The sequence below is a fragment of the Natrix helvetica genome (genome assembly GCF_964273705.1).
Source record: "Natrix helvetica genome assembly, chromosome: 3".
NCBI classification, from domain to species: domain Eukaryota; kingdom Metazoa; phylum Chordata; class Lepidosauria; order Squamata; family Natricidae; genus Natrix; species Natrix helvetica.
The window spans coordinates 104,255,217-104,307,846 of record NC_138549.1 but is presented as its reverse complement, the minus strand read 5'-3'; the positions used below and the strand labels follow the sequence as shown (position 1 = coordinate 104,307,846).

The window sequence follows — 52,630 nt, the reverse complement described above, 5'->3', positions numbered from 1 at the left end:
TTATTGTAAGGTTAATAGAATCTTGCAAGCCTGATAGTACATCTCTCCCCTCACCATTACAAGGAAACTAGAGAAATCACTTCTGAGATGTTTGCCACACCTTCATTCTTTCTGTGGGTATTGCTTTTAAGTGGCAGGTTGCTGTGTAACAAAGCTGCCTTTGTTCACGATCTTACCTTGGAGGAGGGCATCAACCTGGCACATCTTACAGGGATCTGGTTTGGTCCCCCCCTCAGAAAATGTGCCCATTGGATTTCAGGTGTTGCTGCAGCTGAGAGCCCAGGGGAGAGAGGAGAGGTCTGTCTGAATCTGGGCTCAAAGAAACAATTGGGATTGTTGCTGCTGCTGCATCACCCTCCCTTCTGCCCAGTAGTTACCCTGCTAGTTCTTGGAGATTTCAATTTGCCATCAGTAATGTCGAGTCTGGGACAGCTCAGGAGTTGGTGGCTTCCATGACCTGTCCCAAGCCATCAAAAGCATATCAGAGGCTGTAAGTTAGATCTGGGTTTTGTCTCAGGGTGGTTGAGATGTGATTTGATCCTGGAGGATATTAACATTGATCCATTGCTGCAGAAAAATCAATCTTGGTTAGCTTTTGGCTCAGTGGTGTCACTTTCCCTGCAGTAAGACATGGCCTGTTTGATCACCCTGCACCAGGTACATGATGGATCCTGGGGATTTCCAGCAAAAGTTTGAGGTCTTCCCTGTGGATATGGTGGGCAGTTTGGTTAGGGATATAGCTATCTTTGGATATCTTGGCATCCTTGGACAATGTCAGAATAAGGCATGAAATTCTAATCCAATGGCAGTGCAGATAAGGGCCTTGACTTAATAATAGTTCATTTAGTGGCTGTTGGAAGTTACAACAGCACTGGAAAAAGTGACTTAGTTATCTCATTTTTCACACTTCCGACCAGCATACCCATGGTCATGTGATTTACATTCGGATGCTTGGCAACTGATTCACATTTATGACAGCTGCAGTGTCCCACGGTCATGTGATCACTTTTTGCGATCTTCTAACAAACAAAATCAATGGGGAAACCAGATTCACTTAACAAGCGTGTAACTAATTTAACACCTGTAGTGACTCCGTTACAAATGCAACTGAAAACTGAAGAAAAGTCCTAAAATGGAGCAAAACTCACTTAACAAATTTCTCACTTAATAAAATTTGGGCTCAGTTGTGGTCATTAAGTTGAGGCCTAACCTGTGCAGTATATCTCAGTCATGGGCTGAGAATGAAACAAAGGCATATCCTGGGACCACACTACAAGATTTCCAGGGCACATTCTGTACACAAGTGGAGAAAAACCAAAAAGTCAGTCTTAAATTGTCCTTAGCTGAACTCCTCTAGTTTCCCCTCTTATGTCTACACCATCCAGCAGTCTTAAGGTGTGTAGACATTTGCAGCCCATTGGGCTAGAGGAAGGCAATCGCTGGAGAGGCTGGCACTAAAGAGAGGAGAAGGATCTGCTTAGGCAGCCCCTGGATATTTTTCGGCAAATGCAGACTGGGGCTTGATGACCGTTTTAAACCGGTCGTGGGGAAAGGATCCTCTGCGACTTTAAATTTAAGTGGGAGGAGATATGGCTGCTTGGGGTAAAGCCAGCCCAGCGGCTGCTACGAAAGGTAGAGTCAGCCTTGCAGCCAAGCCAGCTCCTCTCCAAACCGCCCGCCAACCCCCGGCCACCATGGTGAAGATCGTGACCGTCAAAACCACCGCCTACCCCGACCAGAAGCCGGGCACAAGCGGCCTCCGCAAGCGGGTCAAGGTTTTCCAAGGCAATGCCCACTACGCCGAGAACTTCATCCAGAGCATTATCTCCACCATCCAGCCGGCAGAGAGGCAGGCGGCAACGCTGGTGGTGGGGGGCGACGGGCGGTTTTACATGAAGGAGGCCATCCAGCTGATCCTCCGCATCGCCGCCGCCAACGGGGTAAGTCGGGCAGCCGCCTCGGTCTGTCTGTCGCCTTCCCTCGCCGGGGTGCCCGCGAGTTTGCCCACCGGTTGTGGGAACGCCTGCACCCCTTCGGACAGGCGACGGGAGTGTGACTCTTTCCGCTTGCCTCCCCCACCTCCGCCCAATTCCGTACCGGTGAGCTTCCTTGGTACGGGGCTGGGAGGGAAATACCTTCCGGAGAAGTAGCCGGCGGCGCCTGAGGCGATCTTAAAGGAGGCCCCGTTTTTTTTGGCGGGCGCCCGCCGCTTGGAGTCCGCCTCATGCCTTTGAATGGCGTCTGCGAGCTTTGAGACTGACGGGGGTTGGATGGCAATGCAGAAATGCGCCGGTTTAGGGATAAATTTTACAGCCGAGAACCTGCTTCGGTCCCTTCCCTCAGGCCTCCTTAAACCACGCACCGACGCTCGGTCCCTTTTTTTTTTGTTATCTGTTCGTTAGCGAATAAAGATCACGTTGAGGGAAGTGCGCATAGTTTGCAACGGGCCTTCCTAGTTGGTGCTGGGTTTTTCCCGTCCCCTCAAATGTGTATTCGGAGCTGCAAATAACCGTGAGGGGAAATGTCCACCAGCAAAGCATGGGGGCAAGGTTGAAACGTCAGGGCGATTTGGGATTGTGGCACTGGCGAGATAATTATTTTTACACACACGGGTTCCTTGCCGGTTTTGAGGGTGGGTGTGAGGGCACAGCGATGGCACTCAGGGCTGGCTAAGCTGTAAAAGGCTCCGCAATCTTTGACATTTAAGTTAACCTTTCAGACATTGCAGATACGGTTTCGGCCCGGAGGTACCAGCAACTCTTTTAGCAGAGTCTGTCCAAAGGTTATCCTTGTTTTAAAATAAATAGGGTTTTCCTAACATGGGGAAATAGGCTTCATCCGATGGCAGGAACGCTTTGGGACAGGCTTGGTCTTCCTATCTTTGCATGCAGGTGCAAAATTCATTGTAATAGTTTTGCAAGCACTGGAGGGTTCAAAAGCCTGTCCTTTAGATTGGTCTATGGGGGTTAAAAGAGAAAATCTGATGTTTTAAACAAGTGTGGATTAAATGCCTCTGAATAAACATTTGTGTGAAAAGTTGGCCTATATAGTTTAAAACATTTTATCCATTTATAACCTGCCTTTATTATTTGTATAAATAATTATTTCCAATCAGGAACTGCATTAATTAAAAAAAACCTATTCTTATTGGTATTATTTTTTAAAGATGGGCTATTCAAAAACATGGCTACACCCTTAAATGGAACAGACTTTTTCTTCCCAACTTCTATATTATGTTTATTTTTTATGTTTTAACTTGCTTGTAAGCTGTCTAGAGTTCTCTCTTGGTGAGATGGGCAGCATACATATTTAAAAATATAATCTGGTGCTTATCGGATCTCTTGGTTTTCAAATCCTGTCTCACTTAGAAATACACACTTTGGGGGGGGGGGTTTATTATAATGAATTACAACATGTGTGGAAGGTACCAGCTTGAAAACAACAGAAAGATGGACATACCTTTACTGTGGTAGGGGATTAAATTGATAGGGTTCTGGTGTATATCAATCTTCTTGCAGTCCTTTTCCTAATAATCTGTTAGAGTATCCCAGTTCTTTTTTTCAGATCTAGAAAGGTAACTCTTGGGATCCTAATGCAATGATAGCTAACTTTTTACATCTTTTACATTACAAACAAGAGGAGGTACGTTGGATATGTTTACCGCCTTATTTGTAAAAATGAGAAAAATGAGATTTAAATAAATAAAATTTATATCCAACATACCTTCCTTCTCCTCTGTTTTCTCCACAACAGCCGCCCTATGAAGTAAATTGAGCTGAGAGAAAGTTACTTTGCATGTGCATATTTCTCAAGCAACGGCCCTGAAAAAAACTTGTGGGTGGATTCATCTAAAATACCCAAAACTTGGAATCAGCTCATAGCTTAACTACAATGTGTAGACACTATCTCTAGCTAGGCATGGGCAGACTGACTGGAATCTTACAGGTGCTTTTTTAGTATTGGAAACTGATGCTTAGTGGAAAAAAGCATTGAGCAGTCTGATATTAGCAGTAGTTAATTCTGTGTTATTTATTGGCAGAATTTGCTTATGATACATAGAATAAAATGATCCACAAAACAATGCAAACTTCAAAAGAAAATCAGTTGCTTTCCTAGCTAAAATGTTCCTGTGAAATATTTTAGAGAGCAGGATTGATTTTACTAGTTTCCAGAATGCCTCAAGGAGCATATTATTCCCAAGTGAGATTGCTGCCCACAAGGATATCATTCTCTGTGTTCCAATTGCCCAGCCTCTTATGGGTGAGGTCAATCAATCAAGATTAGGCAGAGCATAGAAGTTGCATACAATGTAGCCACCTCATTAAATCCTCATGTTCATGAAACCTCAAGCCTGTAGACATAACCAAGTTTATCAGACTTCCAGAGTGACATCAAAGAGGGAACCAGCCTTATTGAGGAGAAGTGGGGTTAATGTTCCTCAGGTTGGGCTCCATAGCATAAAAGGCCCATATCTTGGGTTTCGTCAAACATAGTTCCTTAGTAGATGGAACCTGGAGTATGCTTCTTCTGGTAGACCTGAAGTAATTGGGAAAAGGTAATATCTCAGATAACCTGGCCCTATCATTTCCTGTTTGGCTTGAAATAAGTTTGATTGGCTTGAGTTGGATTGATTGATTGACAGATTTATAAAAGTTATAGCCTGCCCATTTTATATCAAGGTAATTCTGGGTGTCTTACAATCATAAAATATCATCAGCATATTGAAGATGTCTAATCCCAATCTAATGGATGACTCCTCCATTGGTACTAGATATATGAAGGAGTGGGCCAAGTCTGGGCATTCCACATTAAGTGACCCAAGGACTCAGCCTCAGCTTCTCTTTTCCATTGATAGAGAAAAGAACCACCTTCTTAACAAGGAGGGAAGCAACTGCCAAATAGTGCCTCCAATCCCCAATTATGCCTGTCTGTCAGCAGGTCAGTCTGTTGAAAGCAAGATCCCATCTTCTTAGCATGAGCTGTACCCCTTTTGTTCATATATTGCTGGTGCACAGTATGATGGTGCTTTAATGGACAAGAATCAGAAGAGCTTGCAGATCCCCATGGTGCCTATTGAAAGTTCATTTTAAACTAATACAATTTACCTAGTATAAAAATAAAATACATCTCTACTGTTTTATAATTCATCTCTTCAAGGTTACAGAAGAAAATGTTCCCTTTCTTTTAAGATAAACTAAGCATTTTCCCCTACAAAAGAGACTTATGGAATAAGAGCTGTTGTATAAGACTATTTCACTGAAAGTTAGAGAGATTATTTAGAAGAGATGAATAGTACAATATTATCTTAGTTTTCAGAACGTAGTTAAGAGTACAGACACTTCTTGCTTGTAGAGAGCACGCACATGGGCAATCTTCGTAATTATTTTAAATAGAAAGGCTGGTTTGTCCTGAGACTGGAAACATACTCAGAGGATCGTAATAAAAGATAGACATTTCCAGCAGAGTGAGTAGCGGTCCAAGAGTAGCAATCACTCTGCATGCCAAGAAGGAATTACTGAATACGAATCTAGGTCATGTTCAAGCCCCCAGCTGCTTCTTTTGTTATAGCTTTTTTTTTGGGGGGGGGGTTGGCTAGGAACATAGAAGGACTGACTCCTCAGTATCTATAGCTAGGCTTTTCTGTACTTTTTGAAAATGTCATGGTAAAAAAAAAGTTTCCTCTTTCCTATATTCCAAATTTCTTTTTTATGGGATAGAGAGATCTGCTTTACATACCATGATGGTTGAAAGCTAAGTTCATATTTCTCTCTCACATTTAAAATAGCAAATTTATTTGCTCATGATTTTGTCTGCAATTGGTTCACCAAATTCTTAGTTTTGAAAATAGTGAATTGAGGCACAGCATTCTGCAGTGGTTAGAATGCAGTTCTGCAGGCTACTTCTACTGACTGCCGGCTGCCTGGCATTTTTGGTATGAAAAAAAGAGAAAAGGCCAAGAATCTTAGCAACCATATATTCGTATAAAGAAATAGTACCAAATAGCCCCTAAATTGACAAGCACCAGATTCAGAGAAATTTTCTGGAACAAAAATCAATCTTGAAAAACTAAGTACCATATTTTTCAGACTATAAGATGCACAGGAGTATAAGACTCACCATGATTTTGAAGAGGTAATTTTTAAAAAAAAACTTTCTTCACTCTGCATGCCTCCCAAATCCTCTGCATGCCTCAGTTTTTGCAACAACAAAAAAGGGCATGCAGAGCTTTGGGAGGCTTGTAGAGTGCTCCTGGGGGAAGCAAAAATGGCCTGTTTTTTGCTCATGTTGCCCTCCCCAGCCCCCAGGAGCACTTTGCAAGCCTCCCAAACCCTCTGCACGGCCATTTTTACAAAGGGGGAGGGGTTTCAGTAGGCCAAAATGCTGTATTCAGTGTATAAGACACACCCAGATTTTCACCCTCTTTTGGGGGGGGGAGGTGTGTCTTATACTCTGAAAAATACAGTCATAAAGTAGGTTGAATTAACTCTGATCTGCACATCCCTGTCTGGGAATAAACCCTATGGAAAACAGTGGGAAATTTGAGATGCAATAGGCTCAGTTAGTGCCTTCTTTCTCTGTCTCCACAAGCAAGTTTATGTACATACATTACTTTTGTTGAAAGTGCCAGCAAAGCTAAATAGCCAGAGGAAGATAATGTGAGTGCTTTTAAAAGAGGGATACTTCAATTATGTTGATGCACTGTAATGGGAAAAGGAATGGCCTTGAGGAACAGCAAGAAAAGGCACTACCAAGACAATAGTCTTGTAAAAAAAATCTGGGTCTGGGATGGAAGTGTAACCTGAAGAAACTTCTCAGGGAAGACCCTTCCTTGTTTGTACAGAGTTAAAGAGAGAGAAAAGGAAAGCGCATTCAGATTTGCAAAATTCATGCCATTTCTTCAAGGAAGATCAGACTGGGAAATCAGGCTAATATTACTTTTATTATAAAAACGCAGTAACGGAATTTTCTCTAAGATATTTTCTTAAGCATAGTTCTGCTCAGACTCGTGTTTCTTTTATCAGACTATTTGTCTTAGTAGTAGCTCTTGTTCTTGTCCCTCAAATCCATTCCCTCTTCTCACAGCATGCATTATATAAATTCTTCCTTTATAATGGTTTTCACTGTCCCAGGAGGCAGCTAATTTTTCATAAGGAATGCTGGATGGGAAAGAAAGATTACAGGCTAAATAACTAGATCAGCAGGATTTCTAAACTGTGAGAATCTGTAAAATCCAGTCAACTACCTCCTAACATACTAGGATGGAACTGGGACTTTGAGATAACATGCCCTGATTCTTTTGTAAGCACTTGAGGGCTTTCTACCTCTTAGGTTAGATTTTAACCTATTGAGGCTACCATCTGAAACATCTTATTCTATCATTAGTTGCTTTGATCTTTACAATCCATCAAGAATGTTCTTGCATTTGCTTAGCATCTTTCTTTGAGATGTTCTTGTAATTTATGTTCTAAATACTGATAATATCATTGCTGGAGTACAAAGGTTAAAACCAGCTATAGTAAGAGAGATCATTGCATAACCTCCAGGAGAACATACAGCCTGTTTAAAGCTAGTGACAACATATAATTTGTGAGGAGAAAATAGTTTTAATCTGTAAATTGAGTTGCTCTGCTTTTTGATAGGAGGAACTATTATGGTATATTGTCTGCAACACAAGCTAATTGAAAAATAATTACTAATTACCATATTTTTCAGTATAAGATGCACCAGAATATAAGATGCATTTTTAAAAACAAAAATAGGTAGGTAGATAGAGGGATAGACAGGGAGAGAAAGAGAGAGAAATACAGTAGGTATGTAGGGGGAGAGAGAGTAGGTAGGTAGGTAGATAAAGGGAGAGAGAGAGAGAAATATAGCGTCACGTTCTGGCGTTCACGTTGAATGCAAACAGAGAGTCAGTTTGTTCGGTGGAAAACTTTATCTAATATTACATGATAATCAGCACTAAATGATAATGATACAAAGGTAAGCAAATCCAAGTCAGTTCTAACCAAGTTAACACCATCACTTATATATATATACCATTACCCCACCCAGCTCTACCCACAACTCCACCCAGATGACACCAAACCACCATCACCAATTATCATGACCCACACCCTCAGCCACACCCCCACTCAGTGTCATCATAGCTGCCTTCCTGGTTAGCCGCATCCAAGCAGAAGAGTTATGGCAGAGTAGGCAGTTGCACTTGAGTAGAAGAGTTACTTCTGAGAAGGCAGTTGCACCCAAGTAGAAGAGTTACTCTGCAGAATAGTGAGGGAAGCCTTGCAGAGCCACATGCAGCTACAGGCTCCACCAACATCAGAGAGTCAACATCAACATGGCAGCGTTGGTGGCGTGTAAGCATGGCTGAGCAGGTGTGGCGATGGACTGGCTGACATACAGTAGTAGGTAGGGAAAGAGAGTATGTGCGTAGGTAGGTAGGCAGGTAGAAGGAGAGAGAGAGAGGTAAATAAAGTAGATAGGTAGGGAGAGAAAGAGAGTAGGTAGGTAGGTAGGTAGATAAAGGGATAGAGAGAGAAAAATATCTATAGAGAGAAATACAGTAGGTAGGTAGGGAGAGAGAGAGTGTGTAGGTAGGTAGAGGGATAGAGAGAAATAGAGAGAGAGAGAAATACAGTAAATAGGTAGGTGTTTCTGCTGGCACAGCACTTGATCAATGTAATTCTCATCAATCAGTTAAAGAGCTTTCCAAAAGGAAAAAAAAAAGTTTTTGTACTCTGTAAACCTCCCAAAAACGGCCCGTTTTTCATGAAAATGGGCCTGGTTTTTTTTCAAAAAAAAAAGGCATGAATAGCCTTAGGGGTGCTTGCAGAGTGCTCCTGGGGGCATGGGGGGCGAAAAACAAGCAAAAGGCCCGTTTTTTGCAAAAATGGGCCCATTTTTTGTCAAAAGATTTGCATGCATAGCCTTATGGAGGTTTATAGAGTGCTGCTGGAGGCTGGGGGGGGGGGCAAAAAACTGCCCGTTTTTTGCTCATTTCTGCCCCACCCAGCCCCCAGGAGCTCTCTGAAAGTCTCCATAAGGGTATGCACAGCCATTTTGGTGAAGGGGTGAGGCTTTGGGAGGCAAAACATGCTGTATTCGGTGTATAAGGCGCACCCAGATTTTCAGCCACTTTTTTGAGAAAAAAAGGTGCCTCTTATACTCTGAAAAATATGGTAACAATTACTTCTATTTTGATCATTCTGATAACATTACTTTACACATTTTGCTAAGTCTTGTTCATTTAGTCATACTTTGTGGAGTTAGTCCCCTTTGTTGCCCATCACCTTTATATTAAGGCATAAACCATGGTTTTCAAAATGCAATGTCTAGATAACTTACTAAACTGAATTAGTACAAATCCTATCATGATCAGTGAACCTAGCTAATGGCTTACCATCAGAGATAGATGGTTATTATATGAGGTACTATGAACTCTTGTTAGACACATGCAATTTAGTATGCAAGCTTGAATAGTCTTTATTTAGGGTGGGACTAGTACAAACCAGTAGTGGGTTTCAGTTCCCATTGCAACCAGTACGCTGCAATGGGAGCCGGGCATGTACCATGGGCACGCGCACTGTGCACCCAGGCACACTCACCACTTGCGGCGCTCCAGCTGCTCGGTGGAGCATTGCGCAGGCACCGTACGTTGCACGCGCTTGCACAGATGGCCCATTTCCTTCAAATACAGGTAAGGAATGAGGGTCGGTGGGCGGGCTCTCCAAAGCACCGTTCCGGTACGGTGGCTGCTGCTTCCAGCAGGCACCAGTACACGGGTACCGTGGCGTACCTCCTGCAACCCACCACTGGTACAAATGTATATTACTGATCAGAGTTATATATATATTTTGCTAAGCCAACTTTGTTATTTATGGCAGTATCTTAGGTCAGTAGATTAGAGAGGGCTAAATGCTTTGTACGTAAGTATTTGAAGAAAATATTATATAACTCTGTAAATCCATCATTCATTTCTGTAATCTGAGTTAGTAAAGACAAACAAGGATACAACTGAGGTTTCTGTTCCTGATATTTTTTTCTTACTGAATTTTAAACATATTAGAGTTCCTTGGAAACCATTTTTTTTAGCTGCCAAGCTTTATTTAGTTGAACAACATCAAGGAAGTATACCAATTACAGATTTATATACAATATCTTACTGAAGGTAAATATGAAGTATATGAATCCATAACAAGAATTTCCAATTCTCATTAACAATGAATTATTTAAGGTCATGGCTCAATGAAGGGAATAAGAAAAATATTTGTGACTGGACTCTTTATTTTATTTATTTTATTTACCCTGCCTTTGTTATTTTTATATATAATTTAAGGTAGCAAATATACTTAATACTTCTTCCTCCTCCTATTGCCTTTTAAGATGAAGCTGCTAATGGATTTGCCTTCTCTCTTTTTATTGTTCTCTAATATCTTGCTCAATCTCACATATTGCAGGTCATTTTTAAGATAAAAGTTTCTTTCTGACTGTTCTTATAAGGAACTCAGATTAGCATTTCTTTCATTTCAACGTCATTTCAACAAGAATGTAGTGAAATTGGACAAGAAGATGCTTTCCCAAGGTCATGCAGTGAATAACAAAATAGAATATGAATGCAAATTCTCCAAAGACCCATATTGCCTTCAAATTGTTACTGAAAAAAATCATCATTCTAGTGAAAAAATAGAGTTTAAATCCCATTCGATTATCTTAAATGTATAACTGTCTGCAGTGCAGTCTGCTGTCTGGCTAATGTAACATAAATTAATAGTTACTATAGATTGTAACTACAGTATATTAGTTAACTTTCAGTAATTAAGTTGCTGTAAATTATTCATCAATTTACAGTCCTTATTGATCAAAACTCTCTGAATTTTGTGATTGCAGTGTATACCACAAGAGGGCAGCTTCTACCTATGAATTTAGTCTACATGTATCCTCAAATTTTCAATAACATTTTAAAAAAAGAATATTGTTTCTCTTTTGCGTGCTCAATTATTTATTTTCCATGCTATATACTGTATACACCAGCTTTGAGAGAAAGGTTAAAAAGTGATAATATTCAATAATGTACTCTTAGTAATCAGATTAAATGTATCAAGAAGAGAAAAGATGATATAATCCACATATAAAAAGTACCTGTACCAGTAGCAAAAAAAAAAAAAGGAGCTAGGTTTTACTTTGCAACATAAGGATTTATTTGCAACATAAAGGCTATTTATCAGGTATATTGAGTTAGGAGTGTTTATATGTTTGTTCTCTTTCTCTTTAAAAGGATCAAATAATCCACTCTGTTACATGCTAGTTGCATGCTTGGACAGCCATGATGGCAGGAAATAACTTCATGGAAGGGTTTGCAAATTATCACATTTGCAACAGAATAGGGTGTGCAATGTTTGTCAAACTGAGGAGAGCAGTCAACATTTAGTAGACATGGGGCAGAGTAAAAAACACGCTCCAAAAAACTAACCAGAAGGTAATAATTTAATTTTTAGATCATTTTTAAAAAATGTCATTTTTTATTATGATGACAATCTATGCATTTAATAATTCCCCCCTTCGGTTACATTAAAATTAATGTATTAAAATTTTAAAATTAATACAGCATCATTATTTAAAGCACATTTGGGAGCCAAATTTGAATCTCTGGAGAGATACAAGCTGTCTAGGAAAGTAAATACCAAGAAGTTAGATTTATCTTTATTCTTCATGAAAAATGCTCACATAATTTTCAAGTATTTCCAAAGAATAAAAGAAATGTGTGCACTCAAGTTAAGAAATTTTACTTAACATGAACTTAAAACAAACTGGTTGAAATCTAAATATCAAGTTGTGCTTTATGTGTGAGAAGGAAGAAATTAAGAAAAAAATGCTGACGTTGCTAGATAATTATTTTGATTGCCTCATTAATATTACAGGAGAGCGTAATATTATGTATCCTTTTGGCCCTATAGAACCCTCTGGTTATTAGAATAACAGGTGGATAAAGAAACTGTAAGTAACTGAGAAGTCCTGACTTCCATTTTAAGAGTGACCTTTAAAGTCTCCACAAAATAACTTTAGCACTTGACTTGCACTCTCCACTCTAGACCTACCTTTATGATATTCATGTCTGGATGAAGACTATATGAAAATTGGAGCCACAACTGAAACCAGGCTGTCATTTATAAACCTTAGCTTTACCTTAGTTGGACTCAAAGTTGGAGACAATTCATCAGTACTTCTGACTGAAGAACAGCGCTCTAAGATTCTTGCATACTCTTCTCTGATCAAAAGAAGAATACCAGGCAGAATTTACAGCTGTCAAATCCTGTTTGTGATGCTGTAGGAGACCCAAAATTGTGACACCACAGCAAACAAAAAGCCTTTCAACATTATCCAAGACATCCGTTTTCCTGAGGGATCTCTGGGTGAAATTGTATGTATTTTCTCTGACAGTGATCTTTCAGAGCAAGTGCAAGAAAGCTCTTCAGTTACAGAAACCACATTTGGCTGAAGGTTCAAGGAGCTATTTTAGGATATAAAACTACTTCACTGAACCTCTATTTCATATTGGTATCCAAGCTGATCTTAAATCTTCGTCGTTAATATAATTCCTTATTTTTAATGCATTTATATCAAAAAGGATCATGGAAGACAACCCACTGCCAATATTGACTTTGCCAACAGCACCTTATAATGATCAGAAACCAGGAACTAGTGGCTTACGGAAGAAGACATTCATTTTTCAGACCAAGCTAAACTACCTGCACAATTTTATTCAGAGTATATTCTTTTCCATAGACCTAAGAGATCGACAAGGATCTACCGTGGTGGTTGGAGGAGATGGGAGATATTTTAATAAGATTGCAATAAAACTGATAGCTCAGATGGCTGCTGCCAACGGGGTTGGTATATCATAAATATTATATCACTAATGCTTAATATAGGATTGTCTCATTTAGGGGCATGTCTATTATTTTTTGTAAATGTGCCAATAATATTTTTATTAGGATGATTATGAGGAGCTGAAGGGCAGAAATGCCTAAGTTAGTACTGAAAACAGTGACCCTTATTTCATGGTTTGCTTTCAAAATTAGATAGAAATTATTGCAGATAAAAAATATTTTGGTTATTTGTTTCTTTGTTATCTACTGCGAATGACTGATTACTACATGCACTTAATTATAGGTTCGGTGTTTGTGCTTAAATTAGGAAGTATATGACTGTGTGTGCATTTTTCCCTGCTATAGTTAAAATTGCTGAAATTCTCACTGTGGATCAGAGCTGCATAGATGACATGACAAAGCATGTGTTAAGTTTCTCAATGTACATAAATACTTTTGTCAGAAAAATATTAGTGTGCTTGAAAACCATAATATTGAGCACATTATCCCGTAAGCTTCAGGTGTGACAAAATTCCATTAGAGTTCTGCCTAAATGTAATGTAAGAACGTTTATCTTTACTGTCCCTGAGAAGTTTTTAAAAATAATGTTAGAAATTGCGCTTGAGCCTTGTGAATGCCAATTTTCTGCCAAGTGAATATTATTAATTTGGAAGGGAAATCAGTCATATTTTGGAAATGAAATTATTTTATGTGAAGGTTTGCTTGGTTCTGCTTAAATTAGTTCAACAGCAAATTTGGGTGGAAGCCATATATAGTTTGAATGGTTCATAGAAGACAATGGCCAAGTCCAAACATATAAAACAATTTAACTTTAATTAAGTCATTGAAAGCCTTTAAAGTTCTTACAGTAGCAAGTTGAACCAGAAGTTTTCTGTGATTCATTTTCAACATGCATAACTACTGTAATATTATATCTAAAAGGTTTTTTTCAAGTGGGGAAAATTTAAAAATCCAAAGGTTGCACCATCCTTCATAATCTGGTGCCCTTTATGTAGATTGTCATACTCTCTATCATGTGGAATGATGTCCTCTTTGTGCTTCACCAAAGCTTAATTCTGATATATTTTGGGCATTTAAAAAAATGCATCCTTTTATCTTGGCTTTTCCTATGTAATATTTTTTTTTAATACAGATACTTTTTTATTCTATAGTATGATATAGCTCTGTCTCATTAGACAAATTGTCTATCTAATTCAGCATCCCATTTTTTAAAGTAGCTTATTGAAATTATAGGAAGCACATAAAGTATTTAGGACATGAAAACAGTAGCCATTTTGGATGATGCTCTTGATAGCAGATATTCATTGTTATGCTGCAGTAAGTGATTAGCTATTATTATGAGTATTCATCAATAGTCATATTGTCTATAAATCTAGTAAAAGTGGATCTAAATATTTTTCAACTAGTTTCTGGTATTATGGCCTTCCAGGTCAACGTTTGCATATTTAAAAAATTCAAAAACAATTAAATAGCAGAAAAAATATATTTCATGTCTGAGTTTTCTGCATCATAGAGGGTGTTTGTTAACAGCTGGAGTGAGTTTGGGCAGATGACAGTGCTTTATAAGTGAGTTCTTCCCTCCTTACAATATGGAAACCCAGATTGTGAATGTCCCCCTTCCTGTTAGACATGACTGTCATAGTAATGAAGCAGATTTCTAATGGTGGTATAATTGGTTCTTCTGATCACAAGGCTGCTAATTCAAAGGGAGAGATGAATTTCTATAACTTTTTATACCATCATAGCAAAAATCATGGAAAGAATAACAGTGAGGCTAAATAATGAATGGACACACCTATATTTCAGATGTTTTAAAATGATGGCCTAAAGCTGCTCTCAACAAGGAAGACTTTTAGTCTTGCATCTTATTCAGTAAATGATCAGTTGGGTGTGGAAGCTCTGCTTTAGGAGGATCCGCATACATCCAATTGCTCTACATCATTTCATTCTTCCTACTACATAAATCTCATGTGGAGTTGGCAATATAGGAATACTGTAAATAAATATAAAATGGTATTTGAAGATGGAGAGTTGAAGCTTTAGGGTCTTATTTATACAGTATCTGGAGCCCCATCTCTCTCCACACTATCTAGAATGGGCTGTGAGAGAATGATTGGCTCAAAAGCATTCAGTGATCGTCCATGGTTGAGGGTGGACTAGAAATTGTGTCTCCCTGTTCCTGCATTTGCTCCCTGCATGCCTTAGGAACAAATTCTTCATTGGGTTGTATTTTATCCCCTGTTCTTTTTCTTGAAAATAACCATGCTCTTCATACAGATGTTGCTTGGTACAGTCCTGCTGTTAATTTGTATCTTTTCTGACCAATAGACTGACTCACTAGCTGGGTTTATATAATGACCTCAATCATTTGTTGAGTTGGTTTGATGCAGCAGCCCCTCCCAGAGGTAATAAACTAGAATGGCTGTATTACATATTTCCTAAACCTTAAGGGAAGGTCCACATTATGGCTTTAAAGTGTGAACCTTGGCAATGTGTGCCAGCTTGTTAGGTTCTTATCGAAGAAGCAGTCAGCTTCAAAGTGCTTCTCCACTGAAGTCGCTAAATAAAACCAATTCCCAAGTTCATCTCAGCAAATCCTGATCATGCTGAAATTACTAGAGGACCTTTCCCCTATAGGACCTTTCCACTATTTCAAATATTTACATTACTATATCGTGCTTGGGAGAAGTGGTGGATGGGCTCAGTCATAATCATCCTATATATACAGGTAGTCCTTGACTTACAACAGTTCATTTGGTGAGCATTCAAAGTTATGTGACTTTTGACCATTTTTCACACTTACATCCATTTCAGTATCCCCATGATCATGTGATCAAAATTCAGAGGCTTGGCAACTGACTCACACTTATGATGGTTGCAGTGTCCTTGGGTCATGTAATCCTCTTTTGCAACCTTCTGACAAGCAAACTCCATTGGGAAGCTAGATTCACTTAACAACTGGGTTACCAACTTAACACTTGCAGTGATTCACTTAATAACTGTGGCAGGAAAAGTCATAAAATGGAGCAAAACTCACTTAACAGATGTCTCGCTTAGCAATAGAAATTTTGGGCTCAGTTGTAGTCGTAAGTCACGGACTACCTGTAGTTGATTTCCGTTTGAATGGATTCCATAATGATTTTTGATCTGGATAATTTTGTGACTCACTCTTCTGCCACTGCTGTTATTTTGTAAGCTTTAATTTATTGCATACCCAATAAATTGTAATTTCCCTTTAGATATTTCATACATTGATAACATTGATCAATCTGATAAGGTAGATCTTGGCCTTTGAAAATGTACAAGACATTATACATTTTTAATCTATTTGATACAGACATTACAAAGGGTTTTTGTTTGTTTTTTCGTTTTTGCTTTACAAAAATTGAGCTAGCTTTGTTTAAAGCATTTTTTAACCCAACTGGCACCTAGACTAGTCATCCATTGTTAGATTTAATTAAAGTCTATTGATGTTGTGCCCTTCTTGGAGGATGGTTGATATCCAAATGTATCTTTTGTTGGAAATCTCTTCAAGTTAAATTGGGTAAACATATTAACTGAACGTCAATTCTGTGATATCAATATATGGGAGACACAGCAAATGGAATATGTAATTTTAAGAAGGATGAGTCGTATTTTCCAAATAAGATAATATTATCTTTATATTAGTTTTTTCCTGTTGATTCATTAATTTATATATTGAACTTTGTTGTTGTTCTTAGAATATATAGATTTATATTGCCAGAAGTGATAATCAGTTAAGTAATTATATGCCTTTATTAATTTCTGACTTAATTAAAATAAAACTTACTGTGACAGAATTCCCTTAGTTTGCATTCCTACACAGGGGAATCTATAATTAGAGTTACAATTATAGCGAGGTCCAGGGGCTGCTGAAGCCATATTTAGAATGTTGATCTACAGTTCCGGTTCCTTCCTGTCTAATAGATCTTCTTCTGAAGAAGAAAGCATTCAAGGCAGCTAACTCAATTGGGAATCTGATCTCTACTGTTTAGGGTTGCAATAAACAGTGTTTCTGCTGAAAGGGAAAAAGAGATATGTACTGTGATAAGTAATTTGCCAAAAATTCAGACAGTACCACATAATTCTAAATAGGAAAAACATCCATCCCATTTAATCAGTAGATCTATTTTGAATTGAATCTCAAATTATCTTTGCCTTTATAGAAGATCTAAACATATAATAACAAATAAATAATAAATTTATAAATAATTAGCAAATAAACATTTCAGCTTTGACTGAACATTATTTCTTATCCTACAATAAATTTCTCAGGTGAGCATAGAATGCTTTCACCTGGGCAGTATGGATTTTTTAAATTTGCAATTCAAGTAAAAAAAATCCATGAGGGTCACAGAGCATTGTAAATATTGTAAATGTGTAAATACATTTACAATCGTACGCATGTCTTCAATGGATAGCTGGAGAAAATGAAGGTTGAAATGTGCATGTCTGAAGTGCAAATTGTAAGTGACACCAATTTCCACCTTCACATCCAACTTGATCCTAAATGAGAAAGTCATAACTTATGTAGAGTCGGGGCAGGCTATCAGTATAGCCTATCTCTTACAGAAGCCTCCTGAATACAGCTAGTTGAGTCGAAGCTCACATACCTCACATTCCACAGGGCCAGCAGACAGTCATGATGGTCTTTTTACTCTAATAGGAAAACACCAGAAACACCAAAATAACTGTGTGCAAGAATGGGTGGGTGGAAGAAGAAACCTGCAAATATAAAAACATCTAAATGTTAAATCTCCCCAGAGATTTTTAAAAAATGCTTCAAAGAGTTAATTTAATTTTTTTAATTAATTTCATTGTAGTGATTAGAATGTATCTATTCCATTTGGGAGGAATCTCTGATCACTTGGAATGTTGTAGATTGAGTCTCAGACCCATGTGCCCTCTTTAGCAAGTGAATAGAATTTGAGAATGGGGTTAAAAGCAGCAGCATACATGCTCCAAATTGGGACCCATGCCAAGTGCCTGTTCCTACTAGTTGAGCTTGAAGCATAGCTTCCATAATTTTGAGGTCCCATACCCACATTCATGTGTTTACAGACACATGAAAGTAAATTAGCATCTTAGTTTATTTTATAAATGAGATGTTGCTGCTTACTGTAGGAGCTCAAAGATAAACCAGACAGGAAACATGATCAGATAAGCTAATTCTACTTTATTGTAAAGCTACAATAATGGAATCTTAAAAGTCTGAAAGTACAAATCTCCCAGTGACCATTTTAATAGGCTGATCTATTAGGGCAGGTCTTCCCTAAATTTCTTTTTCTGACTATTAAGCAAGGGGGGCTTCCCCCTTCTTTCGACTAATCATTTCCTAGGCAACAACTCTTTGCCTTATCAATTCCTCAAGGCAGGGGTGAAATTCATCAGGTTCTGACAGGTTGTGAAGAACCGGTAGCGGAAATTTTGAGTAGTTCAAAGAACCAGCAAATACCACCTCTGGCTGGCCCCAGAATGTGGTGAGAATGGAGATTTTGCAGCATCCTTCCCCTGGACTGGGGTGGGAATGGAGATTTTGCAGTATCCTTCCCTTGCCATGTCCACCAAGCCACGCCCACAGAACAGGTAGTAAAAAAAATGAATTTCACCACTGCCTCAAGGTCATCTTCACGTATCATTATATAACAGAAGTAGAGGGTAACAGGTTTGTTTGTTTGTTTGTTTGTTTATTTATATCTATCTATCTATTTATTTATTTATTTATTTATTTATTTATTTAATTTCTAGACTGCCCCCTCTCCCCGAAGGGACTCGTTTAGCTTTGGGGAAGAGGTTGGACAATAATTTCAGTCAGTTTACTTTTCTATATTTTAAGCTTGTTTATCAGATGCAGTATAGCTTAGAAGTATGCATATTTGGTGTGAAGTTACAGCAAAGACAAAAAGAAATATGGTTTAATAGCTTAAACACTTATAAATGACACATTTATTGAAAACCTTGACTTTATGAGGATATTTTAATCATCAAAATTTACTTGAATAATATTTTCTTGTTTTAGATTAGTTTACTAGAACATGAAGGTGCTGTTAAATATCCAGAGTTTTTTGAGCATATAGTTTTAGAAATTAGTTTAAAAATAAGCTAAAGAATAATACAAACTTAGTAACTGATGAGAGATTACGCTGGTAGTGTGAGTCCCTGGGTTTAGAAGCCCTTCTTTTAAGGACAACCAATAGTTAAGAATGTAGCAAAATTTGAGTTAAATACACAATGGTTCAAGTTCATTACACAATACCAACTTTACAATATTATATAACAATACTGTTCCACTTAAGGACAGATTTTTGGAAAAGAATTTGTTCTTAAACTGGGAACTACCTTTATAGTAGCCAATAGAGTTGTTTGAAATGAAGCAAATTTGTTGTGCCTAATTTGGTAAATGGAACAAATACTTAAAATAAAGAAACATGTAAATGCTTTTGTCTGCCCAATTTTTTTAATAGGGTGTCAAATGTGAAAGAAACACTGGCTGTTGTAAAAGCTGAAGAAAACATTGGTAAATATTGCAATCTAAAAAAAAGCAACTTTTTGTGTCTTCTAACACCTTTTGTGAGTTTTGCTTTTCTTCTGTTCTTGTTTTAGATTGGCCGGTTAGTAATTGGACAGAATGGAATTCTTTCTACTCCTGCAGTCTCCTGTATTATTAGGAAAATAAAAGCCATTGGTGGTATAATTTTGACAGCAAGTCATAACCCTGGTGGACCGAATGGAGATTTTGGCATTAAATTCAATACTTCAAATGGAGGTAAGTAATTCTAATCTTCTCATCTCCATTCTTCCCAAGTTAACTTCTCTCCTACTCTTAAGTTGAATGTGTAGACATTGCCCATCTATTGTTGCACTGCTGACTATGGTACATTTATGATTTGGATCTGTTGAAGGAATCCAGTTGGGTTTCTAGAGGAAAAATATTTAACCGAAGGAAAGACAAGGAAGGAAAGACCTAAAGACACAAGTGCCTAGGCTACTCTTTCTGAAATGTATACTTTGTATCACTTTCTGCTAGAATTTATATTTAATCACTCTTACTATATATCATATATTAATAAAAAGTTAGAAGCAGTGTTTGCATGTACAATTATACTCTTTCTTCCACAACCAGTGATCTCCTGTCTAGGCCTGCATAGAAATAGGGAGCCCTTGGGGAAAAATAAAAAAATTGTAGAAGAAAAATGTTGCATTTTCTCCCTTCCATTTCTCATTTTTCTAAATTTTTATGAACGTTACCACTTTTTCGGTCCCTCTCTATGTCTACTCGGTTTTTCTGACTCTTTACAACTCTTAGGCCACATACATAAAGTCCTTGGGTTATAGCCACTCATTCAGTGACCATTCAAAGCTACAATTGCCCTGAACAAGGGGGAACCTATGACAGGTCCTCAAAGTTGTGGCTGTTGTGGCGTCCCTGCCATGATTGTAGTCTGGGCACTTGATAAACGCAGCTCACATTTACAATGATTGCAGTTTCATCCTGCGGTCATGTAATTAGCATTTGCAACCTTGTCTGCCAGCTTCCAATCAAGCAAAATCATTGGGGAAACCTTCAGGCAGTTGCAAGTTGCTCCTGTAAATTGCTCTTAGTCCAGTCACTTTTTCTCCTGAGAAGCCCTCAGGTGGCAGGGAAATGTTATACTCCAGGGTGCCTGCTAGCCTACCTGCACTTGCACTTACCATAGTACCAACTCACCTGCTTGTGCACCTGCCTGTACACTCTCCTGCCTGGTGATAGCATCTGCACTCGCATCTGCCCATAGCATTGACCCATACACTTGCCTACACTCCATAGCACTCACCCACCTGCCTGTACTTCTTAGCTACCAACCTGCTTGCAAACTGCCTAAAAAGGAAAATCTTGTAGCGACCCCAACTTGTGGCTCCTGACCACGTTTCACATTTACTTTGCTTGTTGGAAACTGGCTGGGAGTCACAAATTATGGTCATATAAGGTCTTTGCTTAATGATTTATGGTCTTTAATGACCATATTAATGAGGATTTCTGGGTTTGCCAACTAGTTGTATCACACTTTACAACCAATCCCTTTGTAACAGAAAATTCAGAACCAATTACTGTTGAGACTTGAGAGCTACTGATTATTAGAGCCGAAGTGGCACAGTGGTTAGAGTGAAGTACTTCAGGCTACTTTAGCTGACTGCCAGTTGCAGTTCGGCAGTTCAAATCTCACAGGCTGAAGGTTGACTCAGCTGCCTGGTGGATAAAATGAAGACCCAGATTGTTGGGGGGGCAATATGTTGACTCACTTAGAGCAAGTTGTAAAAGCACTATGAAGCAGTATATTATTCCAAGTGCTATTGCTATTAACTTCAACAATTCTGTAATAGTGTCTTTTCTAAGATACAATACAATACAATAGTAGAGTTGGAAGGGACCTTGGAGGTCTTCTAGTCCAAACCCCTGCCTAGGCAGGAACCCTATACTGTTTCAGACAAATGGCTATCCAACATCTTCTTAAAGACTTCCATTGTTGGGACATTCACAACTTCTGGAGGCAAGCTATTCCACTGATTAATTGTTCTAACTGTCAGGAAATTTCTCCTCCGTTCTAAGATGCTTCTCTCCTTGATTAGTTCCCACCCATTGCTTCTTGTTCTACCCTCAGATGCCTTGGAGAATAGTTTGACTCTCTCTTCTTTGTGGCAACCCCTGAGATATTGGAACACTGCTATCTTCCCTAGTCCTTCTTTTCATTAAACTAGACATACCCAGTTCTTGCAACCGTTCTTCATATGTTTTAGTCTTTAGTCATCTTTGTTGCTCGTCTCTGCACTCTTTCTAGAGTCTCCACATCTTTTCTACATCGTGGCAACCAAAACTAAATGCAGTGTAGCCTTACCAAGGCATTATAAAGTGGTATTAACACTTCATGTGATCTTGTTTCTATCCCTCTGTTTATGTAGCCTAAAACTGTGTTGGCTTTTTTTGGCAGCTGCTGCACACTGCTGGCTCATATTTAAATGGTTGTCCATTAGGACTCCAAGATCCCTCTCACAGTTACTACTATTGAGCAAGGTACCACCTATACTGTACCCATGCGTTTCATTTTTCTTGGCTAAATGTAGAACCTTACTCTTTTCACCATTGAATTTCATTTTATTAGATAGTGCCCAATGTTCAAGTTTGTCAAGATACTTCTGTATCTTAAGCCTATTTTCTGGAGTGTTGGCTATTCCTGCCAGCTTGGTGTCATCTGCAAATTTCTCCATTTATTCCCTCATCCAAATCATTGATGAAGATGTTGAAGAGTACTGGGCCTAAAACAGAGCCTTGGGGTATACTTCCCTCCATGTAGATGCAGTTCCATTGAGGACTACACGTTGAGTGTGGTTGATCAGCCAGTTACGAATCCATCTGGTGGTGATGCTGTCTAACCCACATTCTTCTACTTTATCTAGTAGTAGGTTATGGTCATAATCATATAATCAAGATCATAATCACTTCTTGTTTACCAAGGCACTTGCTATTGTCTTAGAAAAAAACCAAGTATATCAGGGGTGTCAAACTCGCATTGTCACGACGTTGTCATTTGATGTATCACACCTTTTTCCCCCTTCGCTAAACCAGGCATGGACGTGGCCATGGTTTGATGTATCCAGCCTGCGGGCTACGAGTTTGATAGCCCTGAAGTAGATTATATCTTTTTAAATAGAAATACAAAACATGATAGGGTTGTAATATTATTATTACACTATAACCTGCTGTAGAAGTTGTTGCTTACATCAAATTCCTCCTGACAAGAATTAAAGCTTTAATAAACTATTATTACTATTACACCCTCTTGTTGTTTAGCAAACTAGTTCCCTTCCAATGACCACATTTTTAATTAAACTGGTCATTACGTGAACACTGCCAGAGAAAGAGAGAAAGGCTATGAAGATCACTGATTGCTACCAAGTCATTCAGATAAATTTCTCTTGTACTGCTATGCTGGTATTATTCTGACACTGTCATGCATCGTTGTCAGGCACACAAATTTAGTCATAAATGCCTGCATTGATTGTAAAATGATTTTTATTACCATTTATTATGGTCATATTTGCAAATGGTTACTAATCAATGTAATTAAGGAGTGGGTGCATCACTGCTCCTATTACTTTGAATCATGATATTAAAACTTTTTATTATAGTTGTTTTTAGAATGTGATATATTATCTCTGTTAAGTTTACATACAACTCTGATAAAATGTCCTCCACTTCACAGCTTTTCTAGAAGTCTATTTGTCTCTTAAAATCTATTTCTTATTAGGGCCTGCTCCTGAAGGAATTACTGATAAAATTTTCCAAATTAGCAAGACTATTGAAGAGTATGCTATATGCCCAGATCTAAATGTCGACCTCAGTACAATTGGAAAGCAGCAGTTTGACTTGGAAAACAAGTTTAAACCATTTACAGGCAAGTAAAATCTGTTTCTTCCTTCATTAAAAGGGTTCCCACTTGCATCAGTAGCTTATAATATTTATCAAGGTGCTTGTTCAACAGCAGCGGATGCTTTGATCTGATTAGTTTCTTCAATTTAATTCTTTGCTTTTGTTTTTCAGTTGAAATTGTGGACTCTGTGGAAGCCTATGCAAATATGTTGAGGAATATTTTTGATTTTAGTGCACTGAAAGAACTATTGTCAGGTCCAAATCATCTAAAGATTCGGATAGATGCTATGCATGGAGGTATGTAAGATAATGTAAGTGCAGTAACTGTAAGCACTGGCTGCCAGTCTAACCCATAGATCATCTTGCAATTCCTTCCCTTTTCATATGCCTGGGAAAAAATAATCTATATTCTCCTATAGATTGGAATCATCCTTACATAAGTACATAACACACACACACACACACACCACTTCCCCATTATGGATGAAGTTTACTTCTGGTAGAGCTAGGGCAAGGAAAAGTTAGTTCATTCAGAGCTGCGGTGGCGCAGTGGTTAGGATGCAGTACTGCAGGCTACTTCTGTTGACTGCCGGCTGCCAGCAATTTAGCAGTTTGAATCTCATGAGGCTCAAGGTTGACTCAGCCTTCCATCCTTCTGAGGTGGGTAAAATGAGGACCCAGATTGTTGGGGACAATAGGTTGATTCTGTAAATTGCTTAGAGAGGGCTGTAAAGCACTGTGAAGCGATATATCTAATTTTAAGTGCTAATACTATTGCTATTTCTTTGGTGGCAGGTCATATCCTCTTCTTAATGTATAAGGATTATCATGTCGTTTTGTTTTTGTAAATCTTAATTATAGTATAGAATCTATAGTAATAGCAGAGCTATACTATGTCTTTACTGTAAACAATAACCCATTGAATATTTATAAACATTCACTTTTTCATATTTTTATTGATATGGGAAATCTATTTGAATAGCTTGGAGATAAAATCTTAATGGATATTAACTTTTGAAGCCCTAAAGCAGGGATTTTCAACCTTGGCAGCTTTGACATGTAGACTTCAACATGTCTGGCTGGATAATTTCAGGAGTTGAAGACCACAAATCTTAAAGTTGCCAAGGTTGGACACCTCTGCTCTAGAGAAAGAAACATTACAACCTACTAGATTTATGCTTATAGGCCTTCAAATCTGAATGGGAGATGGGGAAAAGAAGTTATCATTCATATTCCCCAAAATTTGTCACTACTTTAAAAATGATAATCTCATGTGTATTTTTATTCTTTGCTGAACCAGTTGTTGGCCCATACGTAAAAAAGATTCTCTGTGAAGAGCTTGGAGCAGCTGCTAATTCTGCTGTGAATTGTGTACCTCTTGAAGACTTTGGTGGTCACCATCCTGATCCAAATTTAACTTATGCTGCCGATCTGGTGCAGACCATGAAGACAGGAGAGTATGATTTTGGTGCGGCCTTTGATGGAGATGGGGTACGTATGTGCTTTTTGGATTTGTTTTTTCTTCTCTTTTGCAAACATGGAACATGCCAGGAAGCAGAATTGGATATATAGTTCATGCATGCCTAAGTAGTGGGACTGCCTTGATAGGAATAAATTGAATTCTAGTTGATAGCTTTACATCATAGTCTTGTTTGGGGAAACATGTTTGGTGTTGAATGTTAGAAAAGTATTCAAATTAACAGGTGACAAGCTATGAGAGAAATCATAATTATCAGCAAGTTATAAATTATATTATGTTTGTCTGCATTAGTTAAGGCTGCCATTCATGAGAGGCAGGGTTTGGTGTTGCTTGAAGGAGTGGAGGTCACAATTAAATTTTCTGAAGCGTATCAGAAGGCAGGATGGTGACTCTTTGGATTTCCCAGAGGAGCATGGCTAAATTATTTGATTCTTCTTTGGAGAGTTTTAAGGGTAGGATGAGAATAAGAACCTTTCAGAGGTGAACAATTCCCATTAACATCCTTAAAAATCATTTAAACTTGAACTAAAAGCTTGCTCCCAAAATTCAACTAGGTTGCAATTGAATTTCAGCAACAGTATCTTGGGGATACTAGAAGACCACTTTGTCACAATTGTTTATTTAAACAAATTATTCATTTCAAACAAATTATAAGGCTTCCCATCTTTCTGCAATAACACTGAGCATCTACAATTACCAGTCCGAGATTACTTTATACCTAATTTACGGCAACCTTCCCTAACTCGCTATTCTTAGAATTGATATGGCCTCAAACGGTTTGAAGTTTAGGATAGTTGAGTTAAAGTCATGGAGTTAAAAAGTTTGGAATCTGGATATTCCAATTCCTATTATATTAAAAACCAAGTCTAAATAGAACATTTTTCAAAGAGTGCTGCTGAGCTGTCACAAATCCTTAAGGAATAAACACTGCATTAATCAATCCTGATACTGTAGTTTGTGCCATTTTCCATGTTTTTCATTTGGTAAAGAAAGTGCCATTCCAGTTACACATGCTATTAAGTGAATCCATGCTTCTTTTTTCTTTTCTTTTTACTCATGTTACCAGTGGCAAAATTGGTCTCAAACCCAAAATCTGCGGTGCAAATTTCTCAGCATTGCAGGAAAATTGCTATTCATTATTTCCCTTTTGTCTTCCAGCAATATACAGTATGTAAAATTAATAATGACATAACATTGCCTTAATTATAGGCTTTAGCACTCATAAATCATCTAAATATATGCATTTCAATTTAAAGATAGGGCTTCTGTTCTCTAATAATTGGATAATAGTTAAAAGACTGCAAACAAAATCTGCTAAAATTTTCCTTTACAGATGATTGTTAAAGATAGAGGAGTCCCACTTTTTTGTTTAGGTATTTACTTAAGGCAGTTATCATTTTTTGTTCAGTGAATATGAAAATACATTGCAAACTAAGGTATAAAATAACAGAAGAATTATTTACCAGTAGAAGGGAATATTTATAGCTCAGGGTTAACTTCAGGGTATTTGTTGCTCTCTAAACTTGGTAGTTTTCTTGCAGATGTTTCATTACCAAATGGTAATGTTATTAGCAAGCACTGATGAAACATCTGTAGGGAAAGAACCAAGCTCAGAGAGAATCAAGGACTCAAAATTACTTACTTTCTGGAACTACTGTAAAAAAAAACTGATTTAAAATGCTTAAAGAACAGTTCTATAGATTGGAGGTTTTTTTATAGAAAGGAATTGATCTCAGTTTTGTAGCCTCTGATAGCTTCAATTGGGTGCTTTTCAAATTGCAGACATAGCAGCCTAGGAGACCAGTTAGAATATGAAACCTTTCAACAAGGTAATTTCTGCCACCATTTTTTCTTAATGCTTTCATTAGGATCGCAACATGATACTTGGAAAACATGGGTTCTTCGTGAATCCTTCAGACTCGGTTGCTGTTATCGCTGCAAATATTTTTAGTATTCCTTATTTTCAACAAACAGGGGTTCGAGGATTTGCCCGAAGTATGCCTACAAGTGGAGCAATTGACAGGTAATTTAAAAAAAAAAAACAAGTAGAATAGCCTTTCTTACTGAGCTTGATTACAAGCAGGGACTGAGCAACAGTATCATTGATGGTCCCATCGTTTCCCATGTATCTTTTAGCCAGTTTAGTCTTGCGTCTAAGGCACCAGGTAAAAAGAAGACTAGGGGTTCTAGTCCCAATTTAGACATGAATGCCGGCTGGGTGGCTTTTTGCCAGTCACTCTCTCTCAGCCTAGAGAGAGTTGTTGTGGGGAAAATAGGAGGAAGGAGTATTAGGTATCTTTAATAAAATTACTTCTTTTAAAAAAAGGGCATTCTTAGAAAATTAAAATTGAGGCATGAGATCACCCACAATGAATCAGAATCACAAACGTGTGCAGAAGGTTCCTTGTGCCTGACCAGAAGATAAATGCAATTTTCATTTAAGAGCTAGACCAGGGGTGTCCAAACTTGGGAACTTTAAGACTTGTGGACTTCAACTCCCAGAATTCCCCAGCCAGCCATGCTGGCTGGGGAATTCTGGGAATTGAAGTCCACAAGTCTTAAAGTTCCCAAGTTTGGACACCCTGAGCTAGACCATCAAGATTAGATTTCCCCAGCTCAGTGCCGTTTCAGATGTGTTGGATTACAATTCCCATTTCTAAATAATGGCCAACCATTGTCCTGCTTTGGGGCAATGGGAGCTACAACCTATTCAGAAGAAATCAAGCTTATTCCATGCTCAGATTTAAGATGGTGAAATTTTCTCGTTAAGGTAGCTTAAGAATGAGGTTCCTTAGCTGTGACTATTAGGGTTTTTTTGATATTATAGTGCCACTTAAACCATTGTGTAGCTTAACATACCTGAACTGAATTCATTAAAAAAATATTAATTTAAGTTTTTTGTGCGGAGAAGTCCACCAATAAGGAACAATGTTAGAAATAAAATTAGGGGCATTTGGAAGAAAAAGAACAATAGTATTATTGCTAAGTATATTGGAACAGATCTTGGCTTCAAGAACCTGGATGGGCAGCCAGTGAAGTTATGACCTTTTTCTTTTCTTTTTAATGACAGAACTGGGCGAATAAACTACTTTTGATACTCTTCTCCAATTTCATATGTAGCTTCTATTCCTGAAACGTAGACAAATGGTTAGCATTCTTTAAAACGTGATTTCCCTCAGCAGTGTGCTTTAAAAGTTTGAAATGTGGATTATATTCAGCTTAATGCTGGCTACCTAATGACTGAGTACAATAAATATGAAAGGGATAACTTCTAAAATGGGATTTGTGATCTTGTTTATTAAATAAGATGCCCAACAGAAGTTCATGTGTTTCTACAGTAAGTCATTCATCAATAACAGGGCTATTATTCCTGTCTTTTGAAGGGTGGCCAATGCTACAAAGATTGCTTTATACGAAACTCCAACAGGTTGGAAGTTCTTTGGAAATCTGATGGATGCAAACAAACTCTCTCTGTGTGGAGAGGAGAGTTTTGGTACTGGTACGTAAACATTCCTACTATTAATTATTTTTGTTACAACATTAGTACCTCATATTTCTTCCCAAACCTCTAGACTTTTAAGACCAACAGAGAGCGCATTCATGTAATAGTGGCTAGATTTACACATTGCAAGAAGTTCAACTTTAGTTCCTTTGGCTTATCAACCAGGTGACAGGTAAATCCAGTTAGTGCTTTTTATGAAGCCTATTATGTGCTTTTGCAATCTATCTGAAACTAGACTTGACTTGTGCAACAAACTGTTATTACTGCAAGCCAGATTTTATTGTAAAGTTTGAAAAGCATGGCTTGGAGGCAAAATGCAACTCCCTTTTGTGATCCCTAGATTGGTGGACTCCAAATTGTTAAAAGACATTATAAATGTGCTAAGTACTGCCAAACACTGCTTTTACCCTTGATGTCCCCCTACCCATTCCCAATAGGGCCCTTACTCTTACTGCTTTAGAGCAGTAGCCCTTGACATGCCACTCAAAGCCTGGTGTGGCCCTCAAGCCAACATAAGTTGTTCAGCCTTAGCTTAGCATGACAGATGAATTTAGCCACTACCTGTGAAGTAAGACAGAGTGGTGGGCTGAGAATAATGGATTAAAATCTGTTTTATCCGATCAACAGAATTTAGATTGAAAATGTTTCTGTAGAGTAATAATTAAAAGTAAACTAATGTGTTCCCATGAAATCTGAATTCTTTGTAATAGCAAATAAGGTATGAAATCTGCAGAATATTAGTTCCCATATTTTAATCATACATCTGATATTTGTTAGTGAAACATTACATAGCTAGATTTTCTATTTGTCTGATTTTTTTCCTGTAGTAACATCTACTACTTCTATTTATGTGCTTGGATGTTGGGGGGTAGGTAGGGAGGGTATCATTCTGTTTCAAAAGTGGAGAGAGACAGGCCTGACATGTTTATTTATAAGATATACAGTATATTACCACCCATCTTATGCAACATCACTGTGGATGGCTCCTAAACCACTATAAAAACATAAAAGTCCGTATGGCCCTGTGTCATTCAGTACTTTAAAGGTGGTCCATACCTAGTAGGCCATCTACCTGGTGGGCCACAGGTTATCCAATCCTCCTCTGTTCCATCATTCTTCACATAGATGAAGGATTGATTCCATTTATATGTTGTTTATCTGTGTTGCAGGATCAGATCATATTCGTGAAAAAGATGGTCTCTGGGCAGTGTTGGCATGGTTGTCGATTATAGCTACCCGAAAACAGAGCGTGGAATCAATCCTGAAAGATCACTGGCAACAATATGGGCGGAATTTCTTCACAAGGTAGTAATTTCATAGATTTGAGTTGTGTTTCATTAGAATGGCTAAAATCTCTTCAGCTTCCATGGAATAATCTAATTAAAGGACACACATTCTTGGGAATCAAGAATTCTGTTTTTAACATTCCAAATTAGAGATATAGAAGCTTTGTGAATGTTTCAGGTTCCCACAATATATCGGACTTGCTTTTCTTCTATTTGCTGTGGATTTCTAATTTATATCTAGAACTGTTGGATGATTAATTTTAAAAAACCCTGCAAAAATGTCACATTGCAAAATTTTGTAATATCAACACAATTTTCTTAATTGTCCCGTTATTGGAGTGGCTCAGGAATTCTGGAGTTGAAGTCCATAGGTCATAATGGGGCCATAGTTGTCCACCCCTGCTTTACGTTGATTTCCATCTACTACAACCCTGTGATGATGTTACAAAATTATGCACTGTCTTTATAGAAAGTAGCAGTCTTAGGTAACTCCGAAGATACATGGAGAAGATACATGGTTTGTGGAAGGGAGAATTTACCATGTTGTCTGCTCGTTCAGTGTGGCTAGTTTAGGAAGCACAATGTGTCTGTTTTTCGCCTATGTACTCAGCATTCCCCTCACATAAATATCACCTTTGCTATTGTGCTGCTGTACTTTCTGGGCTACTTCAGGGACATGTTTGCAGAGTGAGATATTTTTAAAAAACACAGCATATCTAATACTTCCATTGAATCCAAAGGGCCCCTATTACTTTGAAGTAATGGAAGGAAAGAGGTCTCTTAAGTGTGGATTTTATCTCTCCCCATGGATTCACTTTCTTGAACTTCCCTAGCTTCTTAATGTTGGTCATACCATGACTATATTTGTGACTATGAATATAGTGCATATCTCAGCAGGTTACAGTGCCTGGCTGATCTCATCTTACCTAGGGAACTAAACGGGGAGAGTCTTGCATGGTGTATGAAGCAGAGACCACTAAGGAATCCCAGGGCTAGAGGCTAGAATGAGAAGGTGAAACCTCCTGGATGAAGGCAACAGCAAAGCGGGTCTTATTGTTCCGTCTTACTGAAAATTACGTAGAAGTACCCATACGTTTCACTTGGAGTCAAGCTCAGTTTGGAAAAGGCTTTACCAACCATTACATGCCAAAAAGTGGCCATTATATATAGAGATTCTTTATTACAGTCTTTATTCTAGGATGTAAAACTTATGGCAAACATAAAACTAATATTTATGAATTAATTTAAGTAAGCATATCAGTCAAATTGTTGCCCATCGTACATATTGGCATGACAAAATGTATACTTGAAGAAATTGAGTGTCTTCTGAGTCAGAAAGTAAGAGTTATAAATAAAACGTATAGGAATGGTCAGGGAATTTAGTTCAATAGGAATGTCGGCTGGCAGGCACCAGGAGACGTGCTTTTGCTGCTGTAGCCCCTGCCCTTTGGAACATCCTTCCTTCAGAGACCATATGGCCCCGACCCAATTGCCCTTTTGCAAGGCCTTAAAAGCTTGGCTAGACCCCAGGCCTGGAGTCCCGAATGTGTCAAGAACACTGTTTCTTAGTTGTACTCATAATTGTCCCAGGTGCTGTGTATATTCATTTTTGTACTGCTTTAAACTGATTTAATTGTTTTAGAATTGTTCACTGCCCAGAGTCACTACACTGAGTGGGAAGCTATACTAATTAGTTAGTTAATTAATTAATTAAAATGTATGCACGTACAGTACATACAGATACACATATATGTTAAACATTTTCATCTATCTTTTTTCATAAAATAGTCACATGTAATTCTAAATTTAATATATAAATATCCATGAAATGATCTTACTCAAACTTAGAACACAACAACAGCTAAACACCAGTTTGCTGGGAGAGAAATAAGGCCAGTTGGGGAGGGGGGAGAAATACAATTCTATCATTTATTTTAAATAATGCTAATTAATGCTTGATTTGACCTGCAGCATCCTAGCTCTTCCATTTTCTGCCCGAAAAGAGGAATAAATGATTGCATACAAAGTTTTAAAACAAAACAGGGGATTGGATGGCCAGTTGCTGTCTTTTACGATCAAACTTTCCTGACTATTCCTAGATATGATTATGAAGAGGTGGATGCTGATGGTGCTAACCGGATGATGAAAGATCTAGAGACTCTGTTCTTTGACCGGTCCTTTGTGGGCAAGAAGTTGTCAGCTGGTGACAAATCATTCATTGTGGAAAAAGCTGATAATTTTGAATACAGCGATCCTGTAGATGGAAGTATTTCAAGGAATCAGGTTGGCAAAATGTTTAAACTGGAAGCTTTAATATCTGGGGAAAATATTCTTCTTTTACCAATATATTTAACAATGTTATTTTTATCCCTATGCATACTTTAGTAAAATTAAACAAAGTTCAAATTAAGTTATTTTTATTCGCAGTTGCTGTAAAAGTGAAAAGAACTTTTACCTGGATTTCTTACCTGTTTAAAGAATTCAGATGGATGATGATTATGATGAGAGTGATGATGATTATTTACAGCATAGTAGAAGGACTGATAATTACCATTTGGTATTTAGAAATTAATAAAACTTTACTAATAAATAGCTTTCTATATATGTCACTATTGATAGCAGTAATTTAGCAAAACAAATCATAACATACCATATTTTAACATTCACTAGTTACTAGTATCTAGTTGGCCTTGGCTGATACTGAAAAAAATGAACGAAGTTGGACTATCAATATGAGAACAGAAATCTACCTGAAGATTCCAGTCTATAGACTAGACTGGGAATTAGACCAAAAATAAATGCTGACAGATCCGTATTGTTGCTATCAACACATTAATATTGACAGCAGGCAATGAACTCAATGTAAGGGAGATGTTACCAAAATCCTAGCAATAACAGGAATATTTTCTTTGCTGTGATTCTGATTCTATTGCTTATTTTAATTAAAGCTTGGCTAGCCTTGGTGTCTTATTCTGAAAGGATATGGCCCAGATAAATTATATCTACCATTGCCAGAATCCTACGTTTGCTGAACTAGTTTGATCAAAACATATAAAGATACTTAAGAAATGTAACTTATTTGGGAAAGAATGGTATATAACTCTGATGGCGAACCTATGGCATGTGTGCCCGAAGTGGCATGCAGAGCCATGACGCCTGGTACATGCATCGTCGTCCATTCCTCTTCTGGGTTTCTGGTGCACATGCGCGTGCGACAATCAACTTGCCTGTGTGCATGCGCACCAGCCAGCTGATCATCGTTCATGCATATGCACCAGAAACTGGAAGACCAGTTGGCTAGTGTGCATGAATGTGCCGGAAACCAGAAGTTCATTTCCCAGCACGTGCATGCCCTCTGGGCCGCTCCTCAGCTCGGTGCCAAAAAGGTTTGCCATCACTGGTACATAAAATACGTAAATTAATGTTTAATTGCTACATGTTTTGAAGCCCTTGCAGCTCTGCATAGCAAAATAACAATTAAGAACCTATCTTTTCTTTTCAAGCATATTATTAAGATTTCCATATAATAGCAAGAAGTCAATGACATTTTTTTAATAGAATAGATTTCCCTGAAATTCTTTTTCTTTCCTTCTTTCTATTCAGGGTTTGAGGCTCATCTTTGCTGATGGCTCTCGCATCATTTTCAGACTTAGTGGCACAGGAAGTGCTGGAGCAACTGTGCGACTGTATATTGACAGCTATGAAAAAGACGCACCAAAAATATATGAGGATCCACAGGTAGGTTGAATTGCCAAGCTCTCATCTTTTCAGGGTTTTTTCCCTAGATAATCTTTTTCATGCGTGTAAAATCACTGAAAATGTTATTAGTATCAGAGTCAGGAATCTATGTTACTTAAGTTATTGGGTCATAGATGTATTGGTTGCGCTGATGCTGTAATTCTAATTTGTAAACATTCCTGTTGCAACCAATGGATCAATACTGCAACGAAAGGAGACCCTGCACTTATGGGAAGCAGGAAGAAAAATAAAGCAATTAGGACTTATTTTGCTTTGTGAGCTATAGGAAATATTAAAGGCTTCTTTTGTATCTCTGATTGCAAGAATTACTGTATGCTGAATGCTTCCAGAATTCCTATTTCATAGTGTGACAATTTGAAACTTGTTTACCGAATTAAAGCTATGCAGGAGTGTTGGCAGGGTGTCTGCAGGATCTGGTCAGAAATGTCAAGGTAACAGCCATGATGTTGCCTGATGCTCATTTTTAAAAAAGGAAGCATTGATTACAGTTATGGCTGCCATCTTTGACCACACCCAGCAGACATTCTAGTGTGACAGTGTCCATTCAGGTTTCTAGAATCCTAGTTTGATGTGAAGAATTCTGAAGAATAGCAAGTAGATGGTTGTAGGAGACAGCCAGGCTGAACCTGAGGGCAGAGTTAAACACATCATCAGTTGGAGTCTATCCCCCCCCCCCCAAATTCATTGACTCTTATCTGGCCCTAATTCACCTGATCATTAGTAAGTCAGAGTCTTATATATAGGTAGAATGAAATATACTCATAGTACTGTAGTTTTGAGCTCCACCCTGGCTCCTGGCTCCTTGAACCTGACATTGATTTCCAAAATCTTGACCAATGTTCCTCTTCATTTTTCTTTCTTTCTCTTTTTTTTTGGTAGGTCATGTTGGCTCCTCTCATCTCTATTGCACTGAGCCTTTCCCAGCTTCACGAGAGAACTGGCCGCACAGGACCTACCGTCATTACATAATGTAACACTTGAAGCCATCTGAATAGAAACAGTTTGGGTAGCTGGCTGCTCCCCATCGGAATCTGCTAATCTTACCCCCAGTGATCAATTATCTCCATTCTCTCCTTCTCCCCACCTTAACACTGTATCCAAAAGCATTAATAATCTGCTAAAAGGGTAGACATGATATTACAAGTTTACACTAAGTGTATGCTGATAGACATTATCTTTTTAGTGTTATCTATTACTGGTCTATGTTGCCTTTTGTTTTAAGTAATCATGGAAAAGATTACTGTAAAAATAGCAGGACTAAATAACAATATAACTTTATCAGGTGTGATCCAAACTGCCTCAGCACACAATGTGGGTGTGTATGTGTAGGTGGGTACGTATCCATATATTTGTGGGCAACATGCAGTCTTTTTAAGTTTTGTCCCTCTAAAATTGCAATCACTGTGAATTGGTCCCCCTGAAATGAATACCTATGATTTCCTGTACAAATATTCAATTGCGTCTTCTGGACAAAATAAATCATCAATATATACAAAGTTAATCATATTAAATAAAATAAAGCAGTGTAACTTGAGTGAGTTCAATTTTCAAAAATGGAATTATGTATTGCGCGCATACGATGCATCAACCAGGATCTCTGAAAAATGACACCCCCGGCTGCCAGTAGAGTATGAGCATATTCATCTCATGCATTGCCGTTGCTTGTCACATTATTATTTATAACATATCTAAGAGGGGCTTGGCTTTCACACACATGTATCTTCACATGCAAGTCCCAGCCTGCAATCTCATAATCTTGGCCTTTGCTTTACTGCTGGATGAGATTATACATAGAGATATAGTTATTCTTCAACTCCCATTATTTTGTATTTTCTCCTATCCCTTTACTGTTCAAATAGTTCCCATCAGATAGTGATGCAATTTTTCATTTCCTCCACACTTACAAATGTTTAGCTTTGGCTCCTCCTTCCATCCTTTTTCTTTTCAGGAGGGAATTTTGCAGGGTAACTATGCAAATAAAGTTACCCAAAGGAGAAGAAACCTTCATGAAATTGTTTCTAGTAGGCAGAGAATGAAAGCATGGGTAAACATGGAGTTGTATTAATTTATGGGATAACTGGCACTCTTGTGTCTATGGAAATTCCCAGTCACCCAGGTCGTGGTTGTCCCAAAGGTGCTTTTTCAAAAGGCAACTTTCAGTTGCTTTTTGAAAAAGCACCTTCAGCACTCCTGTGGTCTTTGTACAATTGTAGCGGAATACACTCATAGATGAACCTTGTCCAGCATCCAAATGAGACAATTAAGTAAAAGCTTATGTGACAAGCAGTGAAGATGTTGAATTACGACTGGGAAAACCCAGGATCTAGTTATACTCAGTCGCAGAAGTCACAAATAACTTTGGGCCGGTCACTGTCTCTCAACCCAACTTTCCTCATTCAGTTGTGCTAGGATAAATATAGGGAGATCCTCATACAGAGAGTCGTCAAGTAATGACCACAATTGTGACTGGCAACTGTTGTTAAGCGACCCAGTCATTAAGCCAGACATCACATGACAACGACTTACAAACTCACTTCCACTATGATTGTTATGCAAATCGTCCACCATTAAATGAGATGTCACATGATTGTGACTTGAGATTTTATTGCCAGCTTCTCCATTGACTTGTCGGAAGCCAACTGTGAATCATTCAAATGATGATTGTGTGACTGCAGGATGTTGTGACAATTGTAAATACCACTCCGCTATGAAGCACTTGAATCTCCATCATGTGACTGCAGGGATACTGTGACGACCGTAAATGAGACGATTGGTCCTAAAGTTACTTTTTCAGCACTGTCATGACTTTGAACTGTCACTAAATGAGGCAATCATTAAGCAAGAATTACCATATTTTTTGGAGTATAAGACACCAAGATTTTGAAGAGGCAAATTTAAAAAAAAAGTTTTTGCACTCTGCAGACCTCCCCAAAACAGCCTGTATTTTGTGAAAATGGGCCTGTTTTTTGTCAAAAAAAAAGGGGCATGCAGAGCCTTTAGGAGGATTGTAGAGTGCTCCTGAGGACTGGAGGGGCCAAAAATGAGCAAAAAATGACCCACTTTTCACTCATTTTTGCCCTCCCCAATCCCCAAGAGCACTCTGGAAGCCTTCTAAAGGCTATGCACAACCATTTTTGCAAAGGGCGCGGGGTTTCGGGAAGCCAAAAATGCTGTATTCAGTGTATAAAATGCACCCAGATTTTCACCCTCTTTTCTGAGGGAAAAAGGTGCGTCTTATACTCCGAAAAAATATGGTAACTGTAGAAGCCAGTTTGTAGAGAAAGTGGGATATAAATATAATAAATATAAGATTATAATAATAAAATATAAATTATGTGAGAGAAAACACTATCAGGTTGCGCAGAAATCACTACTCATAATGCTCAAATGCTTGGTTTTGTTCTTAAACAGCAGTTGCTGCTGAATGCAAAATCATAATAGTGATAGTAACATTATATAACAACAGGAGCATGGCTGTTTGTTAAATCTCTTCATTGAATCTGATACGAGAAATGAAGGCGTGCCTTTTGGAATCTAATGTCTAAGCTATGGAATTGTTTTATAAAGGATTTGTTATACATACTGGAGAGGTTTTCTTTTTACAGTGCAACCTGTCATTTTTTATGTGCAAAGAATTACCTTTTTCATATCAGTTGGTGTTTGGACAAAAGATGTTACATTTGCTAGCCCTGAGGGATTACGTAAATAAGTAAATTCATTTTATGTAAGGTTTGTGCGTGCATATGTATGAGTATGCGTGTGTTTGTTTATAGGACCTCTCATCCCCACGTTAAAATAGACACAATTCTATAGGTTGTCATTTTTCTTCTTAATTTTTCTTATGTTCATATTCCTAACTATGGAAATATATGGCTACCATATGGATGCCATACAGTAATATTATTTCATTGTAAAATTTTAGAGTCTCTAGTATTTTATCTTCTTTCTAAGCTACATAGAAATCATATCATATCTTGATTATGGCCGTAGACCAGTATAGCTAAGCTGCTGTATAATGCATTTGACACATCCCTTCCTATCTCAACATTTTGTTCAAAGTACAAACCAAGTACTAAAATCTATTTTGATGTTTTGAATTGATATACAATCAAGTTCCTTGGGTACTTTAATATTAACAGGTTATGTTGGTGTGTAGGGCCATAATAAAACCTTGATTTGATTTGATGATATTGACAAGAGTCTAATAAACACTATTCTACCATTCTTAGCATTATTAATATTAACTATTCCTGTGGTTTGGAAGTTATTTCTGTTCATGAAGTCTACTGGAGCAGTTGTCTTTCTTGTAGCCACTGGTGACTCATTGAAATAATGCACATAAACAAGGTGGAGTACACAATGAGGCAATCTAAAATAATTATCCATGGATTTCTACGTCCTGCAAAGGACCAGAATCATTTCTTTCATTTTTATTTACTGATATGTTCAAACCTAATAATGAATGGTAACATATATCTCACTTCATTCTGACTACTAATAATGCAAGTTACAATTCCTTAACAAATGGGCATTTGCAAAGGTAGTTACATCATATGATGCAATTGGGGAATATTATTTTAAACATGATCAAAATGTTAAATTTGTGTGCGTCACCTATTGACCAATTCTAAACATCTTAATGCTGTGACATCATTCTAATTTAGTTTAGGATTATATGTATGTTTGAAAGGAATTCTCATAATGTTCCAAGTATTGACAGGGATAATTTTGCAACACTCACTTATCTTTAAATATATTTGGATGACCTTTACTTTTATAAATGATTTTCTGATCGGATGATGACCAGCACATTACTTAATATTGATGTATTCATCTTTATTTTTTTGTACCCTGAATTACTTAAACTCATTCACTTAAAATCTGAGTGAAATAAATTGGAAGCAGAACATAGCATCATGGTTCCAGCTTAAGAACCACTCCCTTCCTCTATCCTCCTTTAGGAAAAGATTAATAGTTTAGTCTCCTCCATGCTGTCCTTTCCAGGAAAAACTTGCATATTCATATGTAGCCTGCAGAGGCCACTGTAATCCCTGTAGAACTTCTGTGTTTAGTATCCTGCATTTAGAGTTTTGGTGATGAGCAGGGCAATAATCTTAAATCACTTTGCTTCCATGTTGCTCCTTCCAAAAAGTAGAGAATTTTTAGGTGAGCAATAACTGGACAGAAGTAGACTAGATAGATAGATAGGTAGATAAATAGATAGGTAGATAGAATTCTTTACTGGCCAAGTGTGATTGGGCACACAAGGAATGTGTCTTTGGTGCATATGCTCTCAGTGTACATAAAAAGACATGAAAAGATACATTCGTCAAGAATCATAAGGTACAACACTTAATGATAGTCATAGGGTACAAATAAACAATCAGAAAACAATATCAATATAAATCGTAAGGATACAAGCAACAAAGTTACAGTCCTGCAGTCATAAGTGGGAGGAGATGGGAGATAGGAACGATGAGAGGACTAATAGTAATGCAGCCCTAGTGAATAGTTTGACAGTGGTGAGGGAATTATTTGTGATGGCATTCGGGAAAAAACTATTCTTTTGTCTAGTTGTCTTGGTGTGCAGTGCTCTATAGCGTCATTTTGAGGGTAGGAGTTGAAACAATTTATGTCCAGTATAAAAGGGGTCTTAAATATTTTTACAGCTCACTTTTTGACTCGTGCAGTGTACAGTTCCTCAATGGGAGGCAGGTTGGCAGTAATTGTTTTTTCTGCAGTTCTGATTATCTGTGTATGTCTTGCTGGGTTGCAGAACCAAACCAAAAAGTTCACCAGCACTGGTCTAAGGCAGGGGTGTCCAAACTTTTTGCAAAGAGGGCCAGATTTGGTGAGGTGAAAATGTGTGGGGCCGATCATTCAGCCTGACATTCTTTGAACCCTTAACATTAAATGCAAATTGACTACCGTATTTTTCGGAGTATAAGATGCACCAAGATTTTGAAGAGGCAAATTAAAAAAAAAACTTTTTGCACTCTCCCAAAAATGGTCCATTTTTCATGAAAATGGGCCTTTTTTTTAAAGGGCATGAATAGCCTTTAAGAGGCTTCTAGAGTGCTCCTGGGTGCTGGGGGGGGGGGGGCAAAGTTGAGCAAAAAAATGGCCCATTTTTTGCTCATTTATGCCCTCCACAGCCCCCAGGAGCACTCTGAAAACCTCCTAAAGGCTATGCACAGCCATTTTGGTGAAGGGGGCAGAGTTTTGGGAGGCAAAAAATGCTGTATTCAGTGTATAAGATGCACCCAGATTTTTAGCCTCTTTTTTGAGGGGAAAAAGATGCATCTTTATACTTTGAAAAATACGGTATTTTATGAAAGACTAAACAAATAATTCCAGTGGGGAGAAGAGGCTGCGGGCTGCTTGAAATTTGAAAAAGGGCCACATTTGGCCCCTGGGCCGCACTTTGGACATGCCTGGTCTAAGGCATTGATGGCAAACCTTTTGGACTCAGCTTGTCAAAAAAGTCATAAACTGCCTAACTTGACTCTACTACATGTTGCCCTTCCAACAAAAATGAAACAATTCTTTACATATTAATTTTTTTAAGTCCAATCATGTGTGACTCCCACAGGATCTGCCATGCACTGTCTTTGGGCAGTGTCCTCTTTCTGGTTCCCTGTGGCCTAGCCAAGGTAGCTCAAGGTTTGTACAAGGCTCTTCACTCTTGAAGGGACTCGAGAGAATGTTCTGTAGCCTTTGCAGTCTCAGAAAACCACATAAAAGCATATCCCGTTCTTGCACAATTTTTGGAAACTGCGTGACAGCACATTCTATTCTCTGAAAATTGCACAAAAATGGGGAGTGGTTTCACAAATAGTCATCAGGTGTTGGTGAAAGCTGGCATGGCATCCAAAGTGTGGCATGTCACCTTTGACACACATGTCATAGTTTGACATCCCTGGTCCAAGCAGATGAAGACCAGAAGATTACTGCAATTCTACTCACCTTAAAATTGTTATTTTGCTTTAAGAGTTCATCTGTAGACCCAAACAGCTCATACTGACATGGATTCAATTCTGCTATTGTTTAGTAATTCCAAACCTTTAAAAAATGTTGCAATTCATTCCCTGAAATAAATTATTTATTTTTTAGTTTAAAAGCTCTCAAATTTACGTTTAGGTTAAACTGTAGATACTTTCTTTAAAATATTGCCTATTAAAAATCTGAATGTGTCCCTGTGAGTTCAAACTAGAGACTTAACAGATTTTATGAAAACTGACATCGCTGTGGAAAAGAATTGGAGAGAGTGGGGGTTGTATCCATACAATGTTATTTTGTCAATTGCTGCCTAAGGTCCACAATACTGCTTTAGAGTAGTTATTATTATTTTCAACAATTAAGTCAAATGAGTACCTGAATAGTCTCTGCAGTTCATTTTTCGGTTTGTATGCTTGGGTAGAGGCATTTTTTTAAAAAACAATTTTTTAAATAAAAGTATTTTAGCTACTGACCAGCCCAAAGATGCTTCTGTTCAATAGTTTATTAACAGTCATATCTGTCTGTGGAGAAGGGGGAACAATGACCAAATGCAAAAGCCAAGACCTGTGTACGTGTATTAAGCATTGGAATGCAGTTTCATAAGAGTAGCATTTAGATCAGTGGCTCTCAATCTTCCTAATGCCGCGACCCTTTAATACAGTTCCTCATGTTGTGGTGACCCCCAACCATAAAATTATTTTATGTTTTCCATATTTTTTCGAAAATATGTGTTTTCCTATGGTCTTAGACGACCCCTGTGAAAGGGTCGTTCGACCTCCAAAAGGGTCCCAACCCACAGGTTGAAAACCACTGATTTAGTGATGACATGCGTGTTTAATCACTTTGGCATCATTGCAGATGTTAAAGATGTGGCTGATTAAACACGTGGATCTTTAATGCAGGATAAAGACTTACTTCAACCTTGGTCCAAAGGGATGCAATGCAAGGGCAATCTTACAACCAACCAAGCAGCCCTCTCTGATTCTGTTCATTGTCACATTTATATGTGCAGGTTTGTTCTTGGGAAGTCCAGACTGTCGTGTACTCATCTTCTTTCTCTTGGTTTTCTAAGGCTGGCATCTCTCTCAATTAATTTGCAAAGATGGAAAAAATGGAATACATTGAAAAATGGTCACTTTCACTGCAGGATTGATAGCATCTATTTGGCAGCACTTTAATATGCTCTCTTTAAGTATTGTGAAAAGCTCAGATATGATTTTAGTGGTCTGAAACAGAAGCAATGAAACCATCTTAAACTATTTTCCCAGCAGGAGGGTTCCTTTGGGTGGCGATCAAAAATATAAAGCCGGTGGTTGCAATGGCATGATCAAAATTCTTCCCTCTTTATGTGTGCATCAAGATGCTTTTCAGATTTTCTCTGCTTCTTTTCAATCTATATATAGTTGGGTGGAGAGTGCTGCTGTTATTTACTTTCCCTGTTAAGGATCCTCTTTTCCTTTACTCTGCTTTTCTTCTGTTCTTCTTGTAGCAATATTGAGAAGAAAACCGACCTTATCTATTTCGTCTTCTTTTCGCAAAATAAAGCGTGGGGGGAAGAGAGCATTGTAAGAAGACAAGAATTTGTCTTTTGTGCTTCAGCTGACCACGACAATTGAGATCAGTTGGTCTACTTGCCCGACTAGAATGGGAAAGATACAGGCAGTTACATTGGTCAAAAACAGCTGCATGTCTGTATATCACATGCTTATTTTGAAATACTGTGACACATCATCACTTAGCAATCCCCCTGTGAACAGTAGATTACTGGATATGTATTACCAGCACATAGCTCACATTTTTGGGGCTTTATTGTAGCCATTGGGTTAGTATTGCTGTCAATTTATGGAAATCCAGTCAAGCTCACTTGAGTTGTATTAAGTCTTCCAGTCAAAGATTGAAGAGGTTGAAGGGCTGTCAGAGGGAAGAGGATGTTGATTAATTCTACGTACCACCTGAAGGCAGAAGAAGACGCAGTGGGTGGAAACTTATCAGAGGGAGATCCAACCTTGAAATAAGGGACTTTTCTGATGGCGAGAGCAATTAATAAATGAAACAGCTTGCTTACCGGAGTTATGGGTGCTCCACTGGCAGAATTGGAGAAAAGATTAGACAACCATTTGTCTGGGATGGCATAATACAGAGATCCCCAACCCCTGGGCCACAGCCCACTACCGGGCCTTGAGCTGTTCAGAACAGGGCTGCAGAAGGGATGGACAAGCGTGTGCACATACATCCCACTTGTGCAAGCATGTGGGCAAGCATGCATGTGATCCACACATGCTCACCACTCCACAAAATGATGACCTCCCCCCGCCCCCTGGCTGGGCTGCAAAGATGGGAAGGTTGGGGAAGTCTGGCATAAGGATTCGATAAGGGAGTTGGATTAGAAGACTTCCAAAGTTCCTTCCAGCCCTATGAATCTATCCAATTGCTCATTAAATCAAGTACATCAGACACAAAGTGCTGGCATAACTCTGGCTCATTTTTATCCAACCACCATTCTGTGCTAAAACTTGGTATTGGATTTCTACTCCATCATCTGAGACCTCATTCTACCATCTACTGCGGAATGCTAGCCCGGGCACCTCTGAGAAGGTGAATGCCTAAATCTATCCTGCTTTGAAGATGCACAATAAGTGCATATACATAAAAAGACAGCAGAGAAGTTCTAAATATGTAGTACAGCAAAGCTATCAAACTCCTGCCCATGGGTCAGATGCATCACACACTGGCCATGCCCACACCCAGTTTAGTGAAGGACAAAAAAGTCCCAATACGTCATGTGGCACTGCTGTGACGACGTGAGTTTGATATCCCTGTAGTATAGCATGCTCAGATAGCCCTATTTCCTGCCGTAGTTTCATCAGAACATTAGAATGATACTGAAATTTGCCTATTTAAGGTCAGAGAAGAAGAAAAATCATATTTCAGAATCCTTTATATCGGTAATTGTCATAAATGGCCAGCCTGGCTCACTATTTGCAATTTTGCGATGTAAATGGAAGGAAAGGAAAACATAACAAAAGTTGGTAGACAAAGGGTAGTTCTAGGTTATAGCTATCAGCACAAAGTCTAGATGACTTGGTCATAATCATAATCTTTGCATGCATTGGGTTAAATTTGCATATTTGTGGATTGATGGAAGGTATGAGCCTTACGATGCAGTAAATCTCACATTGGACACAGATAACAGTAAATATTTTCACAGAGGCCTAATATCCAAGGGCAAAAGAGCAATTGCATGAGCTATTCCTCCTACACTTTCTCTTCCTCGTGGCTGTTGCTCATCCTACCAGCATCAGATTGGATCCAGATGTTGTGAAATTCAGTTATTTTCCTTTCTGTCTTTGTGCAGCTTGGTGTAATGCCTGTGACTTGTGGACCTAAACAGCTGAAAGATTGCAACGCCTTGCAAAGTCATTTGCCTTTCCATACCTCTTTCTTTCCAAGCTGATTAATTAAAACATGGACCTACATAATAATGAAGATATGAGTTATAGATTCCATGGACTGCTTAACCAGCTTCTTGCTTAATATCCTTTGTAAAAGATTGTTAAACATAGTATTCATATCATGGAGTAATATCCTTTGATGGTCCTTTAGTTTAGTGGCTGTTCTGAATGTGTGCATCTCATGTTGTTAACTTTAATTGTTATTTCATAAATTTAAAGTATGTGTTTGTGTGTGTGTGTGTGTGTGTGTTGTTTTGCTTTATTGGAGATAGATAGTTAGATAGATAGATAGATAGATAGATAGATAGATAGATAGATAGATGATAGATAGATGATAGATAGATAGATAGATAGATAGATAGATAGATAGATAGATAGATAGATAGATAGAATCAAACTTAGCAATAATGCAGAATAAGACAAAACCTTTCCCACTTTACAATTTTTTATTACCTATTTTTTATTACCTATTTTATAATTCATTTAATTGAGAACATAAACTAGCAACTTGTGCCTCTCCAGTTGTTGTTGAACCAAATCTCCAGCAGTTCCATCTGGATACCCAACGGAAAGAGGTGGTGGAATTTGTGGTTCAGCAGCTTCTGGGGTGCTGATGGGTTCCTTGCCTATCTGAGGATTTGATTAGACTACAGTTGCATCCATCTGGATAAATTGATTTTATTCCTTGGATTAAGGCTGACTTTGAACCTGCGTTGATAATAGTAAGATTCTGTAGAACATTTTCAATCATTCAGAAAATTACAGACTAGGTACCGTAGCTTCTTTCTTAGGAAGTAAGAATATGCTTTCATCTGAGCATAATAAAAATATAGGTCACACAAATTCTACCGAACGAGCATCATTAAGACTCCTGGATTAGGATAACTAGTGTGTCAATTTGAGAAACATATGGTTGAAGATGTTTATCTTCCCCCCTCAAAAGTGTTGTAGTAGCTGGCAGCAAATGGCAGGGAATATGCTTTTTAAATATAATTTTGAACCAAGACGCAAGACATAATGAATAGGGAAAAATTTTATTTGAATCTGCCCAACCTACCTATGGTCTTCCATAACATAGTTGAGTTAGTTGAGTTCTAGTTGAGAATCGTTGATGCTGATGTCCAGCACAACAGAGACACAGATTTAAATTTAACATTGTTTGCTGCAATCCTAGAAGCATTTCCATTGAGCCAAATGGTCTAAGTAGAACTGCACTATCATAGGCTTATTGTTCAAAACGAGACTATTGGCTATAATGTTCTGGGTTCTCCCTGGCAGTGGTGGGTTCCAGCAGTCACTACTGCTGGTTCGCTCATGGCTGCACCACAAGTGCATGATGTGCTCCGTATGCGCAGTGCAATACAAATTGCTCTGCGTATGCACAGAAGCAAAAAACAAGATGTGGTGCCTATGGCGCCACTGGGAGAACTGGTTCGTGGGTGTGGCAGGCTTGGGTCGCTGCCGGTTCCAGCGACCCAGGTTGCCAAAGCACTACCTGTTCGGCCGAACCTGTCTGAACTGGTAGGAACCCACCTCTGCTCCCTGGTTGGCTGAACGGGGAAGTGAAATGATTTGGTCTTATCTATTTCAAGTTTGTCCAACTTACAACTCGTGGGCTTCATGTGGCCCTGGACAGCTAGTAATACGGCCCTACGACATTGTAATAAAACTAAAAAAAATTGCAGAGTTTGTTATTTATATACATTAACTATATTATATCTTTTATGTGTAACCCAAGACAATTCTCCTGTACTCAATGCAGCCCAGGCAAGCCAAAAGATTGGATACATCTAACTTATCAGGGAGCACAACAAGTCGGGTATAATACTATACTATCCCTTTCTTTCTTTACCACTGACATAGAAATGAAAGGAAAACATAAATTGTTCCTACATAATTGCAAATTCTTCCTATGTACCTTTTTTTCTGACATAAAACAGAGCAGAATCAGAAAAATACAAATGCCAATATAAACGGCCTCCCCCCACCACCACCCATGCAATAAAGATAAAAGCATTATATGCTGGTCTGTAATTATAGGGCCTCAAAGAAGAAAGTTTTATAATGGCCATTTTCAGAATCTCCACTTTTAAAACCCATGGCACAAAATGAAAGAACACGTTTCTAAACAACACTGAGCTTTTAATTCTCCTTCCTTGTAGAGGAAAGAACTTATTTCAGCATTGTGCTGAAGTGGTTGTCAGATACAAACATTTGGAACAACTGTAAACATTGTTGCTGCTCCCACTGAGAGGGAGAGATATAAGATCTCTATACTGTACATTTATATTTCAGACTTATTTCAGAAGTATTTCCAAACAGCAGAACAGCTGTGATTCGTCTAATGTGGCTGGCTTGTGAAGCTCAAAAGCTACTTTCCAGTTAGGCAAGGAGTGTGCCTTTGAACAAATTTCACTTATCCCAAAGGCCTTTTCTTACTCGGTTCTGTTTCGAATACAGGTAAGTCCTCATTTAATGTCCACTACTCAGTGACCGTCTGAAGTTACAACATGTTGTTACATGTTGTTGAACAAATGATACTTACGACTGGTCATCGAAATGATGGCGGTGGTCACGTGATTGCAACTTGGGTGCTTGGCAACTGGCTTGCACCTATGGCAGTTGCAACATCCCAAAGTGACGTGGTCACCATTTGCAACCTTCCCTGTTGACTTTCTACAAGGCAAGGTCTTAAGTCACTCCAGTAAAACTCTCACAGTCTCTCCCACCCTACAGCAGCTATCTCGGCCCTGCCATGCTCACTCTACCCCTTGCTGGCCAACCACACACCCTCATCTACCTGGCAGTATACCCCCTGACCCTGCTGCACTTAACTGCATCTTGTGGGGGCTCTATGCACCCTCCTTCACCCAGAAGCAACCCCTCATCTGCCTGCCAGCCTGTGTTCTGACCTAGGCTTCCCCCAAAAGCACGAAGCAGAATCTTGGTCCCGACAAAACCCTTTAATTAAACAAATGTGAATTCCTCTCATTCACATTCAGCAAAGGCCTGGTAAACAGTCTTTCAAAGGCGAAGTTATGACCACAGACCTTATCTAGCTTGGAAAGCTGCCATGTAAATATTTTCCAAACTCAGTGCTGTGCAAGGAAAGACTGGGCACAGAGTCTCTGGGATTCATGGATGGATCTTCTTGAAATGAACTAACGAACAAATTGTTTCCTGAAAAAGCCCACTTCCCTTTTGCTCCTCTTTTATTTCCTATGGGAGGGGCCATTCATCATCCACCTGTGGCTTTACTCCCAAGTCGACCAGAGGTGGGTTGCTAATTTTTTTATTACTGGTTTGGGCACGCTCCCGCATGTGCAGAAGCATCTAGGTGGGTGGGCAGAGCCTCCCGCCACCGCTACTACCAGTTCGGCCGATGCCAGCCAAACCGGCAGCAACCCACCACTAAAGTTGACCCTGATTTTTTAGCTGTTCTTTTCTTCTGGCAGCTCTGCACACGCACACACTGGGAACAGGCTCCAGCTATTCTTCTGCCTCACTGTTGTCTAGCTCCAAAGGCAGCTAAGAACTGCCAGACAGCCTTGGACCCATCTCTGCCTCTGACACAGAGCCCTCATTCAAGCCTTCCCCAGCCTCCAGGATTGGCCCATGTTCCTCCCCAACCTCCTCATTGTCTGACTCTGCTGTCAGCTCTGACACTGGCGGGCCACAACAGCCTGCTTGTGAATCACTTGGGACTCCCAAGCAGGCTGGCAGGCAGGTGAGGATTCCTCACCATCCAGTCAGAGCTGAAGAAACTTTTTGGATGAGAAGTGGAACATCTTCAAAGAAAAAACAAGGAAGTCCAGTTACCTCTTGAAAAAACCTTTCAGACAACCATGACCTGGATAACTGAGAATCTCTACAGTCAGTTTTTAGGGTTTGTTTCCTATATGATTCCCTAAGGTAGGTAGTAGTTCAATGTAACTGTCAGTGACATGCAGGCAGGGGAGGTAGGGGAGGCACAGCCTCACCACTGTCATCATGAAAAGAAAAGAAAATGTAAAAGGAAAAAGGAGAGAGCTGAGGTCAGGCTCAGCTAGTTGCTGCCTCACCATGGATGACTCTGCTTAACTGTTTAAAAAAGCCTCTAAAAAGCGCCCTCTACTATGAGGCAGGAGAACTGCATGCCTCATCTAATCTGACTTTAGGCATTTTATGATCACTCGAGCACAGTTAAGCAAAGGTTAAAAGCCTAAAAATTCCTGACGTAGGTGAGGCACACAGTTCTCCTGCCTCATAGTAGAGGACGCTCGTTTGGGCAGGGCTTCTTCAGAGGACCGAGGCAAGAGCAGAATTGAAATCCTCTCTGAAACAGCTGGAAAAGGTATGTGTGGGTCGGAGGGATGGGGAGGAATTCAAACTTCAAACTTCAAAGTATAGTTTGATTGCAGGCAGAGCCACGTTGCCTTTTCAAACCTGTAATCAGTGAAGCTGGGCTGGATCCTTCTGGGGCTGGGGAAAGTGTGTGTAGTCCAACCCAACTTCTCTCTCTCTCTCTGTCTGTGTGTGTGTGCGCGCGCGCATGTGAGTGTTTTTGAGAGAGGGGGAGGGAGGGAGAGAGGGAGGAAAGAGGGGAAGGGAGAAGAAAAAGAAAAAGAAAGAAGGAATCTTCTTTTGTAAAGGAGAAAAACAAATGCTGTCGCTTTAAATTGGAACTGAGCATGCCTGGCTGTGTAATTCTGGGAGTTGAAGTCCACAAGTCTAAAAATATTTGAAACCCACCACTGGGTCAGTGCCTCAGCAACCATAAACCTCACCGCACGTCACTGGTAACTGTTAAGGTGAAACAACAACTCTGAAAACTTTTGAAGTTACCTAGTACATCTTTATTTTAAGATAATTATATAAATGCAGAGAGGATTAAAAAGTCTGTTTATATACTAACATTAATCTCTTCTATATAATTATCTTTCAAAGCACTTATTTATTTTAATGTTGATAGGATTTTTTTTTAAAAAAAACAAGGCTGCAAGTTTATCATTTGACAGTGAAACTAAGAAAATCAAACTTTTAGCCTCCCTACATTATAGAAACTGATTTGCAGAATTTTATCTTCATTCTGTAACATTATCAGGAGTTTCATACCTATGATAATCATGAGATTTGTTTCTCCATGTAGGACTCTGGTGTAAAAAAATCAACTAGAACACAAGGCAGATTTGATATTTTAGAAAGGAATATGTCTGGTGCAGTGGTGGGTTCCTGCCGGATCGCACCAGATCGCGCGCTCCCTTTCGGCGCTAAACCCGGAAGTACGGTCTTGCCCCGCCCCTGGCGACGCGACGACGCTTGCCTGCGTTCCACCAGCTCGGCTGGGAACGGAGACGTTTCCTCAGCGGAGCGGAGCGCCTGAAAGGGACGCAGGCTCAGCCTGCCAGGCTGCCACCACTCCACTGAAGACATTGCTGAGCAGAGAAACATCTCCGTTCCCAGCCGAGCTGGTGGAGCACAGGCAAGCGTCGTCGCGTCGCCAGGGGCGGGGCAAGACCGTACTTCCGGGTTTAGCGCCGAAAGGGAGCGCACGATCCGGTGCGATCCGGCAGGAACCCACCACTGGTCTGGTGCTGGGATGTTCACAGAGTGTGGTCTAAAAAGTGACAACCCTGATGGTGCAATCAAAGGCCCAGGCACATGATATGCAGAAAAAAAGCAGGTGGAACTGTGATCATATTGTTCTAGCCACCATCTTGACTTTTCTGACATTTGATTTATTTGCCTGCACCCACCAGAAAGCAATTTCTCTGGACCCTAAAGAAATATGGGGCCTACTAAAAGTATAAATTGCTATTTGAAATGACAGGTAAATCAGCAATTTTCATCTAAGACAGCAAAACTAACCAGCTAAGCGTTGTTTAAATATTTCAGATCTTCCCACAGGCTCCTGATTAGAACTACTGACTTCAACGGAGACAAAAAGAAGAGGGGGGGGGGGGGAAATAATCAATATTGGATGCAGTGAGATGGCAGTGATGGTGGTGAAGATGGCCAGATGAATATTATGCCTTTGGACCTTTCATTGTGGCTTAAAAGCCCTCTTGTCATGGCTGGATCCCTTTCTTTTTAGAGAGTCAGTGTGACTTTACCCAGCTGCAAATGCAGAATAGTTTGTAAGGGTGCTTAATGGAGTCTAATGGTTTTTCTGACGGCTCTGAATGATTTCTAAGTGATGTGTCTGGCGTATCTTTTGAAGTTCTAATGATCCTTTCTAAAGAAAGATCAGTTGAATGACTGAGATTGCTATTCTAAGTTTCCCCTTTGGTTGAGTAGGATACCTGAGCTCCTAAAATGTAAACAATGAAGAAGCAGGAGGACTACTGTAATACAAATACAGGAGAGCCCCTAAAAACATCCCAGGGAGAATTCATTAGAGGACTTACCTTGCTAAAGATGGAAAATTTCATTGCATATACTCCATCACTGTATCTTTCCAATAGAGCATTTCCTGTCTGGGAACCTCATTTTATATTTGGCCTTTGTGGAAACCTGGAGGAACCTTAAGGAGTTGGCATACTGTGGCAGACCTGAAGAAACTTTAGGCCAGTGATGTAATTCAATTTTTTTTACTACCATGTGGGTATGGCTTGGTGGGCATGGCAGGGGAAGGATACTGCAAAATCTCCATTCCCTCCCTACTCTAGAGGAAGGATACTGCAAAATCTCCATTCCCACCGCATTTTGGGGCCAGCCAGAGGTGGTATTTTCCAGTTCTCCGTACTACTCAAAATTTCTGCTACTGGTTCTTCAGAACCTGTCAGAACCTGCTGAATTTCACCCCTGCTTTAGGTCATAAAGCTGTTCATTTCCATCATGGGTCGGGCAGGCAAATGCGAGTGTTTGGAGCTCTCTCCAGTCTGCTCATTTTGGATATCTTTCATTTGTTGATGTCTGGGGATGTTAGACCTTTGTTTAGACTTATTAAATCCAGAGGGACTTAATGACTACCTTAGCCCAAGAGATGAGTAAAACTTTACTGAAAGAAGAAGTCTGATTTTTTTTTTAAATGACCATGATTCTGAAGAATCTGAGTTTGAACCCGAGTGGCATTTGGTATCTGCCATTCTCAGAAGCTTTGCAGAAAAAAGTTAGCAATTGCTTTGCATGAAATGGATTGAACTGGCTAGATCAGGGGTTTGCAACCATGGCAGCTTTAAGCCTGGAGGACTTCAACTCCCAGAATTCCCCAGCCAGTAAAGCTGGGAGTTGAAGTCCGCCAGGCTTAAAGCTGCCATGGTTGGAGACCCCTGGGCTAGATGACACATTGAGTGGCTAGGTTATGCTCCTCCATAGTGTTTAACTCCTGGGCAGTCTTAGTTGGGAATCTTATATGACTGCATTCTTTTTCTCATGTTGTGTCCAAGAAATTCCTGAGCACAGTCTTCACAGATTGGGGTTATATATACTTCTAAACTTGTAGTAGAATATTAGTGCAAGGCCAATTTAAAAATTAAGTGAAAAAGAAGCCTAGAAGTCACAAATTTCTCCTCACTAGATAGAATCTGAGTAAGTCATTTGGGTACGGTTAATCTAAACATGGCCATATTATATTACTGTATTTCTATTTAGAGCGCAACAATTATTAATTATCATATGCATATTATATGTAAATATACATTTGGCTATTTTTGAAGATGATTCAGATAAGCTGTGTGCATGTTTAGAGTGTTTGAAAAACTCAAAATTTATGAAGATTTTTCTTTTACCCCATTGAAATGTTGTATTAGTTATAAAGTGACAAAAATGCAAAATATGTTGTTCCCTCCCAAATCATACACAGTTTTCAGAACTTTTTAACTGCAGCTTGTAAGTAGAGGGAGTTGTAGACCTTCATGTCAAAAATTAAGCATCTTTTGGCTTCCGGTTTGTTCCCGGTGCCGATGGCAGGCTTTTTTTAGCCTGTCAGATCAAGAGACAGTTAGAGGAGTTTTTACGATCCTTAACACCTCGGACACTCGTAAATTCTTGAATTTATGAGGAGAGATTCAGCTGCTGGGTTGAGCCCTTGTGTACCCTCCCGGAGTCCGGAGTCTGACGAGGTTTGCCCCCCTTCGCAGTTGTTGTATTCTCCTGCCTTTTTGATAACCTCTGCTAAAAAAGCAGAACCAGTCGCCGGGAACAGCCTACATCTTAACATCTTAACATCCAAAAGGAAGCAAGACTTTTGCAAGTATTTTTAAGTTTTAATTGGGGGAAGAAAAAAAAAAAAAAAAAAGAAATCTCTTTAAAAGAACACTACTGCTGAGTTCGAGAGGCGTGGGCTTAGAACAAAGGATTCAAAATGGCGTTGATTTTAGCTGAAAACCTACAGAAAACGAAAGCTAATTATCTGCTGATAGCCGGGGCAATAAAGGCGGAACGGCTGAAACAACCCTAACTATTAACAATCTTTAAGCCAGTTTACATAACCTGAACTACTTAAATGTCAAAGTTTTAATTTCGAGCAACTTAGAAAGAAACATTTGCAAGTATTATTTACAGCTGATACCTAAGGAAAACGAAAGTTAATTGATGTGACAGCTAGAGGCGGCTGTAAGAATTATTAATTATGGCCAACGGACAAAAAAGCTTCACCAGGTGCCACAATAATATCAGGATTTCAAGGACTTTATAAGGGAAGAAAATGCTTTTTTACGCAAAGAAATTAAGGAGGGTAAAGAAATGGTTCAGGATACCATTAAAAAACATGATCAACTTTGATAAAAATTACACACTTTAGCTACAGGTCTGTCAGAAGTTGTTCTTAAGGTGGACAGCAAAGTTAATCATCTGGCTTTGGATTTGGAAACTAAACGAAGAAACAGATTTGAAATTTGTTGAAATGGAGGGGAAT

At 38.8% G+C, this 52,630-nt stretch overlaps 1 protein-coding gene across 2 annotated transcripts; it reads left to right on the top strand.

Annotated features, from left to right (window-relative positions):
• The first annotated feature begins 1,590 nt into the window (after window positions 1-1,590).
• PGM1 (phosphoglucomutase 1) lies at window positions 1,591-37,087 on the top strand. 2 transcript variants are annotated; one of them, XR_014174876.1, is made up of 12 exons: window positions 1,591-1,940; window positions 19,515-19,677; window positions 23,195-23,341; window positions 23,488-23,613; window positions 24,617-24,807; window positions 26,665-26,819; window positions 28,180-28,295; window positions 29,468-29,603; window positions 31,684-31,867; window positions 33,188-33,322; window positions 34,223-35,477; window positions 35,520-37,087. XR_014174876.1 is itself a non-coding variant. In XM_081946894.1 (11 exons), exons 1-11 carry the CDS (start codon window positions 1,695-1,697, stop codon window positions 34,310-34,312), a joined length of 1,689 nt encoding a protein of 562 aa, XP_081803020.1. In that variant the 5' UTR covers window positions 1,591-1,694; the 3' UTR covers window positions 34,313-37,087. The 2 variants fall into 2 exon arrangements, 1 of the variants encoding a protein (XP_081803020.1); XM_081946894.1 differs by having other exon boundaries at window positions 34,223-37,087.
• The last annotated feature ends 15,543 nt before the right edge of the window (window positions 37,088-52,630 follow it).

Excerpts from the sequence above, each read along its gene's own strand:
- PGM1 (XM_081946894.1), top strand. The coding sequence starts at position 1,695 with ATGGTGAAGATCGTGACCGTCAAAACCACCGCCTACCCCGACCAGAAG. Across the intron at positions 23,614-24,616 it reads GATAGATGCTATGCATGGAG|TTGTTGGCCCATACGTAAAA; the intron begins GTATGTAAGATA and ends TTGCTGAACCAG. Across the intron at positions 28,296-29,467 it reads AGAGGAGAGTTTTGGTACTG|GATCAGATCATATTCGTGAA; the intron begins GTACGTAAACAT and ends TCTGTGTTGCAG.